The following is a 72089-nucleotide window of genomic DNA, read 5'->3' as shown; positions in this document are numbered from 1 at the left end:
ATGGTATGAACGGGACGATAAAGATATGTCCGATCCATCCCACGCAAAGTATAACTTGGCGAAGACGTAGAGAACACCTCGGGGTCTAGAGGTAGACCACTTGACGGGTATGCAAGACCTGGTAAAGACGTGCGAGATCCATCATGACATACGGGGTATGTCTTTCATTAGGCACCTAACAAGGTGAGAACTCAAGTCGTGACATGTGGGGTATGGCTCTGGACTAGTGTATTTGATATGGACGACGCATTTGTGACCTATCACGATTTACGACCTTGACAATGCCTGGATGTACGCGGTGCACGGTGGCGCATCGAGTACACATCTTGACTAGCGTATAGCTGACGTGATGGAGACACATAAGACACTCCACGATATGGAAGATGGGACGGGGTAAGGATGTCTGGGCTACGCCACAGCCCAAATGGTATGCCTTCCGTCTAACATACACAACATGGTGAACAAGCATCGGATATGCCCTGACATATGGGGTATGCAACTCATGCCCCTTGCTTGGCGCAAGGAATGAGGCGAAGATGTACATGATGCGTTATGACACACATGGTACCCCTTCTGGCCGATGTGTAATGACGTGGTAAAGACACAAGGGATGGATCATAATATACGAGGCACGACAGGGAAAGGACATGTGGTATACGTCATAGCATAACGGGTACACCCCTTGATCAGTGTCTGAATGTTTACTAGAAAGTGCATGGGGGTGCGTTACGTCCTCAGGGGTACGACAAAGTAAAGATGCAAGGAATACGTCACCACATGACAGGTGGGACTCCTGACGGGTGGACGCGTGATGACACGACACAACAAGGACATAGGGGATACGTCACGAGAGAATAGTACGCCTCTTGACAGGGTAAGGACATATTGGAGGTGCCGTGACATACGGGGTATGCCAAAACAAGGGCGTATGGGATACGCCATGACATAAGGGTTGTACCTTCCGACTAGTGCCTACGACACTGAAGAAACATACGAGGTACACTACCATGCATAAGGTATGCTAAGGCAAAGACGCATAGGATACGTCACGACATAATGGACATGCCTCCTAGCTAGCATACAAACAACACGGTGAAGACGCGTGAGACGTGCCAAGGATGCATAGGATGCATCCCAACACCTAGGTATGACAAGGCAAAGACGTATAGGATACGTCACGACATAACTAGTATGCCTCCAGAATGACACACGACGTTGGGGTCGACTCTTTCTCACATTCCTAATAAATACGTCCTAAGTCTACGAAACCTAGAATGGCTGCACGCAATTTGGTTAGCATGCAACGCTCTACATGGTATGACTGCAATGATTTGTTAAGCATAGAATGTATTATAACTTAAATTTGACTTGACTGATGTACAACAATATATAAATCTATACAAACAAACTAGTTAGCGAAAAATCGTACATAACGCGTAAGTAGATCGCAATAAGAGAAAGAAAACGTTAGATAACAATCACATTCATCACATTATCTCTCTTCCATCCTTATTCCTCCACACACTCGTTGGTCCAAGTCTCTTTCCTAGGATTTTGGTATGGGCTCACATCGTGGTCCAGAGGACGCGTGATGCCGTCGATTATTGCGGAAAAGTAAATCATCCATCAGACAATACAGTTCGTTTTGACATATCAGCGTTCAGTGGCTAAGAAATCGACCAAGTCGGATTGTCCTTTCGGAATAACTCGTCTTTTGTCCTTTCGCGAGACGCATTAATTCGGGTTTTGACTCCCTTTGAGCGCATCTCGTTTTTTTAGACGTGGTACGAGTTATTCTTCTAGCCCAATCGTTCGTTATCGTCTATGATTCGTTCCCTTTTATTTACGTGGATTCGTGTCTCGATTTTTGGATTACAACGGGATCTTTTTGGATCTATCGAGAGACGTAACCATGCGTTTATTTAGTGATGGAATCACTTTTGGGTTTTATTTTAGGGAACGAACTCATCGCGTAACGCGTTTGTTCTTAGCGTCGAGAATTCGTTTGCTCATTTTGCTACATGAAAAGACGGCGAGTCTTATTTGAGCGTATGGTAATCTTTCGGCTAACAACAATCCTTCATCCTTTCCAATCTACGGGATACGTCACCTTAGCGTGGTTATAGAAAATCAACGTTTCGTTGGATCGCGTGTTTATTCGAAGCGAGGATATCACCGTTTTCTCTCCTCTAGGCGCGAATTTAAGCAAACTCGTACATCGGGCCATATTTCTTGCAGTTTTGGTAACGGTCGAAATGATCGAGTCGTTAGTCAAAACCCGCAGTCTCGTCCATATGGCGCAATCACATGGTTTGGCTCAATTCGGCTTCGAGATTTTAAACGGGGTATACACTCGTTCGAGGTACATATTCAACGGCATTGGTTTATCTTCTTTAACTACCCTCGGGATTGATATATATCGTAGATTCGGAATGAATTTTGGTCGTTTAGTTCATTTTTCTTTTCTTTTATCTTCTTAGTCATCTGTACGGACACATCCATTTCTCTTAAGAACAACTCGAGGTGTAACGTAAAAGCTTGTCTTTTATTTGGAAGGGACGGGCTACTTGTGCGAAACTTTTTACGTTACAACAGGGTTGTTCGAAACAGAAATGTTCTTTGTTTTCGTTTCGTCATGATTTCGTTTCATCCCAATTTATTTAAAGAATGTGAATAACGGCTACTGTTAATACAGTCTTTTGTATCGAAATGTAATTAACCTTAATACCAAACCGATTCATACTAATACGTGCTTACGTCATAACGCATTTCCTGAACACGTGCCTTCGTCGAGACACCGAAAGGGACAAGGCGGGTCGCACATGTTCATTCATATGAGATGACTAAGTCATCTTTAGTTCAAATCGTTTCGATGTTTTAGGGTAATTAGTATGTCGATTCATGAGTATATATTAACACATCGTCTCATTTTCTTTACATAATTTAGGATTAGACACGTATCATGGCGGTTTGAAAACACGAACTGATTCATTTATCACATCAAAAATAGTAACGGGTAATCCTATGGAAACTTCTAAGGCTACTATATGCTGACACGGCTGACCGCGGGACCTCACAAGACCGCACAGATTCGCCCCAAAGGGTTTGCAATAATGCTCGTGAATGCATACGAAAAGAAGTGAAACGATCCGTCCCCGTTAAGGGCTTAGTGCATGCCTTCCGGAATCAAATTTCTCGCTTCCCCAGCAGAGTCGCCACTTGTTAGACGAGGTGCCGTGGCCTAATCTCCCGGGCGGACCGGGGGCTGGACAACCTCATGGCGACGTAAGCGGTGATTGGCGCCGAAAGCAACCAATCGTGGAATCAAGCTGCTCGGCAGGACCGGAGCTCGGAGATATGGAAGAGTCGCCATCCACGAATGGGAAAATGAACACCGATCCCTTGCGGGAGACCGGTGTGGGTTCGGGAAACTTAGGTACGAGCCGAGAAGGCTAGCTCCTTTCCGGAGAAAGGCTACTAGGCACCCCGACATCGCCCGGTTATGAACCACCGGCCTCCTACTCAGCATGTTAGGCGATAACGGACTAATCGTATACTTCTTTAAGTTTAAAATTCATTTGAAACCCTTTTCTTTCTTTTTTTTTAGAAACCATTTTGAGCATATATTATTGAAAAGCCACATCAGTAAAGAATCACCCATTCATGTTTATACATACACAGAGAGGGGGAAGAAAGAAGTGATTTATTTACACCCGTATTAAATGTGATATTGTGTGTTCATTCTACATTAACTTATTTTCCCCCAAAACGAGTTCATTTACATGGTTCGCACCTTAATCGCCGTTGGAACGATTTAGGTGCGTTTTAGAACCCCGTTTGATGAAATTTACCCGAATCGCCGTTGGAACGACTCGAGTATTTTGAAAACGTTTGAGATAAAAACCTTTTAATGAGAAAACATGGTTAAACATACAAGTCAATTTTATTTTGTACAAATTCTTTAAGAAAAATGATTCAAAAAGTCTATTATTCACAAAGAAAACGATTTTAATTACAATGATCCTTTAATCCGCCTTTGGAACGGATTAAGGTTTTAAAACGTGGTGTTTTGAGAAACGATTTGAAATATTAACAAGAATGACTCTATTTATTTACATTAGAAATCTAAAAACTCATTAGTTTAAGTAATTCAATTGAAAACTCTCTTTTTTGTGATTTATTTTCCCCACTTATTTAATGGACTCTTTACTAATTATAATTACCATAATAAACCCATTTAAACCACCATCCATACTCAAACAAAGTCCACTTGAAACATGGACCCATGATTAAGCCCAAAAGAATAATTTAAACATATATATATATACCTTTAAATCAAAAAGAAAGTAAGAAAATAAGGGTTAACCAAAAATTACTATATGTATATGAAAATAATAGATACAATATATCTTATACTTTTGAAATGTGAAAATAATAAGTAATCCTATAACTAAGAAAGTAATACTTATCTAAAGATAATTTAATTCAATAATCATTAAAATAACCCAAATATTCCCAAAACTATATATATACATAACTAATATAGCTTTAACCACCCAAAAATACCATATGCTAATATGTATTAATTATTTCTCAAGATACTAAATAACCAATATTTAAAACATAACTCAAATTAATACAAAAAATAATACATATATATACTTATACTTATATTGAAAAATGGAATACAAAATAATATGCAAATATTCTAAAATAAATATATATATACTAAAATTCTAAAATAATTTGAAAAACATGTATTACATAATTATATATATATATACTAAGGATTAAAAGTCTAAAAGTTAAGAAAAATGGACCGAAATGACATTTTTTACATTTTGGCAGATTTACCGACGGAAAATCCGTCGGTAAACAGCATTTAGTGACAGAATTGACAAATTACAGCAGCACTCCAATATTTTCCAGATTTATTCAAAAGCTTTAAATTAAATCTAATTCAATCGTTTTGGACTTCCGAACTACCAAAGATGGATCATAGTCGAAAACGGAAGTTCCTAAAACGATGTTTTCATTTTAAAACGTTATTTGGAAATCTCTTTTAAATTAAAAAACTTATAATTACAACATTTTCGATACCCGAACTACCTTTTTATCGGATCACGGTTCGTATTGGGATATCCAAAACGAGGTTTTTATTTTAAAACAAAACCGAATTTTATTTAACACGAAACGAAAATTAAATAAATACGCTAACTAAATAAAACGTGACAAAATAAATAAATGACTAAAGGAATAAAAACTATAGCATAAAAAAAATAAATAGAAGGAGAGAAATAAATTAAATAAAATAAAGAGTCTAGTCCTCGGATAATACCTTTGATTCGGTATCTGAGAGTCGAAGCCGATTGATTCCACGAACCGCGAGCTCCCGATTTTAATAAAAATTTAGTAAAAATTGAACTTAGGAAATTTGGAATTTTTGAGAAAAAAAAATATTTTTCTCAAAAAAATCCACTCTCTCTCTCTCTAAAAATGTTTAGAGTGAGAAAGTTTTCCTCTCCAAAAAGGCCCCCCCTTCCACCTTGGGATCCGTGCCCTTATATAGGGAAACGGATCCCGGAACAATGGGCGACGCCCAAAAAAAATTGGGCGTCGCCCATTGTGGTTGGGCGGCCGCCCAACATGAGTTGGGCGGCCGCCCAACAATGTTGGGCGATCGCCCAACTTTCGTTGGGCGATCGCCCAATGGCGTTGGGCGAGCGCCCAACGCGAGGTTGGGCGCCCGCGCCCAATCCTCGTCGGGCGTCCGCCCGACGCGTTAGGCGTTCGCCCGACGTGGTTGGGTGCCCGCCCGGCGACCCTCGGGGCGTGCCCGCGCCGTCGGACGCGTGCACTCCGTGCCCGCCGAGCGCGCGTTCCGCGCAGCCAGACGCTCGCACGTCGCGACCGCCGAACGCGCGCCTCACGCTGCCAGGCACGTGCGCTCAACGGCCCACGAGGGCGCGCACCGCCAGCGGTCCCAGGCATTGCTCGGACGTCGAGAGCGTGCCACTCGCGGTGCGTCCGACGGACGCCGCGCGCACATCTCGAGCCGTCAAGCGGGCGTTCGACCATCGTCGTCCGCGTGCGGGATGCCGTTGCGTGCCCGCGCCGTGCCGTTAATTTTCCTCAGCTTATTATTCTTTATATATTTTTCAAAACTTCCGGAATCAATCGCTTCGACCGTCTTGTTTCAGGTTTTCGTCACAGGTCCTCCGACTCGGTGTCTACAACTGCGCCTACCAGCATCATCAAACAAATTATTAAAATACGAGATCGCCTCTTTGCATAATTCATTCGTACTCAACGCCCAGCTCCCATCATCCCTTTGTAATTTCACAATTTTATTCCTCTTTTGTCTACCATTTGCATAAGCATGAAACAATTTCGTATTGGAATCGCCATCGCTAAACCAATCAATTTTTGCTCTCTGCCTCCAATGGTCTTCCCATTTTAGAAGTCTATCAATCAATTTTATTCTTACTGCTTCATATTCTTCAGCCGCTGCCCCAAAGTTCGCCTCTCTTAATTGATCAAGTCTAGCTGAGCACTTACTCACCTCCTCACGCTCAGCACGAAGTAAACCCCTGCCCCAACGATCAAGTGAACTTGACACAGTAACTAATTTATCCAGCAACGGCATAAAATCGGCCTTATTCCAGCTCTCCTTCACCGTTTCCTCCAATGTTGCCTCTCTAAACCACTTCCTTTCAAACATAAATCTCTTACACGGTCGACTCTCAATATCTGTAAGTGTGTTTACCAGAATCGGACTATGATCCGATAGGGGAGCTGTGATATTAAGCAAAGAGGCTTCAGGGAAAAGAAGTAGCCAGTCAGAATTGGCCATTGCCCTATCCAGCTTTTCTTGCACTTCATTCCATTTACCTCTATGCCTGATCCATGTAAATGGATAACCCCTCCAAGGTAAGTCGAGTAAACCACAATCACTTATCGCTTCTCTAAAGCCTTGAAAACACCAGTTAGGGTGATCGTGTTCACCTTTTTTATCTTCTGGAGAAAGTAGATCGTTAAAATCACCAATAATCGTCCATGGTAATGACGAAGCGAAGGCAATAGAGCGCAGCAAGTCCCAAGAAACTCTTCTTCTAGCCCTCTCCGGGAATCCATAAAATCAAGTTAATCTCCAGTTCCCTTTAATTGAATCCGTAATTTCCATATCTATGTGATTATTAGAAAAAGATAAGAGTGAGCACTCCCTAGCCTCCCTCCATAAAATACACATCCCACCACTACGACCTACACAGTCAACCACAAAGCAGCCAGCAAAATTAATTTTACTCTTAATGAATTCTATACGTGCTTTACACACCAAAGTCTCAGACAAAAACACCACATCCGGTTTGTGAACTCTAACTAGCTCACAAACAATAGGAATTGCCCTGGCATGTCCCAAGCCACGATAATTCCAACTCAAAATTTTCATATGGCTGGGCAGACCCCATCGATCGGGCCTGCCGGTGACCCGTTTTTTGGAACGGTCTCCATATTAGTAATCTTCTTATTTTCTGTAATGTTTCTCTCATGTCCATCTTGTACATCGCACGCCATCATGCTATTTGATTTGTTTGCATTAACACTCACTGAATCTACATTTATCCCTACTGTTTCCGCCCTCCTTCTTTTCCTTTCCTCTGGGATAGTTAACACCTCATCCATAACCATCGCATCAGAAGACCCAATCTCTTCCTCTCTCCTAGTACCCGTAAATTTTTTTATTATGTATATTTGAAATTAATATATTTTGTTATTGATAATTCAAATCAAATTAAATTAAATTAATTTTGAAAATAATTGATTAATTGTTTTATAGAATTTTAATTAAAGGTGAATGATTTATTTATTTTTACAAAATTCAATGATTTTTACTTTTTAGTAATTTTAATACTTTTTTATATTTTTTATAACTGGGATTTTGTGAAACAATAATAATAATAAAATAGGAGATTAATTAAGAAATATATTGGAATACAATGAAAAACCAAAAATTGAATTAAACTACAATTAAAATTAAATATTATATCTACGATACAAAAGAATTACAATCTATGTTAAAATGGAAGCAACGTCAATATATTATGTCATAAATTATTACAATCAATACCTTTCTAATGTTGCACATGAAGAAACTTTATCAATTCAATATGTTATATATATATATATATATATATATATATATATACATTTATCATTTGCCTTAAAGAACTTCAATTACATATAAAAAAAATTCATAAGAATTAGTCACAAATTCATCTTGATGATAATAATTTTGCTCGATGGAATTTCATGACCACTAAGTATTCGAATTCAATTATTCATTAGGCTACAATAACCCAATATATCCAATTGAATCAGCTTAAGGTGATAGTTTTTCCTATTTTCATCTCGTAATATCCCATCAAGACATTCAATCAATTTGTTCTTCATTCTTTCACTGTATAGAATATCAGTCATGCTCGCGGATATCCTATTTTCTAATAATGATATATTCTTGAATTTTGTAAGTAAGAACATGAAATAAACAAATGAATATAAAACAAAAATAAATGGACAAAAAAGATAATTAGGAGAGAACTATTTTCCTCTCGTTTTTTTTTCAAAAATAAGAGAGAATCTCAAGATATGGGCATATAAAGATGAGAGTGGAAATATTTTTTGCCCATTAATTAAAAATTTTATTTTTTTAATGAAGTATTAAGTCCATAAATTCATTTTAGTTAAATATAATTAAATCTCAATTGTAACCACTCAGTACAAAAAAACGTTTTATAATTAATATATGAAATTAATTCTATTAATTATAATCATTATTAGGGATGTAAACGGGGCGGGGCGGGGAATATATTTCCCATCCCTGTCCTCGACTAGTCGTGGATTCACCATCCCCATCCCTGCGAGTTAAACGGGGACAAACTGATCCCTATCCCCGTCCCGCGAGGAATCCCTGTCCCCACGGGGATCCACATTCCCCGTTTATAGATGTTCCAAAAACATTATTCACATTCCACATTCCTCATTCACCACGAGAAATCACCGTTTATGTTTAAAAAATCAGTAAAGGCAAAAACGTTTAAGAAACAGTGGCTGATAATACCACGTAGTAACAACCATTCTCAAAATTTTCAAATAAAAAAAACTAAAAATTGAAAACAACCAATCACCTAATTAAAATGTACTTAAATCATCCAAAAAAATAAATTATCACGGGAAATAATCGGGGATCCTCATCGGGGATTAACGGGGCGGGGATACCTTTCCCCATCCCCGCCTCATCCCCGTCACGGGGGATAAAATTATCACCATCCCCACCCCATGGGGATCCTTATCGGGGATTCTCTATCCCTGTCGGGGCGGGTCACCAATGGGGACGGGGATTCCCCACCTCATTTTGTATCCTTAATATGCTCAACATTTGAGAATTTGAAGAGATTCAAATAATAATATTTTTTAATTAATATTTTCTAATAACTTCTTATGATCATGTTTCATTTTTTAATTAAAAACTCTTGAAATACTAACAATTTTGTACAAACTACAATATACATTATAATAATTAAAAACTATATAAGCCAATATTGCAAACGCAACTATCTCAATATCCCATAATTAATATATATTTTTAGGATTTTGAGCATTAAAATTTATTTTTACTTATCTTCATTTTGAATTCATATCTAGCATAATCCAAATTCTTCAATAATAAACATTTTATCAAGTGCATTAGATGCTTACAATCTCTTTATCTAGAGAATTGGAAAAAATAATAACTTTTTGATAATAATAATAATAATAATAATAATAATGCTATAACATAATTTATAATTGAAATAAACTTCATTGTAAGTATAATATTTCAATACCTCTTTAATATTTTCTTCAATATGTCTCCAACTTCAGTGAACGACTATTGTGTGAAACTTTATATTTATTCATACCAAAATGCATAAAAATAAAAAAATACAATCCATATCAGTTTTGAATTTAAAAAATTAATTTAACTTCATTTAAACCTAACAATTGAGTTCATATAAAGCCGAAAATCTAAATTTTAGTTAGAGTTAATAATGGAAACGATTACACCTAGCAACATATACTAAAAATGAATACAAATGTACAGAATCTTTATTTTAGTCGTTTTGAAATATAAAAAATGACTAATAAACATTAGACCTGGCAATTGTCGTGTTCGAGTCGTGTTCGTGTCGTGTCATTTCGGGTTCGTGTCAAAAAGAGTAAACCCAAACCCAACCCAAAAACTTTCGTGTCAAAGTCGTGTTAATCTATTCGGGTTAGTGTCGATTTCGTGTCGTGTTTTCGGGTTACATGTAATTTTGTTATGCATATATATTAATAATAACTCTTAAAAATATAAGAAGATATGGTACTATTTTTAAACATTTTGTATCATTTTTAGATTAGTATGTTAACAATAATTATCGAAAAGTTCAATAATATCATGTTAGAGGATCATGTAATGTGTTTATAACAATTTAAGAAATTCAAATCAATATTTGCAATTAATAATTATAATTTTATTATCTTTATTAATAAAATCACATAAAAAACACGAGAGAATATAACAATAATTTTCAATATCCGTGTCATTTCGTGTCGTTTTCGGGTTCACATATCAACACTAACCCAACCCACAAATTAGCGTGTCAATTTCGTGTCAACCCAAAAATGACCTATTACCTATTAAGCTCAACACTAACACTAAAAATCCGTGTCGTGTTCGTGTCGTGTAATCGGGTCGTGTGTCATTTTTCCACCTCTAATAAACATGGATAATGTAGCGAGAGGTATGAAACCTGAGTAACGGCAGAAATGGAATTTCATCTCTCAAAGATAAACTATAATAACTATTGTTTAATAAAAATAAAGCAACAACACAATGGAGAACAAAATAACTATAACATATGAAAAAAAATCGAATAATTACCTTTAGAAACATAAGGATTTCTTGTAATTTTTCAAACTTTTGTGTTTCCCGATTTTAGTTGTCCATGCATCTTCTATTTCTATCGGATTTCTTTAATTGGAGATATCAGTTTAAAAAAAAGACAAATAAAAAAGAAAACATGGATAAGGTAGCGAGAAGTATAGAACCTGGGTAATGACATAAATGGATTTGAAAGATGAAACTATAACAACTATTGTTTTATAAAAATAAAGCAATAACGCAATTAAGAATAAAATAACTATTACATATGAAAAAAATCGAATAATTACCTTCAGAAAATAAGGATTTCTTGTATTTTTTTACACCTTTGTGTTTTCCAATTTTAGTTGTCCATGCATCTTCTATTTCTATTAGATTTTTTCAATTAGAGATATCAAAGTCTGAATTCTCCAAATTCTTGAAGAAATTTATCAATGGAAAACGCTCCTAAATAGATCTGGATCTCTTAATGAAGTAAGAACAAAGTTATAAGACTTGGATTTTCGATGGTCAATGAATATAATAGTGGAATACCATCTATAATGGAAACAATTACACCTAGCAACATATACTAAAAATGAATGCAAATGTACAAAAGCTTTATTTTAGTCGTTTTGAAATAAAAAAAAATGACTAATAAACATGGATAATGTAGCGAGAGGTATGAAACCTGAGTAACGGCAGAAATGGAATTTCATCTCTCAAAGATAAACTATAATAACTATTGTTTAATAAAAATAAAGCAACAACACAATGGAGAACAAAATAACTATAACATATGAAAAAAATCGAATAATTACCTTTAGAAACATAAGGATTTCTTGTAATTTTTGACACTTTTGTGTTTCCCGATTTTAGTTGTCCATGCATCTTCTATTTCTATCGGATTTCTTCAATTGGAGATATCAGTTTAAAAAAATGACAAATAAAAAAGAAAACATGGATAAGGTAGCGAGAAGTATAGAACCTGGGTAATGACATAAATGGATTTGAAAGATGAAACTATAACAACTATTGTTTTATAAAAATAAAGCAATAACGCAATTAAGAATAAAATAACTATTACATATGAAAAAAATCGAATAATTACCTTCAGAAACATAAGGATTTCTTGTAATTTTTTACACCTTTGTGTTTTCCAATTTTAGTTGTCCATGCATCTTCTATTTCTATCGGATTTCTTCAATTAGAGATATCAAAGTCTGAATTCTCCAAATTCTTGAAGAAAATGTTATTAAATAGTTTATCAATAGAAATCGCTCCTAAATAGATCTGGATCTCTTAATGAAGTAAGAACAAAGTTATAAGACTTGGATTTTCGATGGTCAATGAATATAATAGTGGAATACCATCTATCATGGCCAATGAATATAATTGTAGAATACTATTTATCATGCTTTATATATAAGTTTATTTGTTACTTTTGGATTTCCTTTGCTTTGTAACTCTTACTTTCTTTTATTATTTTAATTAATTGGCTAATAATTGTTTAATATATTATAAATATAAATCTGTTATTTTTAAGTAATTAAATCTTTTTAATTTTGATTTTTTACTACGTTGACAACTCATTAAAAAGGCCTCTAAAACACTTCTCATCATTTCTCTCTGCTTCCGCTATTATATATAGTAATGGATATTCCATTTAGTACAGTTTACATGTTTATTAATTTTTAATGACTACCTAGCATATTGATTGAGTCATTCAAAAGTCCAAAGATAGACTAGGTTCATATTGCGAGTCGAATTTGATTCCATGTAATCGAAGAACCTATGAAATTGACGACTTCATAGTTGGTAAGACCCGAATTGTTGAACCTTGGAGCTAGCTCGGCCTGTAACAAAGGAATTGTGGGCTAGGGATCCTAGAAGTATAAGTCGTTTTAATCTTTAAGTATGTCTATGTCATATTGAATTTCTTGTAATCATAATCAAGTGTTGTTTGAATATTTGTATTTATCGTATCGTATCATTTTCACTTTTGGGAATTTATGATTTGCTTTGGATTACCTTAGGAGTGGATTAATTTAGAAATAACCCCTCAATCTATTTTTCCACCGCCTAGATAACATTAGAAGCATAGTAGTTTGGTACTTTCAGTATAAATCCTGTGGATTCGATACCTAGACTTGTCCAAATTATTACTTGATAATGACGGGGTACACTTATCCTTTAGTGAGCTCTTGAGCGTCAGTTCGGGGCGCATCAGTCACGCTTCTCTCAAATCTCATCCTATCATGTGCATGTCTTCAACATCCCTTTCCACGGGTCTCCCTTCCCCATCTCTTCTTAGCCCTCGAGCAAATCTCCCAGTTCAACGGACTGCTATATATGGCGATTCGCTAGTCTTCTTGTTTAATAGTTGATCAATCCCTACCTATTTCAATTAATTGCAAATTGCTACTATTTCAATTATTTGCAAATTGGTATGGTTCTTAACGGTCCGAGGTCTAGGGAAGGGTCCATATTTAAAGTGAATTACTATATCCAGCCTCAATTTCCCACCTTCAGCCCCGGAAAAAGACCAAAATATCCTTTAGTCAAATTTCAAAATTCTCAAATCCTCTCAAACAACCTAAATTCTCTTTAATCTAATCCGGACTAATTTATCAACGAAAACATAGATCGACAGAAGGGAGGCAAAGGAAAGGGACATATGCTACATATTTCCGTTTGATTTTGATGTTTTTTGGACGTTTTTTTGCATCGGAGTTGGATGTTTTTTGAAATCTGAATCGGGACATGGGGCGTGTGGCGATCACGCTGTCACCACTGGTGCGGTGTATGAACATCATACCGCACCACAGGTGACGGCGTGATATTCATACGTCATCACCTGTGGTGCGGCGTGATGTTCATACGCCGCACCAGTGGTGACGGCGTGATGCCCATACGCCCGTGTGGCGTGTGGGCAATTATTATTATTTTTTATTTAATTAGATTTTTGTTATTTTTTACTTCCCGACACACGTGCGTGTGACTATCACGTCTCACCGTGCGATTGGGCATGTGGCTATCACGCTCCACCTTGCGGTCGGGCGTGATAGCCTCACGCCTCACCGTATGGTCAAACACACGGCTATCACATTCGGCCGCAAGGTGGGGCGTGATAGCCACACGCCCGCGTGTCGAAAAGGAAAAAAAAAAGCATTTCTCCCACCCAAAACCCTTCAAAGGATATTTTTATCCTTTCACGTGGCTAGGGGTGGGAATTCAAGGCTTGATATAACACCACACTATTTAAAAGGTTTTCTAAGCGCCCAAATGGAACAAGGCCTCCCATCTTTTTTTTAAAGAGGAATTTACGCACAACTCAATTTTTTATTACAATTAATTATCTCCTATAATTTCCTTATCATTGTATTGTATTTTAACTTGAAACATCAGAATTTCATTGAATTAACGATAAATTATACCATGGCCACTGAATTTTATCCATTTGTGGCTACTGAACTTTACAATTTTTGATACCGGTGGTCACTCAACACCTCAAAACGACCGTTGATGGGTTCAAAATAAAAATTCAAAGAGTTAATGATATTCTAAGAAACTTTAATTCTTGAAAAAATTTCGTTTTGAGGTCATTTAGGTGTTGTTTGGTTAGGAGAGAGAATTTTTAAAGAGAGAAATCTCCAAAAAATGTGATTTTGGAAAATAAAAAATATGGATCATGATAAATGTCGTTTTGAACAACTTTAATTCTTGAATATTTTCATTTTGAGGTCGTTAACTTTCATTTTGATGAGTTAGTTAAAGTTGAGTAGCCACCGGTGTTAAACAGTGTAAAGTTTAGTGGTCATGCCGTTAAGAATTGAAGTTCAGTGGCTATAATGTTAAAATGAGTAAAATTCAGTGGCCATGGATGTAATTTACCCATTGAATAAATTCTAGTTTTGTCAAATTATACTTAACTGACATTAAATAGGTAAATTACACCCATGGTCGCTGCACTTTACCCATTTTAATATTGTGACCATTGAACTTTAATTCTTAATGGTATTACCACTGAACTTTACACTTTTTAACCTGGTGCCCACTCAACTTTAACTAACTCTTAAAATAACCATTAACAACCTCAAAATAAAAATATTCAAGAATTAAAGTTGATTAGAACGACATTTACTATGAAATCACATTTTTTATTTTCCAAAATCACATTTTTTGGAGCTTTTTCTCTCTAAAAATTCACACTTTCTCTTAACCAAACAATACCTAAATGACCTCAAAACGAAAATTTCCAAGAATTAAAGTTCCTTAGAATATCATTAAATTTTCAAATTTTTTATTTTGAGGCCGTCAACGGTTGTTTTGAGGCATTAAATGGTCACTGGTATTAAAAAGTGTAAAATTCAGTAGTCATACTGTTAAGAATTGAAGGTCAGTGGTCACAATATTAAAATATGTAAAATGCGACGGCCATAGATGTAGGGCATGTTTGGTTCAGCTGTTAGCTACTAGCTGTTAGGGTTGCTGTTAGTTGTTTATAACTGCAGTAAGCTGTTAGTTGTTGTTGTTAGTTGTTGTTGTTAGCTGTTTAATTACTAGTGTTTGGTAAAATTATATTGAACTGTTACTGTTCGGATTTAAAATGTCTAAAATGGACATATTTTAAACTAATCAACCATAAAATTATAAAAGGGAAAATGTGAAAAAATTCTCATAACATTTACAACTAGAAATAATTTTACTCTTAACGTATAAAATGATGCAATTTTACCCATAATGCTGGCTGCTAAAAGTAATTTTACCCCTAATATTGGTAGGTTAGATCGATTTCAGATATTATTAGAAAACATAGATATTTTATTTCTTATCCTGCACCAATTGCACATATCAGTAGTTCTAAAAAAGAGATTTTATATTTTTTTGTGATTTAATAATAAAATTGAAAAATTAATATTTATAAATTCGGCAAAATATTTGAATTTTTTTGTCCAACTCGTACAAAAGACAATATATTTTTTTTATTTTCTTAAAAAAAATTCACGTCTAATCATATGTTTGTGATCTGTTACTAACGATGATAAAATGATGCACATGTGAAGTATAGATGACAATATTCATGACCAAAAAGACAGTTTGATAAATTATTTCTCAAATTAACCCAATTTGTCAATGTTAGGGGTAAAATTGCTTTTGGCTGCCAATGTTAGGGGTATAATTGCATCATCTTAGACGTTAAGGGTAAAATTGCTCCTAGCTACAAATGTTAGGGGTATTTTTGCACCTTATCCTATTATAAAATAAAAAATATGTTACACAAATTAATAAAAATAATATATATATAAAATAAAATTTTATTGAACGCAACAAAACCTTGTTCTTCCGGTAATTATGTTGTCAAAATATAAATAACGTTAAAGAATAAACATATTTTACGGAAATAAAAAGGATAATTTTGTCAATAACATATAATTACAAACAATTGTTTATGAAAAGCTCCAAATAGGAGCTTTTCGTGAAACGCTCCAGAACGGTGCAGTTTCCAGAGAAAATGCTAAATATTGCGGTTAATAAACATAACCAAATGCTATATTTTCTATGGTTTGGAGTGAAACGCTAAACATTCTTCCGAAAAGCTGAAACAAACATTCTAGTAATTTACGAGACATTAATTCATTGTTAATTAAAGGGATGAAACTGTTTTTTCAAAGGAGGAAGAAGCTGGCATTATTATTTCAGTTTCTACTTTTCAAAATAGTAGTTGTTTTAGATTTTTTTTTTGTTATAGATATTTAAAATAATAAAATATAATATAGTTGTATTATTTTTCATTCGAGTGATTTGTAATAAACCAGCCATTTCTTAATATTTAAACTAATCCTATAAATAAATTCAAAGCTAGTGTTTCCCATTAGACCCGGAAACCTAAACAAAGCTGGCATATAGATTCATCACCAACCATTATACAAACTTGATAGTAAATATTATATTGAGGTAACTCGAACATTTACGGAGAACAAATGCAAATTTAGCTCTAACGGTACAAATTTAATCATAACATTTTCAAATAAGATCAATTTTAGTACCGTACTAACGAAATTTAAAAAAAAAACTGGTTTGACTCTTATTTTTTTTAATTGAAAGCGGAGGACCATGCACGGATTTCAGACTTCCCAACTATGTTGGCACCCCTGAAGGACCAGACTGAGAACCCGAAATAGAATAAATTAATAAAAGAAAATACAAGCAAAAGGATCCAAAAGTTAAGCAAAGCGAAATGAAGCTCTGCCAGAAAAGTCATAAGCTAATAAGCTATTACAAAATTGCGGATGTGAATTCCACCAAGTCTCTTCTGTACAGGTACGAGCATAGTTTGCCAGAGCGTCCGCAATTTGGTTGCCCTCACGATATAAGTGTGAAACGACCACCCTCATTCCATTCATTTTGGTTCTACAATCCGACCAAGCCTCCCGTAGCTCCCAAGGAACAGCAAGATCACGATGACGGAAGGCAGCTACCACGTACTGCGAATCAGACTCCAGCCAAATCGAGAGCCAACCTTTTTCATGAGCTTTACTGATTGCAAAAACCGCCGCGCGCAGCTCGGCCAAGTGCACGAAGTTATCACCCGAGGGAAAAGCAAAAGCGCCTAGGCTATTACCTTTATGACTACGGAAAATGCCACCACAGCCAGCAATTCCGTTCATTACCAAAGCATCGGTGTTCGACTTAATCTAGCCATGAGGGGGAGAGCACCAGCGAATCGTAATTATTTTTGGAGCTCGTGCGAGGCGTGGGCTTATGCTCAAAGCTTGTAAAATACCGACCTTAGTAACCGAGTTCCATACATTCCCCATCTTGAAATGATTCGTTCGTCGAATGTTTTTCCATAAAAGAACAAGAGCTCGATGATTATCCGGTGGTTTTTCATTGAAAATGCAATCGTTTCGGATGAACCAAATCACCCAAATCGCATGAACAAACACATTATTCCAGAGTACCAAAATCTGAGAGCTGAATTTTTGAGCGGCAGCCGAAATCAGATGATCTCTCAAGGTGTCGTTTGCAACTAGATGCCTACCAAAAAGAGAGGAAATACCAGACCAAATAGCTTTCGCAAAGCTGCAATTAATCAATAAATGTTCCAGCGACTCGATGTCTGACTGACACAAACAACATCTCGAGACAATAGCAAGCCCGCGCTTCCGGAGGTCCGAATGAGTGGGAAGAGAGCCCCAATAAGCCCTCCAACAAACAAACGAGTGAGCCGGGGGAATGTATTTCCTCCAAATAAACTTAAAAATCTGTGTCTGCAAAACTTCAGTACTCAACCAGCGATAAAATAATTTTGAGGAAAACATACCTTTGTCCATCGATCTCCACACGCAATAATCGCTCACATTTCTGCTTCGTCGGATTCCATAGATTTTCTGAAGAATTGAGTCCGGAAGTGTCAGGAGATTTGACCAATCGGCGCCCTCCATAAAATCATCGACAGAGTCTAATAACCCCGTTGTTCAACGATATTAAGGCCCAGACGATTAGCAATGGTAGGACGAATCCATTCAGACGACCAAAAGTTCAGACTAGAAGAGCTACTAATAAACCAGGTGCGGTTTCTTCTCAAAGCTAAGTAAGTCGCCCGGTCACCAGATAGAGGAATTTGTTAATTTTAATCTCGGCAGACCAGCGGCATCGAGAAAGCGAGATTGAAGTAGTGCGAACCACGACGATGCCCCCATATTAAGGTCCTAGGCTAATTTACCCGACAAGATCATGTTGTATCTAGCCAAATCCTTCATACCGAGACCCTCACAAGACAATGGCCTCACACAAACCTTCCATGGAACAGTCACCAGCTTCCTCTCAAACACATTACCAATCCAAATGAAATTTCGAATATGCGACTTCAAACGCTTCAATAGGCTTTTTGGCCACTTGTAAACTGAAAGCGAATGGGTTAATGAGCTTGTAATTACCGAATTTACCAGAGCCAGTCTCCCCACCATGGATAAAGAAGTTCCTTTCCAACAGGCGAATTTTGCGGAGATTTTGTCGCAGGCGCCCTCAAGAAAATGCCTTTTAGGCACTCCCCGAAATAAAGGGACACCAAGATAATCAAACAGCATACTACCAATCCGGATACCCGTAATGCCAGTTAATCGAGTTTTCTAGCTTCTATAACTGAGTCTCCAAAGCAGGATTCAGATTTTCTCCAGTTTACCAGTTGCCCAGAGACCAACCCGTAGTGCGTGAAAATTGATTTTAGAGTTTCTACATTGTAGTTTGACGCCTTGCAAAAAACAATTACATCATCCGCATAGAGCAAATGAGAAGGAAACGAGTCAGAATGAGAATAATTCATTGGAGAGAGCAATCCATCTGAAACCGCTTTAGAAAGAAGTCTGCTTAGGTAATCCTTCGCAATTCCAAATAAAATTGGGGAAAGGGGATCCCACTGTCGAACCCCTCTAGAACAGGCGAAGTAACCTTTTAATCTATGAGGAGTCAGTATAGAAAGCCTGGCCAAAGAGAACATGTTTAGCAGATAGTCCCTGAATTTTAAAGAGAACCCAAATGAATCCAGAACCTATAGTAAGAAGTTCCAATCCAATGTATCGAACATCTTTTTAATATCAATTTTGAGAGCCATGTTCCCCCCCCCCCCCCCCCAAAGCATTTTTTATTGAGATTGTTCACCCCCTCAAAAGCTAGCGCAATGCAGTGGTGAATATTCCAACCCTTCACAAATCCAAATTGATTCCTCGAAACAATGTGGCTTGCCACGGGAGCCAAACGGTCAGCTAGAATTTTTGCAATAAGTTTATAACAGAAATTACTCATCACAATTGGCCTGTATTGATCAATACGAACCGCCCCCTCAACCTTGGGAATCAGAGCCATAATGTTAGAATTCAGACCCATAGTAACCATTCCATTATCAAAAAACACAGAACCATGTTGCAGATTCAGCTCCCACAATACCCCAACAAGATTGAAAGAATTGCCCCGTGAATCCATCTGGGCCATGTGCGCTAGAAGAATCCATGCCCATAACCGTGCGCTGAATTTCCATAGCATCAGGGCGTCGAAGAAGAGCCTCATTTTCTTCATTAGTAATGATAGATGGGATAAGATTTGAGATACCCGAGAGATCCATAGGGCCCATGGGATTAGAAAAAACATTTTCAAAGTAAGATATCATATGGGATGAGATTACCTCAGGATCTGATGTTAAATCCCCATCAATCTCCATCGCTGAAATACCGTGTGACCTTCCGAATAGTAGCTGCCCGGTGAAAGAACTCGTTGTTTCTATCTCCAACTTCCAGCCAGCGAACTTGACTTTTTTCTTTTAGATAAACCTCTTTCTGAAGCATGTGATGATCAAGGTCAGCCTGAGCTTGAGTTTCATGATCCTGAAGTTCAATCCTGTGCCTTGACGAAATATTAATTTGGATTTGATTGAGTTTATGTTCACTCTCTGCAATGTTCTTATCCAGATTCCCAAAGACAAATTTGTTCTAATGTCGAAGAACCGATCTTAGGCCCTTAAGTTTATGACAAACCAGATGCATCGGAGCCATAACCGGATGAGGACCATCCCAATAATCCCTCACCAGCTGAAGAAAACCATCATGAAGAGTCCATATTTTCGGAAAACGGAAGCAAGAAGATTGCAAAGTACCTTGACTGTTAGAAAATAGAAGAGGATGATGATCTGAGTGCATTCTGGTTAACATAGCGCAATTACAATTCCAATCTTCCCCCAGAGACTCGGAGATAATCGCCCTATCAAGCCTGCTACTACCTCTGGCGCCCCGCCTGCCATTACACCATGTCAAAGCCGAACCTGTAACAGCAACGTCAAGCCGGTGATCTTTTCCTAAAAAAGCACGAAACTCCCGACACAGTCTGGCAGCAGGAGGGCGTCCTGTTTTCTCATGAGCGCACGTGATGGCATTAAAATCACTAATTGAGAGCCAATGTCCCTGATACACACCCCTGAGCCTCGAAATTTCCTCAAACATACTAACCCGTCGATTTTCCCAGACACTAGTGTAGACAAAACAGAGAAATTGAGTGGAGTCCCTGATATTGCTTTGAATTAGCACAAACTGATCATGAGTAAACAGAACCGAGGAAGTATTACTCATTGACTGAAAAAGCCATAGTGTTTCCCTCTCCCTCAGATTAGCCGTAACGAATGTCATACCAAGCCTCCTCTAGAAAGAGTCATGAATGATTGCACGGTCCACCATAGGCTCTACCAGGCATAAAAAATCTGGCTTGTGTTTCTGACACAAGTTATAAAGAAATCGTTGAGTTTTCAGATTATGGATACCCCGACAATTCCAGAAGAGCACGTTCATGTAAAATGGACAGGAGGTTTACTGACTCTTTTTGATCGAGTTACAGGTATCACTGAGTTGGCATTGTCTGATTTGCTTTTTCGATGTTGGTTCACTGTTTGCCAGGCACCATCCTCAAGCTCCACCTGATCAGCCCATGATAAAGTCTCACGTTGCTGAGTGCCACGACCTGGTGATGAAGACGCACTACTAGGCGAGGCAATGTTTTCATTCCCTAGGGAATTCGGGCGCGACACCTCATCAGCAGAAAACTCCACAGGCTGTGAGCTTGTAACCAATTCTAAACCGTTCATGTCTTCGTCTGAATGTTCCTTCTCAGTGACCTTCTTAACCTGGGCCTTTTCCTTCCAAACATTGTCCATTTTCTTATTCAAATCATGATCTTTAACCCGAGCCTGAGGTCCCTGTGGCTTCCTCTTTCTTTTGCAATCATAAGTCATATGGCCAATACACGAACAAACCTTATAGAAGCTGGGTAATTTCTCATACATGACATAAATCCATAGCTAGTTTCCATCCCTCTCGATTCCCAACTGAACCGGAAGCTCAGTAGCCAGATCCACATCAATAAGCATACAGGCAAAGTGTCCAAATTCTCCTTCCAAAGTGGCATTGTCAAAACGCATTAATTGTCCAATTCCTTGTGCAATGTCTGATAATATTTGTGTATCCCAATATTCCCATGGAAGTGAGTACAATCTTACCCACACCTGTGCAGTAGTTGCTTTTTCACCATACGGATCGAAGTCTAGAACCCAAGCCTGAAGACGGAAAGAACTCGGCTTAACTGCGATTACTCCCTTACTCAAGACCAACTCTTTAGCCTATTGAGATGGCAGAAAGACATGGAAGTATCCTTTCCCAATCGAAATTAAACGCCATTGCTCTGTAATCCTCCAGATCGTAGAGAGTCTTTGCTCCAATTCCTGAACCTTCCAAGGCAAATCCCTTTTGGATAAAACCAATCTACCAATTAAAGAATGCTTGCACAAATCAATCTGTCGATTATAGGCCTCCTGAGAGATCTTAATCGAACAAATGCCACCAATATTACTAACCTTGGCCGACGATGCCGCCACTGTAGGGAGGGATTTCTTTATCACTGAAACATACGGCAAGGGCATCGTGCTCGACGGAGGTGGAACCGTAGTGACAAACCACAATTTTGGATTGAAGAGAACTCCTATGCCCACGAAATCATCGTGAGGGGGAGGCGTAACCGGAGATCCCATCAGACAAAGAGGGGAGGCGGCAACCAGCGAACTGCGGCTAGGGTAAATTCGAGGGACAATTTGTTATTGATAGCTCCCATTTATATAGGGTTTTTAAGATTGTTTTGGTTGGTGTTTGCTTTATTTCCATTCAATTTCAGAATCACTTTGTTAACTTTTAGTTAAAATCGGTAATTTCCATTATTTATGGCATTTTCTGTATTTTCATGTGTTTTTAGGACTATTCGAGCATTTCTGAACCAGACTCGTGCCATTTGGAGCATGTCCGGACAGTTCGGGGGCCATTAGAGAAAATTCTGGAAGCCCAAGGACCAGAACAGATAACTTCCGGAGAGAATTGCCACTTCTCAGCGCCTGTCTCGCCGAGACAGTGCTTGTCTCGTCGAGACAGGCCCTCGTCTCGTCGAGACATAGCCTGTCTCGATGAGACGAGGCGGACCGATGGTTCCCAAAGGGAACCATCACGTGGTGTCTCGACGAGAAGCCTAGTGTCTCGTCGAGACACCCTTTCGTCTCGTCGAGACACCTCTTGTCTCGACGAGATTCTGGGAAGTAATTTCCCAGTGTCTTCTCACCTCCAAAATACGAATTTTGGCCTAGAAAATGCCTAAACTACCCCTAACAAAGCCTAGACTATAAATAGAACATTACACCTTCTTTGTTAAGGTTCCTAGTTCTTTTTCCCCCTTTCCCTTTTCCTTCCTTCTCTCTTTTCCTTGTATCAGATTTTATCATTTGATTTGCTTCCATTGTAATTGTTTTAAGCTTCTTGAAGATTGATAGAGGAGATTCTCTCCCCATTTGTAATCAGAATCAGACGAAATCAGGTTTTATATTTATAATTCCCTAATCTGTCTCTTGCTCTTTACCTATTTAAATTAACGATGATTCATGTTGATAAATTGTGCTTTAATTATTTGGTTAGTTTAGTTATGAACTAATCCCCATCCAAACTGGGATGGGGATGAGATTGATTGCGTAACCATGTATGATTAGGGATTTAGGTTTACTGGATTGTTTCCAATTGATTAGATTATGCAAGCTAAATGTCTTAGATTTGTCAGAGATAGGATCATAGCTAGAATGAGATTCGATGATGATCTACTAGCCTGACATGCTGAACCTAATGCCTTGAGTCTGACAAACATAGGATCACAGATAGGTAGTTACCTGACCAAGGAGCTATCTAATCCGAATTAGCATAATCTGACCTCGCTAGAGACCACTATGAGTGCGGGGCTAGTGGCTGGGCTACGGCTTTAGCCTTAATCACCACAGAGCCTAATGCTTTGCATGACCTAGGTTATATGCCTAATCAAGCCGTCAACCGAATGCATGCGAATAGACTACATGAGATTGACCATCCCCACGTGGTTAATTAGGTGATTACCGTCAATTATCATCAGGATATAAACCTGAATCCCAGTGAATCATACATGGAATCCAATTAAGGGAATCCCTATCTTAGATTGTTTCATCAATTCATTCGAATCCTCCCCTGTCAAACGCTTCTGTCTTTTATTTTAGAAATTTATCTCCTTAATCACTCCACAACATATTCAACCTTCCAAACAATCACGTTTCCTACCTTAGGTCTACTAGTTGTGATAAATAGTCATTGTGGTTCGATCTTGTGCTTAGCACTATATTACTTGTTGCGATAGGATACACTTGTCCTATTATTTGCTATATACTTTACGAGCATCAAGTTTTTGGCGTCGTTGCCGGGGACTATTTTTGTTTATAACTAGTTTACTCTTAGTGAGAAGTTTATACAATTGTTTGGAATTCCAAGAAGCAAGGTTCTGGGGATCACTCATCATTGCATCTTGATTCTTAAGCTGAAATTGTTCTTGCAAGACGTAAAAGGAGGACACAATGGCTGAAGATCTGTCGGTCATGGAGTTGTTGAAGGCAAAGCGACCAACAAGCACCTCTGGCATCCTCGATCCGGCAATAACAACAGAGTCGTTTGAAATCAGACCAGCAATGATCCAGATGATTCAGAACTCGGGACAATTTGGTGGGGATTACTACGAAGATCCCAACACACATCTTGACAAATTCGTGGAATATTGCAGCACCTTCAAGTGCGAAGACGTCACAACTGAACAAATCTTCCAAAAGCTGTTCAGATTTTCTTTGAAAGAAGAAGCTGCAGAATGGCTACAATCCGTCGAGCCAGGTTCTCTCACTGACTGGGACACTACAGTATCAGCGTTCCTAGCAAAGTACTTCCCTCCATCAAAGACTGCACACTTCAGAAGCGAAATCACTTCGTTTAGGCAGTCCGACAGTGAGAACCTGCACCTCGCCTGGGAGAGGTTCCAGAGGTTGTTAAGACGTTGCCCCTACCATGGTTACCAGCGGTACCAGCTTGTTGACATGTTCTATTCAGGAATATCTCTCGTCAGCCGCGCCTTTCTAGATGCAGCAGCGGGAGGAAATCTATTCAACAAGACTACGGTGCAGGCTTACAATATGGTGAAAGAATTAGCTGAACGGAGTGCATGTTGGCAAGTTGAGAAGCCGGCTCCGAGAAGAGGTACAACAGTCGAGGAGTTCCCTGGAACATCTTCAGAATTAAATCCTCAGATAGCAGCACTTACAGAAAAGGTGGCTCTGCTGGGAAGTCACCTGAGGTCACCAGAACCAGTAGCAAGCTATGAGGTTTGCAGCAGAGGGCACAAGAGCGGGGAGTGCCCAATGGTACTTGAACAGATCCATTATCTGCAACAGTATGGGTCAAATAGCACGCATTGGCAGCAGGACAGATACCGAGGGTCAGTTTCTGAGACCGAATTGGAGAGGAGTGTAGATGTCCTGATAGAGATTCTGAGTGCCATAGAAGGTGGGTTGGCACACAATGAAGTTTTCTGCCAAAGACTTCAAACGCAGGTCAGTGAATTGGTAGAAGAAGAAGCACGAGCAATCACGCTTAGGAGTGGAACACAGGTAAGTGGACCAGATTTTATACCTTAACGAGACGAGGCCTCAGATCCCATTCCTGGTAATATCTCGTCTACCCCGTCTGCTCCACAAGTAAGTGTTTCTGATCCAGCTTCGATAACTGACACTGTTGTACCACCAACACAGGTGACCTTGCCTTATCCTACTTCTAGGGGAGCTAAGTTAGATAAGGATTATTCCAAGATGTTGAATGTGTTTAAGAAAATAGAGATTAACCTTCCGTTTCTTGAACTTCTTGAGAATATGCCTGTGTATGGAATTTTTTTTAAAGAATTGATCTCTAAAAAGAGAAAATTAGGAGATCATACGACTGTAATGTTGAGCCAGGAATGTTCTGCAATGCTCACAAATCCGCTTCCAAAAAAATCTAAGGATCCAGGTAGTTTTAGCATACCCTGTACAATAGGCAAAGTTCACTTTAAACGTGCCCTATGTGATCTTAGCGCAAGCACTAATCTGATGCCTTTGTCTGTTTACAGGAAACTGGGAATGGGAGATCTGAAACCAACATCAGTCACAATACAGCTGGCTGACAGGTCAATAAGGCGTCCGGTAGGAGTGGTGGAAGACCTCTTGGTCAAGGTAGATCAATTCATCTTCCCGGCTGACTTTGTGATAATGGATATCGAAGAAGATGATCAGGTCCCTATCTTACTAGGGAGGCCTTTCCTCGCCACAGGGCGAACACTGATTGATGTTGAAGCGGGTAAATTAATTCTCCGATTGCAGAATGAGGAAGTAGAATTCAATATTTTAAAATCTATGAAATTTCCTGATGATGATGAATGTTGTAATTTTTTGAGCCTAACTGATTCTTTGGTTGAGAATACTTTTCAGGAAAATGAAGACAAGAATTTGAATATTGAACTAGAAGAGGAAGAACAGTCGGATGTAGACATTGAGGGAGAAAGTAAAGAGGGTTGTCATTGGGCCCGACACGACGAACTCCTGGATAGAGAAACCAAGACAAGGCCTAAGACCTCGATTGAAGAACCACCAACCCTCGATCTGAGACCCTTACATGCACATTTAAAATACGTGTTCTTAGCACCTCTTGTACATTTACCTGTAATTATTTCTACTGAACTTACAAGTCCCGAGGAAGATCGCTTGGTGGAGGTGCTGAGGAAGCACAAGGGGGCCTTTGGATGGCAAATGTCTGATATCAAAGGAATCAGCCCTTCTCTCTGCGAACACCGGATCTATATGGAGGATAAGGTGAAGCCGACTGCTCAACCACAGAGAAGACTCAACCCAAAAATGAAGGAAGTGGTTAAGGCTGAGGTAATTAAGTTGCTTGATGCAGGGATGATCTATCCAATCTCTGACAGCCAATGGGTGAGTCCCGTGCATATGGTGCTAAAGAAGGATGGCACAACAGTAACATTGAATGAGAAGAACGAACTAATTCCAGTGTGGAAAACTACCGGGTGGCGAATGTGCGTGGACTACAGGAAATTGAACGACGCCACCAGAAAGGATCATTTCCCTCTTCCGTTCATTGACCAAATGCTTGAACGCATGGCAGGTAAGTTTTTCTTCTATTGTGTGGATGGGTATTCGGGCTACATGCAAATATCAGTGGATCCTGACGATCAGGAAAAGACCACTTTCACCTGCCCTTTTGGGATATTTGCATATAGACGGATGCCCTTTGGATTATGCAATGCAGCTACTACGTTTCAGAGGTGCATGACAGCTATATTTTATGATATGATAGAAAAATTCATGGAGGTCTTTATGGATGATTTTTCTGTTTTTGGTACTATTTTTTATAGCTGTTTGCATAACTTGGGATTAATGCTGCAGAGATGTGAGGACACTGACCTAGTCCTAAACTGGGAAAAGTGTCAGTTTATGGTCACTGAGTGTATAGTGTTAGGGCATAAGGTATCACGGAAAGGGATTGAGGTAGACCCTGCTAAAATTGAGGTCATTGAAAAACTATCCCCCCCCCCTTCAGTGTCAGAGCAGTTAGGAGTTTTTTAGGACATGCTGGTTTTTATAGACGTTTTATTAAGGATTTTTCTAAAATTGTCAGGCCTATGACCCAATTGTTGCTGAAGGATGCCAATTTTGTTTTCACACCTGAATGTCTTGAATATTTTAACACTTTAAAAGAAAAATTGATTAAAGCTCCCATAATGGTTAGTCCCAACTGGGATTTACCATTCGAGCTAATGTGTGATGTCAGTGACACAGCTGTAGGTGCATGCTTAGGTCAAAAGTGGATAAAATTTGCCAACCAATTTCATATGCTAGTAAAACTCTTAATGACGCTCAATTAAATTATACTACCACAGAAAAAGAGTTATTAGGTGTGATTTTTGCACTTGACAAGTTTCGTTCATATTTGGTGCTTTCAAAAATTATTGTTTACACTGACCATACTGCACTGAGGTATTTGTTTTCGAAACAGGATGCCAAACCTAGACTCCTTAGGTGGATTCTGTTACTGCAGGAGTTTGATATGGAGATACGAGATAAGAAGGGAGTTGAAAATGTGGTTGCTGATCACCTTTCCAGATTAGACCAAAAGGAGGTGGATACATACACCGATGCAGACATCTAGGAGACATTTCCCGACGAGCACTTACTGTCAATTAGACATGTCCCTTGGTTTGCTGATTTTGCTAATTTCCTTGTAGGAAAGCTGATCCCTCCAGACCTCTCCTACCAGCAGAGGAGGAAGTTCCTGCACGACGCAAAGCAGTACCTCTGGGACGATCCCTACCTATTCAAGGTTTGCGGCGACAACATCATCCGCCGGTGCATTCCTGAGGAGGAGGTAGCTTCCGTCCTTGCATGCTGTCATTCTAAAGAGGTAGGTGGCCACCATAGAGCGGACAGGACTGCAGCTAAGGTGCTCTAGAGTGGGTTCTATTGGCCCACAATCTTTCATGACGCTTTTAATTTTGTTAAAAATTGTGATAAGTGTTAACGAACTGGTAACATTTCACAGAGACATGCCATGCCTATGAAACCAAATTTAGTTTGTGAAATCTTTGATGTTTGGGGGATAGACTTCATGGGACCTTTCCCAAAGTCGTTCAATAACGAGTACATCCTTGTAGCCATGGACTACGTTTCTAAATTGGTGGAGGCTGTAGCCCTACCTAGTAATGATGCGCGGGCTGTCATCCGATTCTTGCAAAAGAATATCTTCACACGGTTTGGCACCCCCCACGCCATTATTAGCGATGGAGGGTCTCATTTTTGTAACCAAGCTTTTAAACAGGTCGTGCATAAATATGGGGTTACTCATAAAGTGGCTACCCCATATCACCCCCAGACCAGTGGTCAAGTTGAAGTGTCAAATAGAGAGATCAAAACCATTCTTGAAAAAACAGTAAATTCCTCTAGGCATAATTGGTCACTCAAATTAGATGATTCCTTGTGGGCATATCGGACCGTGTTTAAAACACCAATTGGCATGTCCCCATTCAGGCTAGTTTACGGTAAGGCTTGTCATCTCCCTGTAGAACTCGAACATAAAGCCTACTGGGCTACCCGTTTTCTAAACTTTGATACACGAGTTGCAGGTGAGAAACGGTTATTGCAGCTTGATGCCCTGGAAGAGTTCAGGCTCGGTGCCTATGAGAATTCACGGATCTACAAGGAGAAGACGAAAAGATGGCATGACAAGAGAATAATCAAACGCCACTTTGAGGTAGGGGATAAGGTTTTACTGTACAACTCCAGGCAGCGATTATTCCCTGGTAAGCTGAAGTCGAGGTGGTATGGACCGTTTGAGGTCACCCAGTTATTCTCTTCCGGTACAGTTGAGATCACGGATGGCCATAATGCCCCTTTCAAGGTCAACGGGCAGCGTTTGAAAATTTATGAAGATAACTTGGGCGCAGTGGAGACACTGCGTTACATAGACGCCCCCTGAGGGAGTTTTCATATCCTATCTCTTTTCTTTCACTTATGGTTCACTCTTATAAATATGCATCTGTTGGAATTAAATGCATGATTTAGTGTGGGGGAGGAGACAATAGGATAGGGCATTATGTACATGTACAAGTATGCATGTTTTTCTTAGGAGTTCTGCGTTTTTTCTTGTATTTGCTTTTAGCGTTTTGGAATTTTAGCGTTTTGGAATAAAAAGAATCCTAGGCAGTTGATTTTGATGCATCTAGTATTCCTGACATTAAAGTTGAAATTGTGCCCTAAAAGTCTGAAAGCTCAGTTGAAATTGATGCATGCAAAAACTTGTGAACAACATTTGAGTCTCCAAATAGTGTCATTTAACTAAGATTGACATGGAACGATTCGTTAGGTGAGGCTGGGATTGTTACAAATAACCCCTAAAATTGTGAGTTAGAGCCTAAAGGTCAATATTTTAGACTTATTTTTAGGAACAATTGATCTCTTATGTGTGGGATTACAGTTATTGTCATTATGCTCATAGGAATTGCATCCAATACTGGTTGAATGGTGTGTTATAATTGAACTTGAAATGATTAGGCAATCTAGGTATAGCCCCTTGTGAACTTAGCCTTGTCTTTGATTAGCCAAAATCCCTTAACAACTCCACTAGTTCCCTTTGAGCCTTATTTACCCATTTTCTTTGATCAACCTAGTTATAAGCCCTTAGCCTTCTTAAATACCCTTTTCTCACCCTAGTTAATTGACTCAATTTAGTTTTGATAACCCTTGGGCACACACCCGAAAAATTTCCGTTAGCTACAATAGAAAGGTTGTAATTCTATATAGAAGAAGTAACCCAATTGACCCTTTGTCCCTCTATCTCAAAAGAAAGAAAAAGAAAAAAAAATTACATATGGTTCCAAACGAAAAAAAAAGAAAATAAAAAAAGGAACCGAATAAATTGTAGAGGATGCTTTAGTTGCTTCCCAAACTGAAAATTTAAAACAACCTTAAGCTGTCATCTCGCACATAGCGGAAAAAGTGCCAATTTGCAAATAAATCCTAGCTAGTTGAGTCACTAACTTTGAGCCTAAATTCCCTTTTTCCTACCCCCCCAAACCTTAGCCTATGTTACAAACCCTTTAAAGACCTATAATCTGGTTTAATTGTGATGCGTAATTTCGACCGGATGGATGATGCAATTCCAACGTGACCAAATTGTGCAATAAACTGTAGAGCGTTTGCCAAATTCATATTTCACCCAAACACTTGAGTGCAAGAGCGACCACTTGTGAGCTAGCAACCTTAGTCCTCGCCTTTTCGTCTTCGCAAAGTGTTGGTTGATAAAACTAATTAATCAGTTTTGGAGATTTATCTGAGGTTCACTTTGTTTTTAATTGCAACTTGAGTAGTCTGAAACCGTATATATTACAAAAGTGCAGTGGATCTTTGTCTGTGTACGGGAGCTATTTGTTGAGTTTTCGCAGCTTCTGATTCTTTCTTGCTTGAGGACAAGCAAGATTCAAGTGTGGGGAGGTTGATAGCTCCCATTTATATAGGGATTTTAAGATTGTTTTGGTTCATGTTTGCTTTATTTCCATTCAATTTCAGAATCATTTTGTTACCTTTTAGTTAAAATCGGTAATTTCCATTATTTATGGCATTTTCTGTATTTTCAGGTGTTTTTAGGACTATTCGAGCATTTCCGAACCAGACTCGTGCCATTTGGAGCATGTCCGGACAGTTCGGGGGCCATTAGAGCAAATTCTGGAAGCCCAAGGACCAGAACAGGTAACTTCCGGAAAGAATTGCCACTTCTCAGCGCCTGTCTCGCTGAGACAGTGCTTGTCTCGTCGAGACAGGCCCTCGTCTCATCGAGACACAGCCTGTCTCGACGAGACGAGGCGGACCGATGGTTCCTAAAGGGAACCATCGCGTGGTGTCTCGACGAGACGCCCAGTGTCTCGTCGAGACACCCTTTCGTCTCGTTGAGACACCTCTTGTCTCGACGAGACGAGATGTTGGGAAGTAATTTCCCAGCGTCTTCTCACCTCCAAAATACGAATTTTGGCCTGAAAAATGCCTAAACTACCCCTAACAAAGTCCAGACTATAAATAGAACATTACACCTTCTTTGTTAAGTTCCTAGTTCTTTTTCCCCTTTTCCCTTTTCCTTCCTTCTCTCTTTTCCTTGTATCAGCTTTTATCATTTGATTTGCTTCCATTGTAATTGTTTTAAGCTTCTTGAAGATTGATAGAGGAGATTCTCTCCCCATTTGTAATCAGAATCAGACGAAATCGGGTTTTATATTTCTAATTCCCTAATCTGTCTCTTGCTCTTTACCTATTTAAATTAACGATGATTCATGTTGATAAATTGTGCTTTAATTATTTGGTTAGTTTAATTATGAACTAATCCCCATCCAAACTGGGATGGGGATGAGATTGATTGCGTAACCATGTATGATTAGGGATTTAGGTTTACTGGATTGTTTCCAATTGATTAGTAGATTATGCAAGCTAAATGTCTTAGATTTGTCAGAGATAGGAGAATGAGATTCGATGATGATCTACTAGCCTGACATGCTGAACCTAATGCCTTGAGTCTCACGAACATAGGATCACAGATAGGTAGTTACCTGACCAAGGAGCTATCTAATTCGAATTAGCATAATCTGACCTCGCTAGAGACCACTAGGAGTGTGGGGCTAGTGGCTGGGCTACGGCTTTAGCCTTAATCACCACAGAGCCTAATGCTTTGCATGACCTAGGTTATATGCCTAATCAAGCCGTCAACCGAATGCATGCGAATAGACTACATGAGATTGACCATCTCCACGTGGTTAATTAGGTGATTACCGTCAATTATCATCAGGATATAAACCTGAATCCCAGTGAATCATACATGGAATCCAATTAAGGGAATCCCCATCTTAGATTGTTTCATCAATTAATTCGAATCCTCCCCTGTCAAACGCTTCTGTCTTTTATTTTAGAAATTTATCTCCTTAATCACTCCACAACATATTCAACCTTCCAAACAATCACGTTTCCTACCCTAGGTCTACTAGTTGTGATAAATAGTCCTTGTGGTTCGATCTTGTGCTTAGCACTATATTACTTGTTGCGATAGGATACACTTGTCCTATTATTTGCTATATACTTTACGAGCATCAGTTATCCACCAGTTTGACTGTTATTTAACTATCACATCGCACCTTCTAAATAAGTTTGTCGATAATTGAAGCAGTTTCATACTTTTTTTGTTGGTTTTTTGTAACCCAGTATATTTTAGACTGTTTGACACAAATTTTTGTAATTAACTTATATTTGTCAGATTTAGATTTTAGCATTTTAACATATTTTTCTTTTTTGTAATTTGTTAGTAATACACTAAATATCATAGACATAATTGATATTTGAAAGGTCTGAAATGACAGTTAAATATCAGCCAAAACAGTGTTTTCTAATTTTCGATAAGATGTAGCTAAAATTGATTTTGCTTGAAAATGTTAGAGTTAAATTTACAATTTCATATATAAAACTAAATATGCACTTCCCTTAAAAGTTAGAATTAAATTTCATCTTTATCCCTATTATATTTAGTTTTTTTACATGAAAAAGGGAACTACTTTAGGCTTAATTGACCTAAGACACTTAGGCTATGTTCTTTATCGCTGAAAAAAACTGAACTGAACTGAATGCTACTGAACTGAACCGAACTGAACTGAACTGAATGCTACTGAACTTAACTGAATGATATCGAACTTAACCGAACGTAACAATAATAATCATATTAGACTTTAAAATAATTTAATGATAATATTGGACATTAATAAGCTTATAATAATAATAATGGTTCTAATAATAATAATAATAATAATAATAATATCAATAATAAATAAACATATTAATAAACATATTAAACTAAATTGAATATCAAATAAAATCTCGGCTCGATAAAATCCTATGAAATTAAATAAAAATGAGCCTAATTTAAATTAAAAATATAAATTACATACAAACACAAATGTACATATAATTGAAAACTTATGAAATTAAATACAAATTTTTATATGAATACAAACTCTTAACTTTTTATTACAATTAAGGGTTAAGGTGCAAAAATACCCCTAACGTTTTGGATCAGGAGTAATTTTACTCCTAATGTCTAAATGCAAATTTTCATATGAATACAAACTCTTGACTCAATTTATCAATGTTTAAGGGTAAAATTGTTATTGGCTTCCAACTTTAGGGATAAAATTGCACCATTTGAGACATTATGGGTAAAATTTAAAAGCAAATTTCAAACAACATATATGGGTGGAAAATTCTACTTTGATATTATTGGTGGGATTGGGTGGTTGAATTTAATTTGATGTTATGGGTGGTTGTTGGGTGGGTGAATTTTAATGTTATTGATTTTGTTTGGGCGGATGAAATACAATCAATATGTTATGCAACTTGCACTCAAAATTCATTGTGCATAATTTATTAGGCCCTCTTCTCCATATTACAATTTATATAACTCATCCTTCATATGTAATACGACCTTTATCTCTTTCACCATCACCCATCACCCATCACCTTCCACTTGCTGCTGCCACCGCCTCCAGCCACTGCCGCCTACAGTGATCACCGCCACCACCACCGCTGTCTCTCTTTCTCCGGCGACTGAGGTAATTATTTTTAGAAAAATTATGGTATTTTTAATAGTCAATTTGTGCATGATAGTAAAACTATGCCATTAATAATCACTTGTGCACAACAGTAAAGATGATTAGAAATTCAATATTTATATTCTTTAATCTTTAATAATTTTTTAATATTGAAATCGGTGATTGATAATCTTTTTCTATTATTTTATATTTTAGATGATGAAACCTTTTTTTTAATAAACTTGGATCTCAATTGTTTGTTAATATGTATATATTTTTATTGATAAAATATTTTTACAGTGTAGATAGATTCTTTAACTAATTCAAAATATTGTTTTCCACATCCATCTGAAGGTATAGTTATATTTATAATTTTTTTTTTTATTTCTATAACAAATTTATCATTGATTCTAATTTTTTTTGAAATCATAATTTGTAGGAAAATATTATATGGTGGACTCGGGATATCCAAATACGTTTGGATATTTATCCCCAATTAGAGACTTCGGAGTTAGATGTCATATGCCAGAATTTAGGTGTGGAAAACCTAGAGGAATGGAAGAACATTACAACCATCTACATTCGTCATTAAGAATGAAAGTAGAAATGGCGTTTGGACAATTAAAGAAAAGGTGGAAAGTGCTCCACAATATGCCTCAAATGTCAAAAAAATATCAAATGTCCATTATTGTTTCTACTTTCACGCTTCATAATTTCATAAGATTGTCCATGCTTGGGATACCAATTATACAACATGGTCCAAATGTTAATGGAATAGTAGATTCAGATATGTTTAATATAGATCGTAAAGACGCCATGTTAGCAGTGCGGAATGGTATAGCGCAACAGATTTGGCAATCACGTCTAGCCGAGAATAAAGTGGGAGTGGAGAATGAACTTGACGATGATGATGAAGTTAGCAAAGATGATTAAAAACAATTAAAATGTAGTTGAGGCAGTTAATTTTTTAGAGCATTGTAACGTAACCGTATTAATATAATATTTATTTACTTTTCGCAAAATTTGCAAACAAGTTGTACCAAATAATTATAATTATAATAAATAATGATAATATATCATGACAAAAGCATAAATTATATATAAAAAATTATAATTATAATAAAAATACATAAAGTAATATATAATAAATTATAAATGATTATAATTATAATAAATTGCTACATTATAGGTAAATAATAATAATAATAATAATAATAAATTATATATAAATAATTATAATTATATAAATAATAATAATAAATTATATATATAATAATTACAATATAATTATTGAATGCTGAAACTGAATACTGAAATTAAATGTTGAACTGAACTGATTGCTACTCAACTGATTGTTACTGAAATTAAGTGATAAAGAACAGAGTCTTAGAGAACATTAAAATAGAAGAAATAAAACGCTCCAAATCAAACTGAATTGGCTACAACTACAACAACAGAAAGCATGGCTGGCAATACAATAAAAACTTGAGCATTCATTCTATGGACAAACAGATATAGATTCACAAATCTGTATTAAAAAAACCTTTACAAAGTGAAGTCAAGTCAAGTGGAGTAGGAAATAGGAGGGTGCTACCTATTGAGAGGCTTATACAGGACAACAGTTACATATTTGGATTCAAACCTATGTGTAAGTCCAAGGGCAACAAGAGACTGTGAAGCCCATCCTTTTTCGATAAACACGTGGTTTAGAACTACATGCTGAGGCTTCGAACTTGATGCTTCGCTTGAATTCTCCATACCAAGCACTGTAAGATGCAGCTGTTGTGGCACAGCTAATGGCTCCTTAGCATAATCTTCCTCTATTGGAAATGACCGGTTGTAACTTGAATCTGGGGATGCTGGACCCTCGAATCCTGCCACACTCTCTAAGTTCTCTGGCACAAAATCCTGCATTCCAGGGTTTCATATTAGAAAGCACGGTCAGGAAACAATGAAATGATTATGCATTCAAGTAATCCAACGGACATAGAGTAAGAGATAGGATTCCATCCCTTATGATCGATCATCTAAAACAATAACCAATAATAATACTGAAAGTAGATTCACATTTTGAATTCTTAAGACAGTATAAAATTGACAAAAATTAAAAAATTAAAAAAAGAAAATAGACAAATCTAAGTCTGAAGACGCAACCAATTTGGAAGGTGATTATGCTAGAAGAATTTAGAATAAATTACCAATGCTACAGCTTCTGTGAATATTTAAAACCTAAACCTGGTCACACAGCGCCAAGCCACATTTTTTTCACTGACCTGATTACTGCAATCATGTAAATGCCCATACCCCTGTTTAGTTTCCTTGCAATTTAACAGCTGGCCAAAATCATGACTTGCAGAGTGTTAAATAGGTCAGGAACTGTGATCCAATCTTAAATTGTGACGATCTGAAACACATGAGGTCAAACAAAACTACTACTTTGATGGACAACCAGTTAAACAAACATAAATAGACAAGGCACATCAATCAAAGATCATTGGCAAATCGCCCTTCAATCCACGAACCAAGCAATTTTGTCAAATTGCATAATAGAAACTATTCATGTCATTAGGTAAGGAAAGAATGTCAGCATCCACAAGCTTCGAGGATTTATATTCTCATCTTCAAAACCGGTAAGGAACCACACAGCATTGGCATACCACCATCCTGATGTAAGCGATGAGTAAGAGAGAAAGAGCTACAAAGAGTTTGTGGAATGGACAATAAGCACATTGCATCCGCCGTTTCAGCTACTACAATAGTGTACTCCATTGCTCCTATTTCCTGTAATGTAGTCAGTCACTAGCTCAGCCACAAAAGACGCTTTTTGCCTAACACCCTTTTCCCCAAGACCAGCTTTTTTTTTCATAAAGAAAGTTGAGTTCTATAGACACTTCAGGTCATAATTATTAATTAAAATCTATTATGTAGTCCTCCAGATCTTGTCCCATATAATTTATATAACAAATTAGTATTGTACTACTATTGAACAAGCTGTTAAATAATACCAATAATACATTGTCACAAATAAATAAATCACCCCCTTCGTTCTCCTGAATTTATTTATTCTAATTCGTTTTACTTTTACACTCGCAGATGGCCAGAAGCCTATGAGAATAGAGCTGACAGCAACTTGAATATGAACAGCAAAATGTGCTTCAGTTTTCTTCAAGTCCGTCATACTAAGGCATAGCTTGTGATTGAATAAACTCTGCATGTTCCTTTCAGACTGCGATATGATTAATGACCCCATCTGCACAATCTTGATACTTTCTATATCAGTGATTTGTGTTTAAAACTTAAATCCTTTGGCTCCCTGCTAAAAAAAGACATGACTTTCTTTCCTAAGATCGATCCCAGCTTTTTCCTTTGTTGACGCACCCAGTTGCCAAGTTATCACAGGAATTAGAAAAGTACTTACACAACAAAGATGAATTCTCTGAATTCCTTTAGGAATATTGTTTGGTTGCCAGAAAAATACGAGAATAACGACAGCTTTTGGTACTTATAATGAACCATGTCCTTTTGCATCTTAAACCGGCTTCCACACTTCCTTTGCAAATGTCTCTACAGACACTCTTTCATTAAAAGAAGGACCGTTTAATCCCAGATCTGTATACAGCCTCCTCACTATAGATTTGACCATGACCCCTTTCAAGTAGAAAAGGATTTCACTATACTCCACAACAGAAACAGAAATTTAATACTCCTCACTTCAAACTCCTCCCTCCCAAAACTTACATTATTAAAATACTCCAGAAAAACACAGTGCTCTCCATTTTCTCAACCTGGTTATTCCCATCTTTTTCGTTTCAACTGGGTTTGTCTTTCAAAAGAACATCCTCAAAATCATTCTCCAACAGTTCACTACTCGGTTAGCATTCACTTACCACACAAAATTTATGCTTAACCACACATTCGCAATCCATTTTCTTAAAAGAATCAGGAGATTACCAAGAAACATTTCACTCTTTTGATCAAGTACAAGGAGGAAAACATTTACCTAGTTAACTGTTTGGAAAAAATGACAGAAGAAGTTCAATTCCAGATTAGTTCATTCTCCTTTTCTTCACATTACTCTCAGCAGCTGGCTAGAATTTCAACATAACCTCTCTCCCTCTATTTTCTCTCTCACACATGCACACATACACATATCAATGAGTTTATAATATGCGAATGCCTACATCCTCAAAAATGTTATACTCTAGTGAACATAAACAATCGGTTCCTTGGATTTGAGAGGAACTTGGCCTTCAACCAATATAAAGTGTGAATGAATAAAGGAAGAACCCTATAATCTGAAATAATTCATTGACAAAGAGACATGTTAATGATATTTGCTGCATTGACATATTTATTTAAAACACCCACACACAGAGGAAGTGCCAGAAAACATATCCTTATGAGCTGTGAAAATTTAGTAGACTTATATAGAATAGTTTGCTCATATAAGGTGTGGTACATATATATATATATATATATATATATATATATGTTTGTAGTTCTGTGATTAAGATATGTACCATAGTATGTCCTCGATAAAAGACTGATGCTACACAAGTCAATTTTCAAAATCAAAATGAATCCTAAAGGTCTCTTGCTCAATTGAAAGCCAGATAGATTCTCAACATTTGACCGACGGTTCTATTGGTGACCCATTCCAAATAAGCTGACCGCTTTTACTCCACCAGGGGTTATGCTCAGATTTATGGGATTGATTAGTCCAAGACTTTCTCAATTGTTGCTAAGCTTGCTCAATTCGATTATTTATCTTAGTTGCTACTTTACAACTGGTCTTCTTTTCATCAACTTGACAATGTGAAAACCTTCTTACATGGTGATTTGTAAGAGGGTGTATACACAACCAATGGTTTGTGTCTCAAGAGAGTCTAGAAAGGTATGTAAAATTGAAGAAATCGATGTATAGGTTGAATGAATCTCCTTATACCTGGTTTGGGAAGTAAAATGCAATTCACTTTGGCTTGATAATAATTATCAACAATCACTTAATGTATATATAAGACTCTAGATACTTTTTTTTAGTAGTGTATGTTGATTGATTGTTGGCAATGATAATGTTGGATTAGTATGTTGATTACATAGTGATTGTTGGCAATTAGAATGATGGTATTGGTATGCTAAAAACCTTTTTACCTTTTACATTTCAAATGAAAAGGCCTGACAATTCAAATATTTTTTTGGAATCGAGCTATGGCATATATGACTTATGATGTGGACAAAACATTTACTTGGAGAGATCAAAGTTAAACATACTCTACATATAAACCTAAAGTACAATAACCAGGTAGCTTATTCACATTACTTAAATCCAGCATTTCTTGACAGACAAAATTTTATTTGTGAGAAACTAGACCAACGGCTGATTTCCCACAAATATGTTAGAAAAGAAGAACCCTAGCTGATATTTTCACTAAAACTTAACCTGGGAATTGAGTGAATCGTATTTGTGAGCTGGATATGATCTATATGCTCCACCTTGCGGGAGAGCCCTATGAGCTTTAAACATATAGTTTACTTATATAGAATACCTTTCTTATATAAGTTGTGGTAAACAAACATAAATATATATATGCATACTTTAGTTCTGTGATTAAGATATGTAGTATCATTTTCTTCTCAATTCTTCTTCCATATGTCTTGCAGGTTTTTAGGAGAATCAACTTCACAAAGAATGAGCCGTAAATATACTGAGGATCAATTTATTGGCACATGTTCCTCATATCTACAAATAGCTCAATAAATACTACAAGCAAGTTACTCGGAGAGGTTCTAACGTAAGACGCATCGAATAAGTATGAAGAAATTGATATTGATCTACAGAGCTAAGATACTATGTCAAGCTAAGATATTATGTCCTTAGTCTGACATGTGGTATACGCTAGAAAAGGAATGCATATGATATAGATAATTCTGCTTAGTCTGATATGTGGTCTAAGCTAGAAAAAGGAATGCATATGATATAGATAATTCTGCTTAGTCTGATATGCGGTCTAAGCTAGAAAAAGGAATGCATACAGATACAAATAACAGAATAGTAAATTTATAGATGATGGATTTTACTAACTATAGCAAATATTTTTATTGATGTACTCCATCGATGGATGAATATAAATCCCCAACTAACCTTACACATGAAGACCTGAAGATATGTATGAATGTGTATATATATATATATATATATGTGTGTGTGTGTGTGTCTCTATGTTTGTGTACTCTATTTGTCTATGCCTATGTATGAGGTGTGTTTGCAAACATATATCAGCAGTTATAAATGAAACAATAACATGTCAAGTTCATTAGTATAAGAGAACTCTCACGGAATGATGAAAACACACAATTTATGTATAAGGTGCTACCATAGGGCCATTGATACTTACGTCAACATCAAGAAGATTACAAATATGGCCCACTTCATCAGTTGCACAAGGAAGATCTGGAATATATCTCCATTCCCCATCTACAATGAACTTATAATGGTATATACCTGATGGTAGGACCATAAGAATAGAATGATCCTTACCAGATCTCTGTAATAATTTCCTGAAACAAGATACGATGATCCCAATTAAATTTTGTTGACCTATTTTGTTTTCATCTATCCAGCAGAAATTACTTTCAAGTTTGAGATGCAATTAGTCTTTCCAGTCTTCTATATCTATAATCCTTTGGAAACTGAGACTGAAATTGCTTTTCTGAAAGCATCATTTCAGTCACCGTGTCAATAAACAGTTCAAACTGCTGTTTAGTAAGATTGAACTTTGGGAGACTAAGCATATGAATCTAAATACCTTCAACAAAAAGATTGACCTTATATCAAAGGCAGACTAGCTTACCTTGACATCCAGTTGTCCCAAGAACCTTCCACAAACACTTCATTTCCACCATAATTCCAGAAGATAATTGTAGGGATGCCTTGTTCAGGGGGATGATCAACAACACCAGGAGAATCATTTCGCCACATTTGATTTTGAAATGGCGGGCCTTCAGGCCTCTGTAAGGGAGCTACAGGAACCTGCAAACGTAGAAAGTAGGGAAGGCCTGTGATTCAATCCTAAAGCATCAAAGAAAGTGAAGCTAATTAAGAAATATTCAACTGAATGGAACTAGAAAACGAAATAACTTTGATAACAGAAGCTTTCAACAACTTGAACAATGCCACTGAGCACTAACATGTAGTACACGAAGTCAGCTTTAACTTGGAATTCACTTATTTGTCACAAAACTCTGAAGGATGGTTTAAGATTATGAGCAAATAAATTCAGTTATGAAAGTCCAGCTTCTTAAAAACATATAAAACAATGGACAAGTAATCATATCAAAGTAAAATTCAGCTGGATAAATAAAACAGTTGAAGTTGTAAGATAAATTCCGGGAATGTGCAGATCACAAAAGAGATGAGAAAAGAAACCTGAGGAGCGAAGAGAAGAAGGGAAGAAGAGCGGGCAGGGGTATGCTTGTGGTTAGGATGATGATTATAATGATTGTCATTGGAAGGTGATTTGATGATAGATTGATCTTCATCTGCTGCACCGTTTCCACCGTCTTCTTTCCCGTTTACGTTTCCCATTTACTTTGCAAATTCTTGTTTTCTTCTCTTCTCGAACAAACAACGCGCACACACATAGAAAGATGGGTACGTAATATTGATTTGAGAGATGGATCAACCTAACACCAATATCAGTAATATTTGAATTTGGGATTTTATTGAAAGATTACAAGTGTCTGCTGCATTCTTTTTTAAATGAAATGGCAGATAAAGATGGTTGTGATCTGATCTTAAACTCAGTGATTTGCAGACGAAACAAATACTGATATTGGATAACGATAAAGGGTGTATTAATATGAGGTCGTTCTTAAAGTTTCATCTCCTGAGCCTTGCTTTATTTCATTTCATCATCGGCCCTGCACGAATTCCTACACATGGTTGCTCTTGCTACACTCGGGACCGATCAATAAATTCAAAAAGGAAAATGGCAAACACCCAAACACATAGACTTCGTAATATTTAATTGGATTTTGGTGGATTAAGTTTCTATTTTATTTAAGGGTAAATTGTAAACTGGATGAATTTGGAGGCACATCTATATATATATATATATAAACTCATTAAGAATACATTACGCAAGTGTTTGGTAGCTATTAATATTTAATTGGATTTCGGTGGATTAATTTTCTATTTTATTTTAGGGTAAATTGTAAACTGGATGAATTTGGAGGCACATCTATCTATCTATCTGTATACATATATATGTTTTAACAATACATTACGGAAGTGTTTAGTAGCTATTTTTCATACTTTTATTTGTCTTTTCAGTTTAAAATGGAGAATTCTAGGTGTTTGGTTAGTGACCACATATTTGCTTTTTAAACTTAAAAATCAGTTTTTTACAAAAACATGGAATCCTGCTTTTTGAAAAAGCAGCATTTTCCAACAGCAAACCGTAAGAGCAAACAGCAACAACAAACCGTAGGTAAAACAAACGGGCTCTACATATCTAGACTATTTAATTTAAGGATTACCTACAATACCCTTAATATATATATAACGGATGTGGTGTGGCAAAAATCTTATAGTGTGACAGAGTTTATGGTGTGACAAATACCAATTTTATAATTAAGCAGTGATGATGTCATCGCAGAAGAGAGAAAATTGTTTTATTTCTTTTATTTAAAATGCATTTTTTCAATTTTCTTAACCTCGTGTTTCGAAATTTTTTATACCGTTGGACTCGTCTTAATTAGACAGTCATTTTAAGATCCCAGAAGCTTAGGTAAAAAAAAATTTCGGTGAACGGAAACCAGCGATCGGGTGGACGTTTTCCGATGAGAAAAAATTGCCCAGAAAATTCTCAAAAAAATTCAAAAAATGTAAAACATTATTTTGAAAAACTTTAATTCTTGGGTCGAAGCGGGATTTCTTACGATTTAGTCACAATAAAACTTTTTTCTTAATTTTATCCATTTTACATGCTTGAACAATTTATTGGGTCAAAACCGTAAGAAATCTCATTTTGAGCCAAGAATTAAAGATTCTTAAAATGATATTTTACATGTTTTGGAATTTTTTGATAATTTTCTGGATACGTTTTTTATCCTACCTTTCAGCACTGTGTATTGGAATATTTTGTTGGAACAATATAACAATTCTGATGGAACAATATAAATATTCTGTTGGAACAATATAACTATTCTGTTGGAAAAATTGGTACACTTATTTGAAATAATTGGTACACTGATTTATTCTGTTGAAAGAATATAAGAATTAGAATTATTTTCTAAATAATATAACTAATATAAATTTGAAGATACTATATTAAATAGTAAAAAACGAAAATGAAATTGAAGACAGTAGATAATAAAATTGATTTGGAACAATTGGTAGACTGGTTTATTATGTTGGAACAATATAAGTAGTATGTTGGAACAATATAAGTATTATGCTGGAATAATATAACTATTTTGTTGGAACAATTGGTACGCTAATTTATTCTATTGAAACAAGTGGTACACTGATTTGGAACAATTTTATACACTGTCAGAACAATGTAAGTATTCTGTTGGAATAATTTAAAAATTTTGTTGGAACAATATAATTATTTTATTGGAACAATTGATACACTTATTTGAAACAATTAGTACACTAATTAGAACAATTTGTATAATGATTTAGAACAACGTGCTGACATCCAGCAGTATCTGCTGGTTTTTCCAACACATAGTGCTGAAAGGTAGGACCAAAAATATACCCAGAAAATTATCAAAAAAATTTAAACATATAAAACATCATTTTAAGAAACTTTAATTCTTGGCTCAAAGTGAGATTCCTTACGGTTTTGACCCAACAAATTGTTGAAGCATGTAAAATGGATAAAATTAAAAAAAATATTTTATTGGGACTAAACCATAAGAAATCCCACTTTAATCCAAGAATTAAAGTTTCTCAGAATAATGTTTTACATTTTGTGAAATTTTTCGAGAATTTTCTGGGCACTTTTTTTCTTGCCAGAAAACGTCCACCTGGATTCCGTTCACCGGAAATTTTTTTACCTGAGCTTCAGGAATCTCAAAATGACCGTCTAATTTAGACGAGTCTAACAGTATAAAATTTTTTGAAAAACGATGTTAGAAAGGTCGGGAAAATGTATTTTAAAGAAAAAAAATAAAACAATTTTCTCTCTCCTGTTTTTTCTTTTATTTACAAATTTGTCACCTTACCCTTTTCAATTATCATCAAAACTACAGTAAAACCTCTATAAATTAATACTCGATAAATTAATAAACTCTTTAAAATAATAATTTATTCAGGTCCCGACTTGGGTCAGTTCAAAAAATGATCAATTTTAATAAATGAATTAGATAATAATTTTCTGGAACAACTCTTTATAAATACATTGTATTATTACCTCTATAAATTAATAATTTCTCAAATACATATGTGAAATATATATAGATATACATACTTAGGATAATTTAGTAAAATATGAATCTATAGTATTTTGATTTTTCTTGAAATTTAAATCTAGTTGAATTTCATCTCTAACTATTCTAATATTGACTAACTTTCAAATGATATGTTTCATTTAGCCAATCTTGTAAACCCTTCTGATTGCTTGCAGGGTGATCTCTCCTGTATTCACACAATGCTTTTCTGATTTGATTGGTCATGGTTGATTTATTGACACCTTTTAGATGAGAAGCCATTTTTGGTATGATTTGAAACAACACTCCATATAAATTTATATAGTAATTCATTAACTATGATACATTGAATATTTTTAACATAATTATTAATTTATCGATTAATAAATAACTCTATAAATTAATAAAATTCCATGGTCCCAACATTATTAATTTATAGAAGTTTTATTGTACATAGTTTTATTCTGTCACACCATAAGCTCCTTGCCACACCACAACCTCTTGTCTCACTAGATCTCACCCCTATATATATATATATATATATATATATATATATATACATACATACATACATACATACATACATACATACATACAGAGAGAGAGAGAGATGATGGCTCTTATGAGAACACTACTATTGCATGAGAACACTCCCTTATGGTGAAAACACTCAAAACTACGTCGTTTTGAGTATAAAAATTAAAAAAAAATACGGAATGCTACATACATACATACATACATACATACAGAGAGAGAGAGAGAGAGAGAGATGATGATGGCTCTTGTGAGAACACTACTCTTGCATGAGAACACTCCCTTATGGTGAAAACACTCAAAACTACGTCATTTTGAGTATAAAAATTAAAAAAAACACGGAATGCTGCTAGTGGGTTTCAAACTTGGACACCTCCATCCACACTTTACACTACGTACCACTGAGACAATTGCTTCTATTGTGTATTCAGTCACGCGCGCTGCTTAATATACCACTGTGCTAATAGCTTCTATTGTTTAATATTTAATTCATGCACTTATTAATATCGATTAAATGTGCATAATAATGAATTATTAATAGAAAAAAAAGAAATATGCATAATAATGAATTATTAATAGAAAAAAAATCCAAGAACATGCTCCAATTTCTTATTTATTTCATTCCTCTATATTTTTGTAATTAATGTTTTAAAATGTTAAGGACGATGTTCTGAATATTGTTACATATGTTCTAAACTTTATAATTTGTGTTCTAAAAATTAAGTATAATGTTTTAAAAAGATCAATAAATATATGGACCATTTTTGCATTTGTTTTATAATATAATTTATAACTCATATTCTAAATAACATAACATATGTTCTAAAGTTTATAGTTTGTGTTCTAAAAATTAAGTATAATGTTCCAAAAAAAAACAGTAGATATCTGGATCATTTTTGCATTTGTTCTATAATATAATTTATAACTCATGTTCGAAAAAACATAACGCATGTTCGAAAAAACATAACGCATGTTCTAAAAAACATAATGTATGTTCTAAACTTTATAGTTCGTGGTCTAAAAATTAAAATATATGTTCCAACATATGTTTTAAAAAATATATTTTCTTATATAAATAAAATATTAATATGAAATTTTATTAAAAAATATATAATATATTTTTATTTAAAAAATATATTACTAGATTTTTTTTTAGCATCAGAGGCACTTGATAAAATATAAATAAAAGAATTGTATAATGAACAAACTAAAGTAAGTGTCCCAGTGGTAATGCATGTGTGTGCGCTCCACCCCCTATGTCCAAGGTTCGAATCCCTCCCCCTCCCCCATTTTCTCATTTAATTGTTGATTAAAGGTGGTGCAATGACATCGTACATCATACCTTTATGGGTACAAGATAAATCAGCGGGTCTCTTCACAAGTCATTTGAAGAGAGGTATGTATATTTTTTAACATTATGCTTATAAACTTTAAAAATGTATATAGCTTTGTTAAGGATTTAATAGCTAACTAGTTTTTGGCCCATGCGATGCACGGATTCATCTTAATATATAAATATTAATAAAAATACAATCTAATAATTACAATTAATGACATAAATGTGTTATATAAATTAAATATTATTATTTGATTTTCACATTTACTTTAAATAATATTTTTATAGATAAATATAATAATAAAATAAAAACTAATATATTATATATTATATTATATTTTTTATCAGTAAAAAATGAGAAAGTGACACCTCAGTTCCATCGTTGATTTTCACATTTACTTTAAATAATATTTTTATAGATAAATATAATAATAAAATAAAAACTAATATATTATATATTATATTATATTTTTTATCAGTAAAAAAGGAGGAAGTGACACCTCAGTTCCATCGTTACTGTTTTATATTATATATAGATATGTAGAGAATTAGAGAGATTTTAGGGATTAATTTAAATTTTGTACTACTCTTAGATATATGGGATAAAATAATCTTTTTATAGATAAATATACATAATAAAATTAAAATTAATATATTAAATTTTTTATCACTAAAAAAGGAGGAAGTGTCACCTCAGTTCCATCGTTACTGTTTTATATTGTATATAGATAGATGTGTAGAGAATTAGAGAGATTTTAGGGATTAATTTAAATTCTGTAGAACTCTTAGATATAGTACGGATACAATAATATTTTTATAGATAAATATATATAATAAAATTAAAATTAATATATTAAATTTTTTATCGCTAAAAAAGGAGGAAGTGACACCTCAGTTCCATCGTTACTGTTTTATATTATATATAGATAGATGTGTAGAGAATTAGAGAGATTTTAGGGATTAATTTAAATTCGGTAGAACTCTTAGATATAGTACGGATAAAATAATCTTTTTATAGATAAATATATATAATAATAAAATTAAAATTAATATATTAAATTTTTTATCACTAAAAAAGAAGGAAGTGACACCTCAGTTCCATCGTTATTGTTTTATATTATATATAGATGTGTAGAGAATTAGAGAGATTTTAGAGATTAATTTAAATTCGGTAGAACCCTTAGATATAGTACGGATAAAATAATCTTTTTATAGATAAATATATATAATAAAATTAAAATTAATATATTAAATTTTTTTATCACTAAAAAAGGAGGAACTGACACCTCAGTTCCATCGTTATTGTTTTATATTATATATAGATGTGTAGAGAATTAGAGAGATTTTAGGGATTAATTTAAATTCTGTAGAACTCTTAGATATAGTACGGATACAATAATCTTTTTATAGATAAATATATATAATAAAATTAAAATTAATATATTAAATTTTTTATCGCTAACAACGGAGGAAGTGACACCTCAGTTCCATCGTTACTGTTTTATATTATATATAGATGTGTAGAGAATTAGAGAGATTTTAGGGATTAATTTAAATTCTGTAGAACTATTAGATATGGTACGGATACAATAATCTTTTTATAGATAAATATATATAATAAAATTAAAATTAATATATTAAATTTTTTATCACTAAAAAAGGAGAAAGTGACACCTCAGTTCCATCGTTACTGTTTTATATTATATATAGATAGATGTGTAGAGAATTAGAGAGATTTTAGGGATTAATTTAAATTCTGTAGAACTCTTAGATATAGTACGGATACAATAATCTTTTTATAGATAAATATATATAATAAAATTAAAATTAATATATTAAATTTTTTATCGCTAAAAAATGAGGAAGTGACACCTCAGTTCCATCGTTACTGTTTTATATTATATATAGATGTGTAGAGAATTAGAGAGATTTTAGGGATTAGTTTAAATTCTGTAGAACTCTTAGATATAGTACGGATAAAATAATCTTTTAATAGATAAATATATATAATAAAATTAAAATTAATATATTAAATTTTTTATCACTAAAAAAGGAGGAAGTGACACCTCAGTTCCATCGTTACTGTTTTATATTGTATATAGATTTAAACAATATTGTTAAATGTAATGTATTTATTAATATAAACTCTAATAAATGTTGTAAAAATGTATAGCTATGTCATGAAATTTTTATAATTATATTTATAAACTCTAATAATGCTTATAAGTTTTTTAGAATTATGCTTATAAACCCTAATTTGTTAGAAAATTTTCTTAAATTATATACCTAAATATATTTGTATGTATTATTAATGAGATTTTTTATGTATATACCTAGTTATATAATGAGATTTTGATGGTATAATTTTAAAAAGTGATGCGTGTTGTGATTTTTTGTTAATACAATTATTTTTAAATTTTGTCTATAATAATGGTATACAAATGTTAGTTAAATAAAATTATAGTAATTAATATTTTAAAATGGTATAAAAAATGTTAGAAATTAGTATATGTAAAGTGAATGATATTTTATGCTTTGTATATATAATGAGAATTTTTATACTATAATTTAGAAAATGATGTGTGTTGTGATTTTGTGCCGTTACTAACGTTACATATTATAAATTTTGGCTTCAGTTGAGGTTAGTTACTTCTATGAAGTAGATATTATAATTTGAATGTTTTCTAGTTTATTATTGATATGAAGTGCATATTTGAACTGTGAAAATGAGATTGAAATTGTATTATTGATATGAAGTGTGATATTTGAACTGTGTAATTAGATATTTATTATTGATATATATATATATATATATATATATATATATATAATATAATATCTGATTATATCTCCTACATAATTCTTTGGGGTAGAAAGTTAAATATTTCTACTTCCGGTTTGGAATACGATGCTTCAAGTAATACGGCAAGGAACAAACGTATAAAATTTCATAATAGGTCGTCATATGCTGCATTAGTGTCCAAAATATCGAAAGCAATAGGATTGAACAGAGATGAAAAGTTGACCCGGATTGTATATAAGTCTCCTGCGTGTGGAGGATCATCAATGACCTTTTCATATTTTTGCATATTTGATGACGATGATCTTGAAGTCATTTATGATAACTTGAGTTATATTCAAGGTTATCACAATGTCGAGATGTATGTTGAGTTTGAGAGGTTCCATTTGGGAATAATGACGGATTAGGGGTCACCATGACGAACACAATTACTGATGATAATCATCTTCAGATGACTTCTACTTGGGATGGTCAGGGTCCATCAAACGTTGATGGCATATATGATAATTCATATGATCCCGTCAAATGATTTCCTCAATTATGTTGTGAGGAGTCCATTTGAGGTTGGTCTGAGTGTTCCATGTGGAGTCGGGCAAATTGGGTTAAACAATGATCAGACATATGGTGCAAGTAGTAATGGACAATTGGCGATGATTGAGCAAGTGGATTTGGAAGAAGATGTTGATTTTGGTTGTATATTGCCTGACGAAATTGGACCTGATGATGATGATGATTTCGATCATGCCGAATACAATAACGTCGAGGTGAATGATATTGATGATGAGGTCAATGATGAACATGAGCATCCAAACCGAGGTAGTGTCTGTGACAATAAGAATGATTGATTTGAACGTAGGAGTCCCTGAGGTTCCCTATTTTCATGGCGCACCAACAATACCCCATTATATCAGAGTTTGTGTTTCCAGCTTCTCACTATATGAACCTTGCAGAATCAGACATTGGTTTGGGAGAACCCAACGAAATTAATGGTATGACCATATGGGATGGAGTATCCGAACTGAAGGTAGGTATGGTCTTTGTTGGGAAACAAGATATCCAAGCGGCAATTAAGAGATATTCCATTAAAAGGAATGTCACTTTTGCTACATTAGAATCAAAATCGCACAAGTATGCTGTGAAATGTATCGATGAAAACTGTCGTTGGAGGATGAGGGGGATTCTAAAAGAGAAAATAGGGTGTTGGCGTTTCACTAGGTATGAGGAGCCGCATACTTGTATCACGTCTCTTCCAACACAGGATCACAATAAGCTCCATTCTAGCATAATAATGGGTTGTATATTGGAGATGCTTCGTGAGTCACCATTATTGCGGGTGAGTGCGATAATTGGGAATATAAGAACTCGATATCAATTCATGATTTCTTACAAGAAAGCTTGGTTTGCCAAGACCAATGCATTATTGGCGATTTATGGAAATTGGGAGGAATCATACAATAAATTGCCTCGCTACCTAAACGCATTGAGACATTACAATCCTAGTAGTGACACTATTTTGATCGTGAATGAAGTGTCGAATTATCGCGTTCGCATGTTCAAAATACTTTTTTTGGAGTTTCATGGCATGTATTGAGGGGTTTACGCATTGCCGTCCAGTTATAATGATTGATGGTACTTTTTGTACGGCAAGTATCGACACACATTGTTGATCGCGACCACATTCGATGGGAATCAACATATTCTCCCAATTGCTTTTGCACTAGTTGAGAGCGAGAATCAAGATAGTTGGGGATGGTTCATGCAATGCATAGGTGAACATGTCATGCAAAGAGAAGGTATATGTGTTGTTTCAGATCGACATGCTAGGATTTTGTATGCAATGAATAGTGAAAACCATGGTTGGAGAGAACCATTGTCATATCATCGATATTGCCTTCGTCACTTTATCAGTAATTACAACACAAAATTTCACAATGTGGCAATTAAAAATCTGTTATACACCGCTGGTACATTGTATTTCTATTAAAATGTTGATATTTAGAAACCATTTATTTCACTAGTTAACTTAAGCCATTTTTCACATAGGGTCTGAACCACAACCCCGTAAATTCATGAAGATAATTGATCGTATTAAGGAAATGGACAAGGAGTCATATAAGTGGGCAATGGAAAAACCGCTTGATCGATGGAGTGTAGCGTATGATAACAGTGCAAGATATGGAGAACCCACCACCAATATAGCAGAATTTGTTAATGGTGTTTTGAAAAGGGTGCGTCAAATGCCCGTTGTTATCGTATTTTGTATGTAGAATCCTTAATCAGAGCTTTGATCACCTGAAAACACAACAACTGTTAGAAAAGGGGCTGGAGACTGCCGAACTCTCTCCGATGATGAAGTCAGTTGATAAAACAGAGAATATCAAAGACTAATGAAATCCATTTCAATGATCAGAAATGAGTTACCTCGATTCTAGGAGCACCTCTGCTATTTATAGATAATTAAAGTGATATTTCCGGACACATGGCAGCTTATGATAGGTCAGTGGATCCTATATTTATGTGCCATCGTGTTTATGAAAATGAGGAGCATCCATTTGGAATCCAACGCTTTGATTGGTCCATGTGTCTTCCAAAATGCCCCTCAAGAAGTTGCCAACATGAAGACAACCGAATCATTACCTTCGGTCAATGCTTCAGCCAAGATTGTAACTCCCTACTTCTCTTGCGTTGACCAGGGCCCATCTGGACTTCTTAAATCATAGTGGGCCCACTGTTGGTCCCATGTAACGTAGTAGGATTAGTTCCAAGGGGGGGTTAGGAACTAATATAACTTTTTCACTTTATAGTGCTGACTTAATTAAATGTTTGACGATTTAACTCAGCTTTAGGTCAGCAAGGCTGAGTGAGGCGTGAGACAGCTTTAATCAGATACTGACTAGAGCTGTTTCAATTGTGAGTTGGGAAGTAACACTTTACATCAGCTTCCAACTCAGCACTCTGATTACTCAGCGTCGGCTTGTACAAATTATTTACTGAGCAATTTAAGCAAGCAACACATACATATACATATATATCAAGAGAAAGGGTTAGAGATTACTCAGCAGACTTATCCTGGTTCGGCCTCACCGCATACATCCAGTCCCCAGAATCCCTCCGGGCTTTTGCAATCCACTACTGAGCTCTTTAAAGGTAGAGCATAAATCGTTTACAATAGCAACTGAGTATGCAAGAGTACCGTCCTCTATTCATCTACTCAATCCTATCTACCACTGAACACTATAACCGAGTATTCAGATTTTCTCTACCACTGAGTATTATAACCGAGTACTCAGCTTCACTCTTCTAACCTTTACAATTGATACAAGATTGTTCTCACAAAACGAAGAACACTTTAGATGAATAAAATTCCCTCTAGACTTTTACACAATGATTGGAATTGGGTGTAAGAACTTGCTTTTTCTATTCAGACAGCTTCTCTTTTGGATTTTTGTCTTAGTGAAGATTTTGCTTGTCTGTATCTCTCTTTTATGTGTTCGGCATTAATCCAAGTGATGATCTTGTCCATTTATAGTGAATTCTGAAGCTTCAATGATTTGAATTCAGACATATCCGTTGAGAGTAAACGGTCTTCTTTTCGTCATTGATTGGTCAGCTTCTAGAACTGCAGGCCAATCCTGTCTTCTGATTTGCGCATGAGGCAGGCTTGCCAGTTTCGTCTTCTTACGCCAGGTTCGTCTTCTAGCGCCAGGTTTGTCTTCTTGCCAAGTGTCAGATGGTCCATGCGTCTGGAAAAGGTCTTTGAAACGGATTTTCGAGGCTTCTTAAATGTGTCAGACTTTGTCTCACAAGTTGACGGATAATTGGACACTGACTTGATTATCACTCAGCTTGACTTAGCGGCGACTTGAATATTGCTCAGCTTGACTTCGCCTTCAAGCTTTCCCGAAGAAGACATTTCTTTTGCAAGGTTGAGTTGAGTTCCACTCAGCTTCCGCTGTGTGACTTCTTATGCTGACTTTGTTCTGTCTTTCTTTTATGGACTTTCGATTCTTGTTTCTCATTAGTCAACTTACTCAACATTGAACAAACACATTAATACAATTAAATCAAAGCACTTAAATTTAATTGTTTTAATCATGGGATTAACTTAAATAATTTTAACAAATCAAAATCATGTTTAAAGGTGTTTCAACAAACTCCCCCATTTTGATGTTGGCAAAAGTATTTAATCAAGGAACTCAGTGTTGAGTATCCCTTACGTTTTTCTGACCTTTTTATTCTTCTGAGATTACTCCCCCGTAAGGGTTGCATCTATTGACTTAGTTCAACTCTAAACCTTCTAAGATCTAATTGAGTGAATCTAAGACTTGAGTCACTGACTTAGTTCATTTCTAAACCTTCTAAGATTTAATCGAAAAGAGCCTAAGGTCAGTTTCCGAAGAAGGTCAATACTTGGAACGTTTAGACATTTACTCAGTTTTGATACTCAGTTTAATTCAGGTATCAGAGTTGGGTTCTGGTATCAGAGTTAGATTCAAATATCAGAGCTGGGGTATACTGAGTGTATTTTACTTGGTAAATTTTTTATGTTCACAAGTTTTAAGTTGTTGTTCAATGAGTTTGTATGAGACAGATCAGCATATAAACACAGCAAGTAAGCATCGCATATATAAAGACAGTTTGGATAAAAGATGCATATTTATAGAAATACTCAGCTCAACAAGAACATGCCATAAAAACATAAGTTACAAGCTAAGACTATAGACTATTGCTAGTTCTATTTTTTTATATTGGCTTGAACTTGATTTGACTTGGGTTTGGTTTGGCTCGGCTTGGTTGTTCGTTGTTGCTGAGTGTGGGTGCTCGGGATAGCAGAAGTTGAGCTAGGAGGCTTCTGCTAAGTTCCAACAGCTGGGTGCTTATCTTTTTCTTTCTCCCCCATTTTCTGCTGAATTCCGGCAGCTTGCTTAGCTTGATCTTTCTCCCCCGTTTTGCCAGCATCATTAGATTGAGGGGGAGGAGCATAGAACTGTCCTTGTTGAACAGCACGAGTCAGTATGGATGAATAGTGTTGCATGTGACCCTTACTTTCCCTAAGACCCGTAAAGACCTGCATGCCATCTTTCATACTTGAAGCGGGAATTTTGATGTGTGCGCTGAGCATACTGAGTAAAAACTCAAAAGATTTCCCAATCCAAGTAATCGAGTCCGTCATTCGTGCATAGGATTGATAGTACATCCTGAGTAGTGTAGAATCATACGAATGATGATGAGCATTAATGTGCCTAACATGCGCAAGTGTTGACCTGGTGCAGTACAAAATGTCATTGGTCTTTACTTGGTCAGTATCCATTTCTTCTTTGCTCAAGTTGAGTAGGCGTATAGCCTCACCGATTTGTTCTATGGAGCATTGAGAAGAGGAGGAGATAAGTTCACGAGCCTCGGTTAGCTCGGCGGACAGCTGGGAGAAATGTTGAGTGACCTCAGTAGAAGTTGCAGATGATGAGTTTGCAGTAGATAGGGCATTGATTTTCCCTTCGATTGAGTTCATATGATTAACCATCATCAGCTGAAGTTCGGCCAGCTTGACTATGAATTCTTGCTTGGGCTGCTGAGAGACTAGAGAAGTCATAACACTCATCAGCTCCTTCAGACCTTTGAGTTCGGTCAAAAGTTGAGTGACGGAGGAAAAGTGAGTTGGCTCAGCGGGAATGGACCCAGCAGCATCGGCTTGAGACTGATGTATCTCTTGAAGTAGAGTTTGAGCAGATTGGATGATTCTTCTTCCTGACTAAGAAGCATCCAAATAAGTGTAGGAATCATCAGTGTTGTGCTCAGTGGCCGTTTTCTGGTTAGCAGCAGCAGGTGGAGAATTTCGGTGCTGCCCAGAAGTAGAAGTGCCAGCCTGGTCAGCAGCTGCACTTTTATTGAGGCCAGCAGCAGGAGTTGCCTGGTTTTCTAACTGCTTAGTAGAAGAAGGAAGTGATTGCTCAGCAGTGTTATTTACCTGCTCAGGGTCAGTCTGAAGTTGAGTTGAGACTTGACGTTGAGGCAACTCAGAGCTGTCTTTAGCAGGTGGATTTTCCTTTGCTAACTCATGATGTTGAGCAGCTGGAACTTCGAGCACTTGCTCAGTGGAAGGTTGAGCGGAAGTGTCGGCAGAAAGTTGACTCTTAGTGGCTTGTTCCTCAGCTTGAGAAACAGAGGCTTATTTTTCCTTCACTTTGTCTGGAGTGGGCTCAGTGATGGTGGTGAAGAATTGGAACTGGAGCCCAGTTAAGTCTATGATTGGGTCCCTCAGTGGTGATTCATCCAGCAGATCTATAACGCTGGGCTTTTGAGCTTTGCATTTGAAACGCTTGTCCGCACTGCCCTTTTGAGTTTTGGTTGAAGGAGAAGGGTCCACAGCAGGAGAGTCTGGTGACTCAGAAGAGAAATTTAGTCCTAGGTCAGCATAGAGGTTCTCTTCAACCTTGTCCTTTACTGGAGACTTAACTCCTTGCTCATCAGTCTGCTCAGCAGCAGCTGTTTTACTCGGCTCAGTAGAACCCGCCTTATCAGCTTGACCCATTTCCTCAGTACACCCTTGGTCTTCATCCTAATCACAAGGTGTCTTTTCCAAGTCAATTTCTTGACTTCGTACAAAATGTGAGTCCGCTGAAATCACAAAGTCAAGTGGGTTAGCATCTAACGGCTTCAACCCAGAGATTTTCTTCCTCTTAAGCGGTTGTTCAAGTGTCTCCTCACTTTCCTTAGGGTCAGCTCTCTTTTGTTTCTTCTCAGCTGACTCTGGTTTTTCTTGCGCTGGCTCAGCAAGAGCAGCTTTCTTTCCACCAACTACCACCCTGATTTTCTTGGCAGTCTTGTTAATATCTTTGGCTAGTTGGGTTGAGGATTGGTCAGCCTTCCTTTTTCTTTCCTGCCGAGTTCGCTCAGCAGGTGCTGCTTCAACCATAACTCTCTTTCCTTTCCGAGACAACTCAGCATGTCCTTCTTCATCCATATCATCCTCAGCAGGTTCTTCTTCAACTACATCCCCTTTTCCTTTCTTAGGTTTGATAGGCTGACTGTGAGCCAAGCCAAGTAGGACGCCTGTAGTGATTTCAGTCCCTATCACACTAATTTCCTCCTTTAGGCTGACTTTGTGATCCTGTAGAATTTTAGTGATGAGAGAACCCATCCTTAGGATCCCAGTGCTGCGTTGGAAAGCCCCAATGAGAAATACAGGCATGTTGAGTGGTTTGTAGTTCAACATGTGCCAGATGAAGCACTGTTCGAAATTTGAGGCTGAGGAGGAGGCGTTGACCTTAGGAAATAGGTAGTTGGTCATAAGGTAGTGTGCGTGCCTTTGAGGCTGACCCATGTTAGTACTGTAGATTTCACCGATGTGGTTCTTAGGTTTACAGAACTCAGCTACGTACTTAACCCACTTATAATCATTTGTGCAACGCAGTTCTGCACCTTCTGCTTTAAGCTTTAGCAGGATAGCAAGGTAAGAGGGGGTGATGGTGATGTCCTTATTTTTAACCGTGGTGACTAAATGGTCATCGTCGTCCTTAGCGACCTTTAGGTTTGCGTAGAACTCCTTCACCAGTTGTGGGTAAGTAGTTCCAGGGAGAGAGAACAGGTCAGTCCACCCATTCTTTGATATCCAGTCGCAGAACGGTTTCTCAGCTTCGGCGAAGGTCTTAGAAAACCATCGGGAGTGGTAGAATTGTAGGCCTTTTATACCGTTGAAGACCTTGAAGAACTTCTTTTCTTTAGGTTGTTTGTTGTTGTTGTTGTTGTTCTTCTTCTTCGTAGGAGTCGTTTGGTCAGTGTGAGGGTTTTCTTCGAGGATGCTAACCTCGGGCATAGCTTGGTCATACTGACCATGGATTTGTTCTTGAGACTTTGAGGAAGTCTCTTGATATTCCTGCTCAGCAGGAGAGGCAGGATTAATGTCTGAGCGATTGTCGTCGTAGTTCTCACCGGAGTTGTTCTGGGAATCGCTCGACATGGTGTTCTTTCAGAATTTGAGAAATGCAGAAGATTTGGAAATTGAGAGAGAGAGAGATCGAGTGCGAAATGTTTCAATCGTAAAGAGGAGTTAGTGGGAAATCATCCACTATTTATAGCCGGTGCGTGTTGATCTGATAGGTCGGAATGGCGGTTCGTTCTTGAATAGATCAACGACAGTTATCTCTGGCATTAATGACACATTCGGCGCATGGTTTTCTAATCATTACGCTTACGTCATCCTAGGTGGCTACTTAAATACGCGTGCAAGCATTAAATTTCGCAAGTTGTCTTACTCAGCATCTAAGATACTAAACGTTTGGTATTCTAAGTGCTCAGTTTAGGGATTCATATTATGTGAAGTAACTCAGCATTTAGTAATCACTCAAGATATATATAGCAACTCAGCATATAGTGATTTCATAGCATTCAGTTTTACTCAACATATGATAGTTACTCAACATGTAATGATCACTCGGCATATAATAATCACTCAATGTTCATTTAGCTCAGATATTTATTGAAGAGGATTAGACATACCGATAGCTTCCCTTAGTATGCTGAACTGCTCACGAGCCAATGGCTTCGTGAAGATATCTGCAAGTTGTTCACCTATTGGAACATAGGTCAGCTTGATCTCACCCTTGAGTACATGATCTCTGATGAAGTGATGCCTTATGCTGACATGCTTCATCATCTTGTGTTGGATTGGACTTTTAGATAAGTCAATGGCACTTTTGTTGTCACATTTTACTTCAATTGTTTTGGTTTGAACTCCATAATCATCCAGGTGTTGCTTGATCCATAGGACTTGTGCAACACAGCTTCCAGCAGCAATGTACTCGGCTTCAATTGTTGACAGGGCAACTGACGACTGCTTCTTACTGAACCAAGACACTAGACAGCTTCCAAGGAATTGACATCCTCCTGAAGTGCTTTTCCGCTCAAGCTTGTCTCGTCCATAGTCAGCATCAGTGTATCCAACAAGTGTGAAATCATTTGTGTTTGGATACCATAAACCTGCATTCACTGAGCTTTGCAAATATCTAAGGATTCTTTTTACAGCTATGTAATGAGATTCCTTAGGGCCAGCTTGATATCTTGCACAGTAACATACTGAGTACTGAATATCTGGCCTACTTGCCGTTAAATAGAGTAGAGAGCCGATCATACCTCGATACAATTTGCTATCTACTGACTTACCTTTTTCATCAGTACAGAGCACCGTGTTAGTACCAATTGGGGTAGATATTGGCTTACAACTTTCCATATCGAATTTCTTCAATATCTCCTTAGCATACTTAGTCTGACTAATGAAGATGCCATTCTTGCCTTGTTTGATTTGAAGTCCAAGGAAGAAGTTGAGTTCTCCCATCATTGACATTTCAAACTCAGTTTGCATCAGTTTGCTAAATTCCTTGCACATAGACTCATTAGTAGCACCAAAGATAATATCATCTACATATATTTGTGCCAACAGGGTATCTTTACCCTTTTTCTTAATGAATAAGGTTGTGTCAGCTTTTCCTCTGATATAGTTCCTAGTCAGCAGAAAGCTGGTCAGCCTTTCGTACCAAGCACGTGGTGCTTGCTTTAGATCGTACAGAGCCTTTTTGAGTTTATAAACATGGTTTGGGAATTTTGGATCCTCAAACCCTGGAGGCTGACTAACATAAACCTCTTCATTTATAACTCCATTAAGAAATGCACTTTTGACATCCATTTGGAACAATTTGAAATTCATAAAGCTAGCATATGCACACAATATTCTTATTGCTTCTAGTTTAGCTACGGGTGCAAAGGTCTCACCATAGTCAATACATTCCTACTGACTGTAACCTTGAGCTACAAGTCTGGCTTTGTTCCTGACTACGTTTCCCTGTTCATCTAGCTTGTTCCGGAATACCCATTTTGTTCCTATGGTCTTTTGATTCTTGGTTTAGGCACTAAATCCCATACTTCGTTTCTCTTGAATTGATCAAGTTCCTCTTGCATCGCATTAATCCAAAATTCATCGTGCTCAACTTCTGAAAAGTTTTTCGGTTCAAGGACTGAGACGAACGCAACATTACTGAGATATCTCATGAGTTGATTTCTGGTCATCGGGGTGTTCTCAGCAGCATCAAGAATGGACTTCTCTGAGTGTCCTCTTGGAACCTTGATCTCTTTTGGCAGTGTGGAGTTTTCAGGAGTCGGTGTTTCAACAATCTCTGCAGGATTATATTGGTCAGCAAAGATAATTTCAGGTTCATTTTTACCTTTGGTCAGCCCTTGAGGTGGTGACTCATTGGCTCCATTTCGATCAGCGGAAGCTGAGCATGGGTCATCTTCGGTAGGCTGACTTATCTTCCCTGCAGGGTCAGTTTCATCGAACTCAACATGTACAGACTCTTCTAAGACCTGAGTTCGTTTATTAAACACCTTATATGCTTTGTTGTTTGTTGAGTACCCTAGAAAGATAGCTTCATCAGCTTTAGAATCAAACTTAGCAAGGTTGTCTTTAGTATTTAAAATAAAACATTTGCAACCAAAGGCACGAAAATATCCAATATTGGGTTTTCGTCCTCTCCAAAGTTCATAGGGGGTTTTCTTAAGTATAGGTCTAACTAAATCCCTATTGAGTATATAGCAAGCTATGTTGACAGCTTCACCCCAGAAATACTTCGGAAGCCTATTCTCACTCAGCATTGTCCTAGCTATTTCAACTAAGGTTCTGTTCTTCCTTTCAACTACCCCATTTTGTTGAGGAGTTCTAGGAGCAGAAAAATTATGGTCAATGCCGCTGACTTCACAAAATTCATCAAACTGTTGATTTTTGAATTCTCCGCCATTATCACTTCGGATGTGAGCTAATTTTAGGTCTTTGTCATTTTCAAGTTTTCTAATCAGTGTTGAGAACATCTCAAAGGCTTCATCCTTGCTACTCAGCAGGATAACCCAAGTATACCGAGAAAAGTCATCTACAATGACCAAGGAAAATCTCTTACCACCCAAGCTCAGCGGCTGGACTGGTCCGAAAAGATCCAAGTGTAGTAACTCTAATGGACGCTTGGTTGAGACTACATTTTTACTTTGAAAAGACTTTTTGGTTTGTTTACCTTGCTGACAAGCATTGCATAATTGATCCTTCTCAAATCTAAGTTTGGACAAACCCTCAACTAATTGCTTTCTTGCTAATTTGGCTAGGAGGTCCATGCTTACATGACCAAGTCTCCTATGCCATAGCCAGGAATTATCTTCCTTTGACACTAAGCATATATTTTTTGAAAACTTCTTTTCTAGGTTTAGCATGAAAACGTTTTCTACACGAGGGGAAGTTAAAATCAATTCATTTATTTTTCCCTCGAGTATTCTACACTCAGTGGCATCAAATACAACCTTTCTACCGCTGTCACACAGCTGAGCTATGCTCAGTAGGTTATATTTAAGACCCCTGACTAGGGAGACTGACTCAATAGTAGGATTACCACCAACGGTACCTGACCCTACTATCTTACCCTTTTTGTTGTCTCCAAAACTTACATTTCCTCCTCGTTTATACACAAGTGTGATGAACTGAGTTTCATCACCAGTCATATGCCTTGAGCATGCGCTGTCAATGTACCATAGCTTTGACTTCTCCGCGCACCTCAGGCTCACCTGCAATGTAACTAGTTATCTTTAGGTACCAAATTCTTTTTGGGTCCTCGTTTGTTAGAGTCAACAGGTGATGCATCATATTTAATTTTGTGACGACATACATTTATAGTGTGGCCATCTTTCCCACAAAAGTCACAATAAACTACCCTTTGAGGGTATTTCCATTTTTGGTCACCACGATTGTGCTGAGCATGCCAGCATACCTTTGTGGTATGTCATTTCTTTCCGCAGAAGTCACATTGGACATTCTGCTGAGTATTCCACCTTCGCTGACTGGTACCCGAGTACTCAGCTTTTGGATGGAACCTCTTCTTAGCCGATGTATTCAGCTGGTTCTGTATTGATGTGATATCCTTCCTCAGTTTCTTAGAATCTGATTGGACTTCAGAGACAAACCTATGCATGATTTTTAGATTTTCATCTTGCCTAGTGTTGTCTTGAAGGAGATGTCGAAGGTCACTGAGTTTGACCTCTTCAATCTAATCACATCGCCTGCTGAGTGCTCTTATTTTCTTGTTACACTTTTTGATCAGTGTATAGAGATCACTCAGGGCATTAATCATTTCATTTCTGAGCAAGGGCAAAGATGTTACCTTAGTTGGGTGTTCCTCATGGTCAGATCCATCAGAGAGGTCAGCTTGCTCAGAGAGACATTAGTCAGCAGATTCGTCAGCCATGAAACAGATGTTTGCTGACTCGGTGGCATCAGCTTCTGACGAGGTTGACTCATCACTATCACTCCATGTGGCCACCATTGCCTTTCTGCTTCCCTTCTTGTCTTTCTTTAAGGTGTGACAACTTGATTTGATGTGCCCAGCTTGATGGCATTCAAAGCAGGTGACGGTCTTCGAGCTGTCCTTCTTGTATCTGCTGTCGCTAGACTCAGCTTTGTGTTTATCACTTCTTTTGAATGGCCTTTTGCTGTATTTGTCGCTTTTCTTAAACAGCCTCTTCATCTTCCTTGTGAACATGGCCATCTCCTCATCATCTGATGAGTGAGCTTCGGTTGAGTCAGCTTTCATGACAAGAGATTTTTGCTTATTGTCTTCAGTTTTTTCTTTGGCCTCAAAATTCTTCATGGAGATCTCGTGGGTCAGCAGAGATCCAATGAGCTCATCATATTTGTACGTGGTCAGGTCCTGAGCTTCTTCAACAACTGTCTTCTTAGCTTGCCAGCTCTTGGGAAGACTTCTCAAGATTTTCTTCACCTGTTCTTCTTCTGTGAAGTTCTTGCCGAGTCTCTTAAGCTCATTTATGATATTAGTGAATCTGGCATTCATCTCGGAGATGTCTTCATTATCATTCATCTCGAACAGCTTGTATAGCCGCATATGCTGATTCACTTTGGACTCCTTGACCTTGCTAGTTCCTTCATAGGTCACCTCTAGCTTCTTCCAGATTTCTTGTGCTGACTCACAACCTGAAATCTTATTGTACTCTGCAGCATCTAATGCACAGTGAAGCATATTTATAGCCGAAGCATTATTTTGTAATTTTTTAAGGTCATCCTCTAACCACTTAGACTCACTCTTGACAGTTTTCATATCGTCAATGGTTTCATAGGGATTAAACGGGCCTTGGACTATAGCTAGCCATGCACTCATGTTTGTTGCCTGAATGAAGTTTTTCATTCTGTTCTTCCAAAATGTATAATTGGATCCAAAGAACAGAGGAGGCCGACTAATAGATAATCCCTCAGGGAGTATCTGTGTTGTTTGATTTCCTGGAAGGAAACGAGTGCTGTTCTCGGCCATTTACAGGGATCAACTCAAGATAGTTTTATCTTGAATAGTGAGCTACTGCGCTCTGATACCACTTGTTGGTCCCGTGTAACGTAGTAGGATTAATTCCAAGGGGTGGGGGGTTAGGAACTAATGTAACTTTTTCACTTTATAGTGTTGACTTAATTAAATGTTTGACGATTTAACTCAGCTTTAGGTCAGCAAGGCTGAGTGAGGCGTGAGACAGCTTTAATCAGATACTGACTAGACCTGTTTTAATTGTGAGTTGGGAAGTAATACTTTAGGTCAACTTCCAACTCAGCACTCTGATTACTCAGCGTCGGCTTGTACAAATTATTTACTGAGCAATTTAAGCAAGCAACACACACACACACACATATATATATATCAAGAGAAAGGGTTAGAGATTACTCAGCAGACTTATCCTGGTTCGGCCTCACCGCCTACGTCCACTCCCCAGAATCCCTCCGGGCTTTTGCAATCCACTACTGAGCTCTTTAAAGGTAGAGCACAAACCGTTTACAATAGCAACTGAGTATGCAAGAGTACTGTCCTCTATTCGTCTACTCAATCCTATCTACCACTGAACACTATAACCGAGTATTCAGATTTTCTCTACCATTGAGTACTATAACCGAGTACTCAGCTTCACTCTTCTAACCTTTACAATTGATACAAGATTGTTCTCACAAAACAAAGAACACTTTAGATGAATAAAATTCACTCTAGACTTTTACACAATGATTGGAATTGGGTGTAAGAACTTGCTTTTTCTATTCAGACAGCTTCTCTTTTGGATTTTTGACTTAGTGAAGATTTTGCTTGTCTGTATCTCTCTTTTATGTGTTCGGCATTAATCCAAGTGATGATCTTGTCCATTTATAGTGAATTCTGAAGCTTCAATGATTTGAATTCAGACATATCCGTTGAGAGTAAACGGTCTTCTTTCATCATTGATTGGTCAGCTTCTAGAACTGCAGGCCAATCCTGTCTTCTGATTTGCGCAGGAGGCAGGCTTGCCAGTTTCGTCTTCTTGCACCAGGTTCATCTTCTATCGCCAGGTTTGTCTTCTTGGCAAGCGTCAGATTGTCCATGCGTCTCGAAAAGGTCTTTGAAACGGATTTTCGAGGCTTCTAAAATGTGTCAGACTTTGTCTCACAAGTTGACGGATAATTGGACACTGACTTGATTATCACTCAGCTTGACTTAGCGGTGACTTGAATATTGCTCAGCTTGACTTCGCAGCTTCGCCTTCAAGCCTTCCTGAAGAAGACATTTCTTTTGCAAGGCTGAGTTGAGTTCCACTCAGCTTCCGCTGTGTGACTTCTTATGCTGACTTTGTTCTGTCTTTCTTTTATGGACTTTCAGTTCCTGTTTCTCGTTAGTCAACTTACTCAACATTGAACAAACACATTAGTACAATTAAATCAAAGCACTTAAATTTAATTGTTTTAATCATGGGATTAACTTAAATAATTTTGTCAAATCAAAATAATGTGGAAAGGTGTTTCAACACCCACTAGCTATAAGCCCAAATGAGTTAGTACTATAACAGATGTCTCCCCCAGTAAAAAGTTGAAAACGCCTTTAGGCTTTTCTCGGATGACACATGTAATATTTAACGATATACGCAATATCGTTTATCATCATTATTGCGCTGTCACATTAAAGGTGTCGTAATGATGATAAACGTTTTGCTTATATTCCCAAGGTAGACTCTTGGATTACCCCCCCCCCCCTCCCCCCCTCTTTTCAACTTCATATAAATTGTTGTTTTTCAAGGAAGAGCTCTCCTTCTTCAACCTTCCACCATTTTCATATTTTCTGCAAATTGTAAGTTCTTTAACTCTTTTCTTTGCTTTGATTTTTTTTATCGAAATGGCTTCTTCTTCTAAGCACGGAACTAAGAAGGTTTGTCGCTCTCTTCAGCCTAATATTGAGATTTCTCCTGAACCTTTAGAGATTTCCATAGAGGAAATTGAATCCCCAAGTCCCATACCCCAAAATCGTATTACTGTAATTAACCATCCTGAAAAAGAGGATGAAGATTCTGCCAACGATGAACCTGCTAAATCCAAAAAATCTAATCCAAAGTCTTCGACCAGCCTTCTACCCTTTCATAAACGTGGCCGAAATCCCTTCCAGATCTATATCCTTAGCTAAAAAAGTTTACCCTTACCATGCCCGAAGAGAATGAAATGGCCTATAACCCCCCATCCTCAACCAAAATGGGTATGTTTACCCAATTTCTTGAATGGGAGATTGGAATTTCCTCTTTCCTCCGACATATTAGATGTTGTAAACGAATTCAACCTTTGCCCCTACCAAATCTCACCAAATGCCTGGCTAGAGCTGTTTGCCTTTAACAAAGTTTGTGATGATATGGGCATTGATCTTTCTGGGTCCTTGTTTCGGCACTTTTGGCACCCCACAAGAAAGCCTGAAGAGGATTTTGTCTACTAGGTTCTCCCAAAGAAAAGACGCAGCTTTTTAAAGAACAAAGTCCAAAGTGTGAAAGACTTTAAACCGAAATGGTTCTAGATAGAACCAAACGGTACAAATCCGAACCATACCTATGTCCCGAGAGGATTTCTCTTCGATAGGAAGTGGAATGAAAGACCAAACAAATCCAACACCTGGAAACATGCCCAAGTGTTATCCTCGAAGGAAGAAGTTTGGGCACATCGGATCAACTCGTACAGTCTAAAATGGGAATATCCCGCTTTTATGAAGAGACTTTCTAAAGCCAAGGGCAAACTTGTTTCTACAACAAGAAACATGGGGTTATCTATCCCGGATCTGAGCTTTTTGCAGGCCTGACAGGTATCTTTTTGTCTTTACATTTATACTTCTTTTTGTTCTTCTTGCATGTCTTTCTAATCATGTCTAGTGTTCGTGCAAAAATGTTAGCTCAACTGGATAAGCTAAAGCAGCAACAAAGTAAACCAAAACCAAAGCTGCAGCCACAGCCAGACACCACCATTGACCTAGATGCTGAGGGTGACTCTTCTTCCCCGCCCTTAGTTGTTGCTGCCAAGCCTTTGGTCGATGCTCCACATGATGATAATCCAACAATGACCGAAGCCATCATACCTACAACAGAAAATAATACTCAGGTGGTCTCGGCTCTTCAATTCCTCCCCCCAACAAAACTTTGAGTAAATTACACCAATGGTACCTAAAATATACCCTAATTCACACTTTGGTACCTAAATTACACTTTGTTACAAAAATATACATCAAGTAAGAGTGACCAGACAATTTAATACATTTAACCGGTCATAGATGGTCAACACGAGAGTTTGACCATTTTTTTAAAAAATTGACTAAATTTTTTTGCTATATTTTATTCTCTCTCTTCAATTTCTTTTTCTCTCTCTAAATTTTCTTTCTTCATTGTTCTGTATCTTCTCTTCTCTCTTAGATTTTCTCTCTTTAATTTTATTTCTCTCTCTTAGTTTTTCTTCTCCATTCTTGTGGTAGCTGTTGTAAGAATTTGTTCAAACTATGCAAAGAGCTTTCAATTTTCTTCAAATTTGGAAGACTAAGGAGGATTGAGTATCATTGGAAGACGAAAAGCTTGAATTTCGATAGGCTTCTAAAATTTCATGTCGACATACATGATATTCTAATATTCCCCCTTTTCAAGGAAATTTAATATGTTATAGTACCATGGTTTTTCATCAACCGTGATTTCTATAAGCTCGGGGCAAGAGAAACAAGGTATAGTAGAATGCCCAATGATGATTAGATCGATTGGTTCCTTGACCGGACCTTCCCACGTCGAGGATAAAGTTGCTAAAGCATCTACCATCTTATTATCTTCTCGGGCCACATGATTGAATTCGCAGCCGCCGAACATAGACTTGTGATCCTAGAGAAGTTCTGAGTAAGGTTTTAGACTTTCTTCATGGACTGACTTCCCATATCTATTGGGCTTGGGCTTGTTGGACCACCACTAGTGAATCACCAATGATACAGATGTTATGTGCCCCCAGTTTAATCAATGCCTCCAGACCAAATAAGCAAGCTTCATATTCCGCGCCAGTGTTGGTAATGGGGAATTCTAAGCGTTTAGACGAAGGAATGATTTCTCTTTCTGGTGTGGCTATAATAACTATGATTCCCGTACCGTGTTTGTTAATGACTCCGTCGAAGAATATAGTCCATCTTTTGATCTCAATGACATTCAGTTGTTGTCGAGATTTTCTATGTAATCTGACTCAATAGGTTGATTGGCAATGAATTCTGCTACTGCTCTTCCCTTGATCACCTTTTTGATTAGGTATACGATGTCAATTCAGACAATAGAAGTAACCATCTGGATAACTTTCCAACTAAAGCAGGGGCTGAACACAAGTACTTCATCAAATCAACCTTTGCTACTGCTCGTGGTAAGATTGGAAGTAAGGGCGAAGATTCTCCGTGAGCCATGTTGGGGTTTTATATCCTATAGACAATTGTTTTAGGATATAAATATTTTAAATGAATTGTTCTTTTACATCATTTGTTTTAATAAGATATAGTATGTTTAACTATATAAAGACATTCATCTTTTAGAACTAATTAAGTCAAATAAAATAAAATCCCAAAGTTATTTAAAGTGATTATAAAGTGTTCATACAAGCATGAAGTGAGACCAAACCTTATAATAAACTAATAAACTTAAAACCACCCCAAGTCAAGTAATGTGTTTATGGGATTAACATAATATTGTTGAGACTTGCATGTAATAGTGTCTTCTGTTATGAACAGAGAGCTGATCTCACAAGCTTTAGATATGGAGATATCTAGACAGTTACATGGATCCGGTGAAGGAATTCATTAGGAATGGGGACCCGACTTGAGATAACAGGATGGATGGATTTATCCTATGTCACCTGTTTATCACATTAATCCTCAGACACAAATAAATATTAATAAGTGATTCTGGATTGTGGAGTGTGATGCTTTGACTCTGTTCAAACACGATCCATAACAGGAAGGATCATGGGGTGTGTGCGGGAAGGCGTTGGGTATCATATAAAGTAATTATGGAATAGTTAATGTTAGATTGAGCATTCATCACTCTTGATAAATGGGAGATGTATCCATGATCGCTTGTGGAGACTTGACTCTAAATCCTTGCAAGGTGATAAATTAAGAGTCGAAATAGAGATTTCACTTAATCTATCTTTTCCGAGTCAATTCTACATAGACAAGTAAAATGAACGTATCGTTATATGTAACTTGACACTATCCATAGTTATAAGATTCGTTCAAAGATATAGCTGGTGAAGGATCGAATTATACTGAACCTAATACGAAAAAGTCAATGACGGAATCAACCTGTCTTCTTATGGCTCTAGGGGAATGTTTACGGTCCTGATATTCACAATCCGTGCACTCATTCCAATATATAATAGGTTGAATGTAATTTTGGAAATTAATTCAACAAATGTATACAGATAGTAGCAATCAGAACCTAATGGGCCACACATGAGACTTGGAACCAAAAGAGGGCGAAATAGTAATTATTGAATGGAGAGAGAGGGGAGCCGAAATATACATATAGTATGTATATTAATTTTGTTTAATTAATTTATTTAGATTATTATAATTAGATTATAATTATGGTTAAATTAATTGTAGGATAAAATTAGTTAGGTGATTTAATTTGATTATATCCCTAATTAAAAATATTATCCTATCACAAATAAATAATAGTATGTATATTTTGTTTATTTAGATAATTATAATTAGATTATAACTATGGTTAAATTAATTGTAGGATAAAATTAGTTAGGTGATTTAATTTGATTATATCCATAATTAAAGAAAAAAATATTATCCTATCACAAATAAATAATATAAATGTTATTTATATTATATTAGATATAGATATAGATAATATTTATATTATCTAATTAGAAGTACTATTTGGAATATGACTCTAATTAAGTGTTTTAATTCAATCTAACTAGGGATTCGAATTAAAAGACTAGAAATATACCCCCTATTAAAGATTCGGCCAACACATATTAGGGAGGAAGAAAACTCCGCTCGTCTCCATTCGATTAATTCCTATCTTCGTTTTCTCTATCCTTGATCTCGTGTTGATTTATTAGAGGCAATCTTCTTTGATTGCTATTCATCGGTTGTATTCTAATCGTTTACTTGTTTATTTTGTTTGTGCTCGTGAAACTCGGGATTAAGAGTTGTGGGCATTTCGTTTGCAACTATAGATAAATCGTCAATAAAGGTATTTCGTTCTATCCCTCTTTATATGAAATAACGTTTAACGGATCTTGGGTTAAGGGAAATATGTAAAAAATTTATATTTCCGCTGTACCTATCGTGAGCGGTTGCGGAACCCGAAAAGTTACCCTTTACTCCCTTGCGGGAGGAGAAATGTATTTTTGGTAAACAGGGATCCGTTTTTACATAACACCGTCACTTACCGTTTTTAAGGACGATGCTTAGTGTGTCCCTTCCGGTGCATGCATTCTTTATGTTTTATACCTTAACCTTTTTTATAATGTTTTTGGGTTAAGGTATTTATTTCAGAGTCGCCACCCGAATTTGATGCTTGGGAACATATTTGATAACATCCAGATATTATCCAAAGTCAAATCCATAAAGCTTCACGAAATTAAAGGACCAAAAAGGACATTTAGCCATCGGCGTCGCCCAAAGGATACGCCTACTGGATGGTGTATGTGGCAAGTCATACGCCAAGTAGGATCCTTGGATTCAATGATACGCCCTAGGAAGATCAGAATCTCAAAGAGGCTCGAGGTAGCCATATCTAGAAAGACCCACCATCTGGCATCGATACGCCCAAAGGATGTCAGTGTCGTCTTCCTATATGAAAACCGAAGCCATTAATGACAAGTAATAGCTCTATAAATGAGCTAACGGTCGTACTTGAATGAACAGAGTAACCAACATTTATGTGGCATTAATGGAGACTCTCTAGTTACCAGATTGATGGTTACAACTATCCTAGTATAAATAGCCTTGCATCCCAAGCTATTGAGGTATACATTCCAATACTATTCTTCATTCATTTCAGATTATCACTTCCTATACTTCAGTGACTTTAGCATCAGAGTCCCCCGGTCGAACCCAACGGCACCCCCCCATAGGTGGAGCTTACACTAAAGACACGAGATGACAAACAAAGGACAACATCCTTCCCCGGGATAACAACACCCCCACTCACTATTCCTGCTTCAGTAAGTCATGCACTCGCGATCCTAGTTAATCAGGGAAACAATTCACCTCCTATTGTCCATGATGCACGAGAAATGTCGTCAGAGACCTATGTTGGGGTTTAGTGTCCTATAGTCAATTGTTCTAGAATATAAACCAACTGTAAATGAATTGTTCTTTATATCATTTGTTTTAATAAGATATGGTTTTCAAACTATATAAAGGCAATTACTTTTAAGAACTAAATAAGTCTAATAAAAGGAAATCCCTAAGTTTATTTAAAGTGATTATAAAGTGTTCATACAAGCATAAAGTGAGACAAACATTATAATAAACTAATAAACTTAAAACCACCCCAAGTCAAGTAATATGTTTTGAATATGGATTGGCATAATACTGTAGAGACTTGCATGTAACAATGTTTTCTGTCGAGACAAAAAGTTGATCTCACAAGCTTCAGATATGCAGATATCTGGACAGTTACATGGATCCAGTGAAGGAGTTCATTAGGATTGGGGACCCGACTTGAGATAACAGGATGGATGGATTTATCCTTTTGTCACCTGTTCATCACATTGGTATTAATAGGTATGAGTAATCCTCAGACTCAAAAGAATGTTAATTAGTGATTCTGGATTATGGAATGTGATACTTTGGCTCTGTTCAAATACGATCCAAAGAGAGTAGCTACCTCTAGAGTCTTGACTTGAGTAGAAGACTTGCTCTGAGGAACCACGGCCGGATTTGGATTGGAATAGTTATTAGTTGGATTAGCCTGGTTGAAGGTTCTTCCACGGTATCCCCCTGACTCTGTAGTGCGAGATGCTTCATACTTTTCAACTCGAGGAGCCATACAGAAGACATCTTCATAAGAATTGAAGTCTCGATAACGTATTGCCTCACGGAAAGGTGGCAAAGCATTTTCGATTAGCTTGGAAAACATGTCTTCATTGTCAGGTTTATTATTAATTAGGAGCTCATTGTCCATCTAGCGATTGTAATAATCTTCAAAAGGCTCATTGTGCTTCTGTTTAATCAGATCTAAATCACTCAACTTGACTTTCATCTAGGCTCGATACCCGTAGTGGTCCAGAAATGCTTCTGAAAGTAGTTTCCAGTCATTTTGGGTTTCCTCTGGGAGATTGTTGTGCCAGAGCAAAGCGCTATCAATAAGTGTTGTAGAGAACATATTAATCAGCATACTCTTAGAAGCGCCTGCCCCCATCATAACTCGAGATTAGTAGTTAACATGAGAAGACATTGCTCCTTTACCAGAATAAGTTGGCAATCTTGGAATTTGGAAGCCAGCGGAGATTGTGTCTGTCCCCTTGGCATAGAGAGTGTCAACGTCAATGCAAACTTCTTTGATTAGACTCTTCTCTTTCTCTTCGAAACAACGTTGGATTTTCTGCATCTCAGCCATGTATTTTTTAAACTTCCTATCCCTTTCAGTCGTCATCATCAGAGGAGACTATTTCATTTCCATTCTCGTCATACTTGATATAACTCTTCCCTTTGTTCTTGGGACCTGAAGTTTCAGGTATATCACCACTAGAAGAAGTGGAAACATTAGCTTTGACAGCTTCAGATACTGCCTTCTTCAAAGCATCCTCTTAGAGCATATCCTCCATCATCTGTCTTACATCCTCAACAAACATCATCTTGGTTGGTTCTATGAAACCCTGACTTGATTCTGACCTTTCGTCTGAATCACTGGCTGACACGCCCTCATGTAAATTCTGAGGCTCCAGTTCGGCTATTGGTTTTCTATTAAGGTGGTCTTTGCCTTGTCGAGACCAAACTGCACTTTTTGTCGATCCTGAGACAGGCGATGCTTCTTAGATGCTGCCTAAGAACTTTTATGCATGATATGTGCTATGATGCATTATGTTATGCTTTAATGTTTTATGTTATGTTTATGTTCTTTTAATCGAGAACCAAATCGTTTGAATGGATTAACTCAAGACGTTGGACTGACTTTTAAGAAACTTGGAATAACGAATTAACACACGGGATTTTCCATAAAAAGGCTGACGAAATAGTATGTATTTACATGAAAAGAAAAAGCACGCCACAAGACATCAAGATAGTAGAACTTCAGGCTGCAAGAGCGGGAGGTTCTGGAGCAGCTTCATTGTTATTGTTGGGAGCGACATGGTTCGCCCTTTGAGTTACCCCTTCAAGATGAACACCTACTCGATACACCCGCTCAAAGGTGTTAAGGCCCATAAGCCGAATTAGTCCATGGAACTCTGGTAGGCAGCTGCATAAGAACATGGTGATAAGAGCCGCCATGGAGGTCTGATTCTCAAGTCGTAAGAGGTTCGACATCCACCTTGTGTAATAGTCATGAAAAGGTTCTCCCGCTTCCTGTCTCATTTCCACCATTTCAGTCAGAGTTACGGGGAGGGGGGGGGATATTATGCTCATATG

At 36.9% G+C, this 72089-nt stretch overlaps 2 protein-coding genes across 5 annotated transcripts; one reads left to right on the top strand and one right to left on the bottom strand.

Annotated features, from left to right (window-relative positions):
* Positions 1-33854: 33854 nt before the first annotated feature.
* On the top strand, positions 33855-35070 carry LOC136220542 (uncharacterized). The gene is made up of 3 exons (XM_066008355.1): positions 33855-34039; positions 34324-34372; positions 34458-35070. Exon 3 carries the CDS (start codon positions 34469-34471, stop codon positions 34949-34951), a length of 483 nt encoding a protein of 160 aa, XP_065864427.1. The 5' UTR covers positions 33855-34039; positions 34324-34372; positions 34458-34468; the 3' UTR covers positions 34952-35070.
* Positions 35071-35485: 415 nt separating this feature from the next.
* On the bottom strand, positions 35486-41966 carry LOC136218516 (SNF1-related protein kinase regulatory subunit beta-1). Of its 4 annotated transcripts, none has more exons than XM_066005423.1 (5): positions 41445-41958; positions 40870-41048; positions 40414-40576; positions 36292-36351; positions 35486-35926 (listed from the first exon to the last, which is right to left on the bottom strand). In XM_066005423.1, exons 1-5 carry the CDS (start codon positions 41601-41603, stop codon positions 35609-35611), a joined length of 879 nt encoding a protein of 292 aa, XP_065861495.1. In that variant the 5' UTR covers positions 41604-41958; the 3' UTR covers positions 35486-35608. The 4 variants fall into 4 exon arrangements, with proteins under 4 accessions (XP_065861495.1, XP_065861498.1, XP_065861496.1 ...); XM_066005426.1 differs by having other exon boundaries at positions 40870-41087; positions 41445-41582; XM_066005424.1 differs by lacking the exon at positions 36292-36351 and having other exon boundaries at positions 41445-41925.
* Between the last annotated feature and the right edge of the window lie 30123 nt (positions 41967-72089).

Source organism: Euphorbia lathyris, chromosome 2, assembly GCF_963576675.1.
Source record: "Euphorbia lathyris chromosome 2, ddEupLath1.1, whole genome shotgun sequence".
NCBI lineage: Eukaryota > Viridiplantae > Streptophyta > Magnoliopsida > Malpighiales > Euphorbiaceae > Euphorbia > Euphorbia lathyris.
This window is presented reverse-complemented; position numbering and strand designations above follow the sequence as displayed.

Coding starts and splice junctions, on each gene's coding strand:
- LOC136220542 (XM_066008355.1), top strand. CDS start 34,469: ATGGTGGACTCGGGATATCCAAATACGTTTGGATATTTATCCCCAATT.
- LOC136218516 (XM_066005423.1), bottom strand. CDS start 41,603: ATGGGAAACGTAAACGGGAAAGAAGACGGTGGAAACGGTGCAGCAGAT. Junction 41,049..41,444: donor TTCTTCTCTTCGCTCCTCAG/GTTTCTTTTCTC, acceptor CTACGTTTGCAG/GTTCCTGTAGCTCCCTTACA. Junction 36,352..40,413: donor GTAATCTTCTTGATGTTGAC/GTAAGTATCAAT, acceptor GATTTTGGCCAG/CTGTTAAATTGCAAGGAAAC.